This window comes from Bos javanicus, chromosome 1 (assembly GCF_032452875.1).
Source record: "Bos javanicus breed banteng chromosome 1, ARS-OSU_banteng_1.0, whole genome shotgun sequence".
NCBI lineage: Eukaryota > Metazoa > Chordata > Mammalia > Artiodactyla > Bovidae > Bos > Bos javanicus.
Window position 1 is genome coordinate 119,256,089 of NC_083868.1, and position 72,089 is coordinate 119,328,177.

The 72,089-nt window shown below is 39.6% G+C and overlaps 1 protein-coding gene across 1 annotated transcript; it reads right to left on the reverse strand.

Moving 5' to 3' along the window:
* Positions 1-1,822: 1,822 nt before the first annotated feature.
* On the reverse strand, positions 1,823-38,769 carry CPB1 (carboxypeptidase B1). Its single transcript, XM_061419145.1, has 11 exons — positions 38,559-38,769; positions 38,374-38,449; positions 28,900-29,024; positions 22,289-22,388; positions 22,099-22,200; positions 21,151-21,252; positions 18,391-18,501; positions 18,214-18,304; positions 16,836-17,038; positions 3,901-3,985; positions 1,823-2,196 (listed from the first exon to the last, which is right to left on the reverse strand). Exons 1-11 carry the CDS (start codon positions 38,627-38,629, stop codon positions 2,009-2,011), a joined length of 1,254 nt encoding a protein of 417 aa, XP_061275129.1. The 5' UTR covers positions 38,630-38,769; the 3' UTR covers positions 1,823-2,008.
* Between the last annotated feature and the right edge of the window lie 33,320 nt (positions 38,770-72,089).

Below are 72,089 nucleotides of genomic sequence, written 5' to 3' on the forward strand. Positions count from 1 at the left end.
CCTTTTTAACCCACTTGTTTATTTTTTTGTTGTTGAGTTTTACATATGTTCAGTATTAGCCCCTCATCAGTCAAATGATGTGCAAATATCTTCCCCCATTCATTGGATGTCTTTTTGTTTTTTGATGGTTTTCTTTGCTGTGCAAAAGCTTTTAAGCTTAGCTAGGTCCCAATTATTCCTTTTCCCTTTACTTATTTATCTATGGCAAAGGAGGCAAGAATATACAATGACGAAAAGACAGTCTTATCAATAAATGGTGTTGGGAGAACTGGACAGCTACTTGTAAAAGAATGAAATTCGAGCGTTCTCTAATAACACATACAAAAATAAACTCAAGATGGATTAAAGACCTAAATGTAAGACTGGATACTATAAAACTCCTAGAGGAAATCATAGACGCACTCTTTGACACAAATTGCAGCAGTATTTTCTGGATCCATCTTCTAAGGATCCAAAATGCTTCTCTTTGTTCTTAGACCAGTGTTCCAGATCCTTAACCTGACCTCTAAACCTGCCTGATATGATCCCCAACTCTCTCCTCAGCCCTTAAACCTGCCCCATCTTCCCTCAATTCTCTGAGTTCCACCTTTCTGGCTTTCTTCTTATAGCTTCTGCATAGTTAATAGCGCCTGGAAATCGTACTCCATTCATCCAGATAATGGTTCTTCAGTTTTCAGCGCTTCCTGAGATTTCTCCTCTACTTCAGATCAATGATATAAATTAAATCACTAGCTATTACATAATAGTTCAGTTCAGTCGCTCAGTCATGTCCGACTTTTTGCGACTCCATGAACCGCAGCACGCCAGGCCTCCCTGTCCATCACCAATTCCTGGAGTCCACCCAAACCCATGTCCATTGAGTCCGTGATGTCGTCCAACCATCTCATCCTCTGTCGTCCCCTTCTCCTCCTGCCCTCAATCTTTCCCAGCATCAGGGTCTTTTCAAAAGAGTCAGCTCTTTGTATCAGGTGGCCAAAGTATTGGAGCTTCAGCTTCAACATCTGTCCTTTCAATGAAAACCCAAGACTGATCTCCTTCAGGATGGTCTCGTTGGATCTCCATGCAGTCCAAGGGACTCTCAAGAGTCTTCTCCAACACCACAGTTCAAAAGCACCAATTCTTCAGTGCTCAGCTTTCCTATAAAGAACTCCAACTCTCACATCCATACATGACCACTGGAAAACCATAGCCTTGACTAGACGGACCTTTGTTGACAAAGTAATGTCTCTGCTTTTTAATATGCTGTCTAGATTGGTCATAACTTTCCTTCCAAGGAGTAGGCGTCTTTTCATGGCTGCAGTCACCATCTGCAGTGATTTTGGAGCCCAGAAAAATAAAGTCAGCCACTGTTTCCACTGTTTCCCCATCTATTTGCCATGAAGTGATGGGACCAGATGCCATGATCTTAGTTTACATAATAAGTTAAATCATTATTTGTTTCATGTCTGTCATCTCAAATGGCCTATACAACCATTGAGGGCAGGTATGTTTTCTTTATTTTTTGTTGCTCGGTCCTCAGTTGCTTAGCAAAGTACTTGGCATGTAGTAACTACAGCTCAGAAAATAACTTGAATGAGCTGACGTGAAAGCTAAACTGTGATGGGATCGTCTCACCTATACCATATCTTACAGTCCTAAATTTCTCCTACTTCTTCCTCATCAGCCCCCCACTATAACCTGGACATCTCTGCAATCTGCTGTGATTGTCAGTACCCCCAATGACTTCAACTCCTTGCAGGCTGACCTACATCATTGGTTGTGCACAGCTTGCTTCGTCATTTGTTCATATCTTTTCCCCCAAAGAAGCAGACAGTCTGCCAGGTTTTTCCGTTATCCTGATTCACTTTTATTATGATCAATATTAAAGATCCAAGTAGCGTAATAGACCCAGAAGCTTAAAAGAAAGATGAGGATCTGGAAAAAAAACCTCCAGGCCCACAAAAGTAGGAATTCAGGATAGAAGAGAAACAGAGTGAATATTCAGAAATCAAGCTCTTAGCACTCTGGCTCAGTACAGATGTTCCAGGACATAGCTGGTAACGTATTTGATGGCCAGCATTGTCTCCTCACAGGTTGGCTGGATCTGGGATTCAGGGAGGACAAAGCCATATCTGCCTTTATCCCGGAGTTCAAATGTGAAGGAATATTTGATTCCTTGGTCATAAGCCCAGTCATCAGAGCCCCCAGAAGCAGGATCTGAAATGAGCAAATCAAAGGGGAGAAAACAATTTAAATCTAGGAAGGAGATTTAAAATCATGCCAGTTTTCTTTTATAATTACAAATGTTTCATTGAACAAAATAGTACAGGTAGGGAAATTTTCTAGTCATCAAGATCACAAAAGCTATGGGGGCTGTTTTAAAGATTAGTCCAATCTTATCTCTTGGTAAGATTACCTCTTAGCTCTACATGGTAATAGTGATGTGTTTAATACTTCAGGATGTAATCAGTTATACATATTTATATACTCAGTGTGCTTCTATGCTGTGGTAAACTGTCACATAGTGTGTGATTTGTTTACAACATATATATAGTTCCTGGGAAAATAATGTGTATCTTCTAGAAAAATAAGGGAAACTGCATGATGATTGGTGAGAGGAGAGGACTCTGAGCCTCGCTGAAACTATACTGAATGATGAAACTGGAGCAGCTCAAGGGCAGAGCTGGGTCTTCATTTTTGTTTCTTTGGGATCCAGCATATGGCCTGGCATAGATTGGACATCATTCAATTATTCACTCAGTGACAGTTATGGTGTCATTCATTTATTCAGTCACTTGCTCATTCATTCATTCATTCAGTCCGAAGTTGTAGAGTTTTCATTGAGCAGCAGGCCATGTGCTCAACTTTGGAAATACTAGGACAAAGGAAAGACATGGCCCCTGCCCTCCAAGGGCTTATGGTATAATGGAAAAAGAAACCTCATTGAACTGGCCTGAATAAAGCTTCTATGAAGTTCACAGTATGTGAATAGATGAGTTATTTCTAATAGAACCCCCTTAAGAAAATAGTATACCCCATTTGACACAGAGAAGTTTAATAAAGGACAAGAATACAGGAAACTGTATTCTACATGAAGCTTAAAAAAAAAAAAAAACCCTCATGATTGGAGCCTCTCCAACTGCATTGAAGGCCATTGATGGTGAGGCTGGCCATTTTCTCCCTTATATTTCTGGTCCTTTAAGGCCTGGGGGAGAAAAAAATCATGCAAAGGCAAATATATGTAGAAATTGGAAATGGAACCTGCAGTATGTTCCTTCTCAGTGAAATCACACTGTAGCACCCAAGGCCCTGGGGTCCAGCCTATACTAACTCTTTTGCCATTTGCTTGCGCCCCATGAAAACAGTTTAAGCCTGAAGTAGCCCTTTGAAACTTCAGTCTGTTTAGCCAAGAAAACCTTCCTTCTATTGCTTTTCCCCACCAATTGTCCTTCCAGATAAAGCTTCTGTGTCACCGTCCTGGGAAACCATTCCTGATACTGCGGGGTGGGTTGGCTAGTCTTTGGGTGTGCTCTGTTCTCGTACATCCTTCTGTCACAGCACTTTGCACCTGTGTGGCCATGAACTCTTCCTGCTTCCTTGCTGTGGGCTCTTGGAAGATTGCTCTGGTCTCCCTCCTTCCCTTTTCCTTCCCTCTTGCTCTCTCTCTGTCCCGGCTTCCTTTATCCATGGGCACCCCTTGAGGACTTGGCATGGAGGTAGATGCTCAGTAGATGTTTACAGAGAGCAGATGTGTCCGTGAGTTGAAAGGGATATTCCCTGCCCCCTTTTGTCTTCTAAACAGAAAACTGATTACATGTGTTATAAAACATTCACTCTCAGGCAAAAGTCACATGCTTTAAATGATAGAAAGGAAAGACTCTGGGGACCATCTGTTGCCTTTGTTCTGAAGCCGAGACTTACAGATTGTTGAAGCTCCTGGGCCATAGGTGTACGTGGTGCCATGCAGTGAGGCCAGTTCTTTCACGGCACCTTTTGCTAGGGTGTTCTGCAAAAGAGTGGTATATGAGTGAAGAAATAAAGTGCACACTGACAAACACACACCTGTCCATTATTTCTAAGACGTCGAAGACATATAAGTCATAATTCGGGTTAGTGTCTTAATCTTATTCAGTGCCCAGCTCCATTTTGCAGTGAATTTAGTCACACAATGCAAGTGATTCTGGTAGAAGGATGTCTTCCCTAACAGCCTCCCCAGGCACCCAGGCTGAGCTTCCCTTTGTCTCATACACAGAGTGAGTCATATTGTGTCAGTACCATTAGCTACCCTCTAAGTTCTCAGTGACTTTTCCTGTCCTTTATCTCAGTGTTCCCAGGGCCTAATGCAGGGGGTGTTGCTCAGTGGTTGTGTGTACATGCTAAGTCATGTCAGTCGTATCTGACCCTATGGACTGTAGCCCGATAGGCTCTTCTGTTCATGGGATTCTCCAGGCAAGAACACTAGAGTCGGTTGCTGTGCCCTCCTCCAAGGGACCTTCCTGACCCAGAGACTGAACCCTCGTCTCTTGTGTCTCCTGCATTGGCAGGCAGGTTCTTTACCACTAGTGCCGCCTGGAAGCCCACTTAGTGGTTACTCAGTAACTATACTTTTGAAACTCTGAGGATGATAAGCACTCTTTCTACCACATTATTTGAGAATTAGGTACTTACATTTATTTTAAATCATTGTTGGAGTAAAATTTGCATGTTAGTTGCTCGGTTGTGTCCGACTCTTTGCGGCCCCATGGAGTATAGCCTGCCAGGCTCCCCTGTCCGTGGGATTCTCCAGGCAAGAATACTGGAGTGGGTTGCCATTTCCTTCTCCAGGGGATCTTCCTGACCCAGGGATTGAACCTGGATCTCCTGCATTGTAGGCAGACACTTTACCATCTGAGCCACCAGAGCGGACAATTTCAAGGAGGAGTGTAGTTCCAGGGTGGGAGATTTTTTTTTAGAGTGAAAAATTAGAGAACACTTATTTTATTTCAAAATGAAGAATATTTCAATCCCAGAATTAAGAAAAGTAGTAAGTACTAATTTATTTATTTTTTCTTAAAAGCAGCATCACCTTAAGTTGCCCTCCTGGCCCCTACACTCAGTTCCTCAGGGAGAAGGGCTCTGCCTGCAGCTCCTTCCTGTTCTATAAAGTCTCCAGTGTGCACTGAATCACTTGAAAAGCAAGGCTTGACTTAGCTGGAGAATACAGATTGGTGAATCTGATTGTTTACTGCAGGAGAATTAGACATAATTCATTCTGGCTATGAAACTAGCTGTATTTCATACTTTGGCAACATAATTATCTTGTACATATGCCTGAAAAACTGTGAGGTTGGTGATGACATCAGAATAATTCCATTTTTTAAAAGTAGGAACTTTCCTTACTCCTTGCTCTAATATTAAAACCAGTTTAGTAAAGTCTTAACTTAAATTGATGAGGGCATGACTGTAAGACTTTAAGAGTTTCAGCTCCCCAAGCATGAATGCTTCACCAACCAAGTGGTAAATTTGAAAATTTAAAAGGAATTATAAATCATGATCTCAAGCCTGATTTTCTGGTCTGGTCCACTGAAATGATGCAATCAGTTTCTTGGAACTAACTTATTATTCTTAGAGTTTTGAGACAGAAACTTGAACTCAAATTTCAGGGTTTTACTTCCCCTTTTTCCAAACTGGTAAAATAATATGTGCTTTCTCATACTGTGTGCAGTCTTTCCTGTTGTTATCTAAGGGTACTGTTTCTGTAGTTTAATCTTATTCTAACCAGCACACTAGAGTTGGGTCTTCTCTCCATCCCTTAGTATAGGGTCTATTGCCAATCGAAATCAGAATACTCTGTAAACATTGCACAATACTCAGAATACATTTAAAACCATCTTTTAAAGATGTGAAACATGGTGAGGTACTAGGTTTTTTTGCTAGATAAACAGCATGTGGTGGTTTAGTCACTAAGTCATGTCAGACTCTTGCAACCCCATGGACTGTAGCCTGCCAGGCTCCTCTGTCTGTGGGATTCTCCAGGCAAGAATACTGAAGTGGGCTGCCATTTTCTTCTCTAGGGGATCTTCCAAACTCAGGAATTGAACCTGGGTCTCCTGCATTGTAGGCACATTCTTTACCGAATGAGCTACAAGGGAAGCCCTAGATCAACAGCATATTTCCTACAATTCTACAGTTTCCTTAACTTTTGATTCAACCAAGGAAATTTTTATTATTTATTTTTCTGTAAGGCAGAACCTCTGATCCTAAAGAACTCTTATTCCTTCTCTAGCTGCCTTCCTCAGGCTTTTCTTCTTTTCTGCTTTCCAACCCCACCTTAAGCCATGAATTCTGACTTTTAGTTAGTAGAAATAAGATTCTAATAAGTTCCAGGCATGTAATGTACAGCATTGTGACTATAGATAGCAAGACTTCATTGAATACATGAAAATGGCTATGAGAGTAGAGCTTTAGTGTTCTCACTGTAACAAAATGACAATTATGTGAGATAGTATGTAAATTAATTAAACATTTTGCAGTATTTATATTATCAAATAATCACATTGTACACCTTATATTTATTTTATCTCCATAAATCTGGAATAAAGGAAATTCTTTACAATTAGTTTCAAATGTGAAAAGTTGTGATGACTTTAGGCGATTTAAGACAAGATCATTGTCATTATCTCTTGATCTCCTGCATGTCAGATGATCTTCAAAGTCTCTCTGTATTTTTATTGGTATAATGTAACATTTGAGTTATCTGGCAAAATCTAAGAGGCTTACTTGTGATCTGTTATCTCTTTTGATTGATCAACTTATCCATTTAGTCATAACTACCATTGAAGTAAAGTGAAGTGAAGTCGCTCAGTCGTGTCCGACTCTTTGCGACTCCATGGACTGTAGCCTACCAGGCTTCTCTGTCCATGGGATTCTCCAGGCAAGAGTACTGGAGTGGGTTGCCATTTCCTTCTCCAGGGGATCTTCCCGACCCAGGGATCAAACCCAGGTCTCCCGCATTTGTAGGCAGATGCTTTACTGTCTGAGCCACCAGGGATTGTCATTAGGGCCACATAAAAATGTTTGGTTTCCTTTCCTCAAAGCAATAACCAAGTGCAATCTAAGCCATCAGAGACAACTTTTGCAAACAGTTGCTCTGCCTCCGATGCTGAAACAATACCTAAGATTGATGTTAACTTAAAACAGCTGTTATTTTGCTCTTGTCACTGGTGCCCATTAAAGGAACATTTAGTTTGTGTCTCAGACTTGGCTTTCCTTGTCCTCAGTTGCTCTCTCATCTTGATATCTACCTCCTCACTCACCTTCTGACCATCCCCTCATCACCGCATCCTTGAATGGCTCTCTCACCTTCTCTCATGAAGTCTGGCCATGTATCACTTGCCATGCATCCCCACCTTCTTTCCAAGCCAAGTGGCCCTGGACTGCTTTCATTCTGTTCCCTGCCTCTCCTTACCTCCATGACTTTGGGTGTCCTTCTCCCCTTGTAGGAATCCTCTTGCCTTTTTTGTTTACAAGGGGAATTGCTGTTGTTCTTCCAGATTTAGTCTAAATGTCACCTTCTTTGCAAAGCTGCCCCTCTTCTTTGTGAGGGCTCACGTCTCCATCGGAGTTCCTATCACTCTGTGCTCCCATCATGTGTTTTTGCATCTGTTTGTCCTCTAGTGGAGCTTTTGGTGGGGTGGTGGTGGGGGAGAAGGATTCTTGGCTGTTTGTTTTGTATCCTTAGCAGATTGCATAACACCTAGCACATGGTTACTCGATTGATTCTCTTCCCAGGGCTTCAGGTGGGCATGGTCTGATTGGGGGTGCAGAGTGCAGAGCTCTACAGAGGCTGGACTGTGACCCCCCCTCCCCCCCCAACCTGGGTGGAGATTAAGGATGCTTGTGGGGAGAGTGGTGGTACCATGTAGTGGTGGTTGATGGGTTAGCATATTTAGATATTGACCTCTACTATGGACTTAGCTTATTTCCTTTCATAAAAAAAGTAGAGTCTGTGGACCCTTTCTTTCAGCCCCTCTAAGGTCAAGAGACAAAAAAGTCAGAACAAACATTAATCAACCAAAATGTCATATTTTAAATTCCAGTTATGGTAACAAAAATCTCTGGAATCAGTGTGAGTCTTTTCTTTTGAAGAGTTCAAATACTTTCACAAATGTTACTCATTTATCTTCCCAACATTATCTGTCCACATTTCATCAACACAGAATTTTCTAGCAGAATGGAATGCCATGTGGGGCAGCATGCTAGGTGAGAATGTTCCAACCAAGCTGGATGACTGACCCCTGCCTGTCAGGTATGGTAGAGAGAGAGGTGATTCCTGAATTTGCTAATATATTAGAGAAGGTAACTTCTTTTCCTTGTATGTTTTTGTAAAAAGGGACTAAGACAGCTGACAGAAGTGCAGCAGAAACAATGGTATATCAGAGACCATGATTCATATCTTGAAACTCTAATTAATAACACTTTCTATATAACCTGTTATTTAACGGAGACCTTACATCCTCAACGGGTTCAAAATAAGAACTAACATTTACATAAAACCTTAGACTTTACAAAGAGCTCTTGCTAAGAGCTAGATATTTTTATCCCCATTTTACAGATAAAAGAACTGAAACTCAGAGAGGATAAAAGAACTTGCCCAAGGGCACGCAGCCCTGTAAGTGGCTGACTTGAGCTGGGTTCTTCTTGCTTTAAATCCTGTGCTCTTTTTCACTTCTCCTTGTGGCCTTGGAATACTTCAAAAGAAGTGTTGCTCGAGCTGGTTTTACCAATTGTAAAGAACAGAAGGAAGCTAAATATAAACCAGTCTGAGAGAAAACTTTGCTTTCAGTCAAGGCCAAACATGGCCAGCCTTTATTAATCCTTAGTTAGGCGTTTCCTAGCACATCTTATGCATGCTTTCTTTTGTCACTTGTCTTCTTAAAAGGAGGCCTTGGTCATAGAGCAAAAGACAGAGAGAGTCTAAAATGTCACATCTAACTCAAAGCCCAAGAGACAAAGGGCCGACTCCTGTAACATCTCCCGAGGCTCTGAGCTCCAGGAGGCTGGTGAGATGAACAAGGCGAGGGTGATCTTTTTCAGTGACCTGCACTCCCACGTAACACGTGATCAGGAAGCCCCTGCCTCACGACTGTGCTCATGTCCTTACTGCAACCTCAAGTGCACAGCCAGTGTCATGGCAGCGGGGGCTGCCTCTTCTCATCTTCCCCTGGCCCATTCTTACAGTACAAGAAAGCAGAAGCCCCACCCTGGCGGTGGGGTATACACCAGTGCAGAGGAGATTTGCTTCAGAACTTTGTTTCTAACTTCAAGTCCTGAGTTTAACCATCCCTCTGGGTGAATACATGTGATAATGGAAACATCAAAATGATCTGTCACTGCAGTTTCCTTCCTTCTGTGCTGTGATCCTGGGTAACTTACACCAAGGGATCAGTGAGGAATTGAACTTTTGTAATTTTGGTGCAAAAGGAGAAACCCCCAGGGCCTACTAAGGCAGGGACTGAGGAGAAAGCCTACAGGACTTGAAAAAACAAATATGTTTCTGAGAAAAAGGAGGAGAGTAAACAAGTGCAGGCTCTGACTGCAAAGCCTTGAGGTGGGGGGGAAAAAAGAAGATAAGGAGTAGCAAAGGGTCTGCTTTAGGAGAACGGAGCCTGTCTATCTTGGCAGACCCCATGGGGAGCGTGGCAATGCTTTCACTGATGTAAACTAAATTCTTTCTGTGGCTGATCTAAATATGTGTTTTTTAGCTCTTTAGAATTCAAGTAAAATGTGAAGCATGAGTCAGCTGAAGCTGCAAAGCCCAGAATTTTTCTTTTTTTTTTTTTTGATGGCAGTGGTGTTTCTTCCAAATAAATGCTGTGTAATGGGGATGTGCTGTCTTGCACTTGAGGTTTGTAGAAAACTGTAAACTGTGTGTGTGGAGGTGTAAGATCCTGTGAAAGCCAAGGACTTTGGCCAGGAATGAGACTTTTCTTATCTTTGCTTAAAGTGGAGTTCTCAAGCTTGGTGCTTTTGACAGGTGGGCTGGGTCATCCTGTGTGTGGGGGTTGAACTGTGCATTGTAGGGGGTTGATCAGCCTCCCCTGGCCTCTATCCACTGCATGCCAGGAGCACTCCCACAGCTAAAACAATCAACCCCCGCCCCTCCCACCCCTTAACATTGCCAAATGTCTTCTGGGGAAAGGGGAGGAGGCAAAAATCAGCTTAAAAGATGTAATTATGTTAAAGAAGAAAGTATTGTAGAGAAAAAGAATGAAAAAGAAGACAACTGGTTTTCAAGATGCTCTGAATGCCTTGTTTTGTTTTCCTCTCCTGACCATAGTACAAGTGCCTCCTCAGTACTGCTGCTAGGTCACTCCTGCTAGAAGAACACTTTGCTTCCAGGCTGGCTATAACCAAAGGCAGGTTACCCAGTTACATTTAAATTTCAGATAAACAATGAATGTTTTTCCAGTAAAGTCTGTCCCATGCGCTATTTGGAACATACTTAAACACTAAAAAATTATTTGTTGTTTATCTGAAATCAGACATAACTGGGAGTCCTGTATTTGACCTGGCAGTTCTGTTTATCAGGTCACCGGCTCCAGGGCCTGCTGTGTGACACAGGGTTCAGTCTGACATCTAGGTCCCTCCATAGTCTGGTTACCTCCCTCCCACTCTTCCTTCCAGAAAACCCTCATAACAGGCTGACCCCTGTCTACTCCCTTCTTAAGGCAGGAACCATGGTTTCTGCTGAGCACTTAATAGGTGCTCAGTAGAATTTCTGGCAATTGCCTTATGAGTCACCAGACCCTGCAGGAGAATTTTTAACAGACCAAGAAGCCACTTTAAGAATGGTAAATCAGCAATCGTCTCTCCAGTCAAAGAAATTCTGCAATTGTCATTTAAAATTCTTTTGTCTTATAAGTGAGATTAGAAATTTTGAGAAAGCTCCTGAAGCAAATGTGTGGTTCCAGTCCTATCTGCCTTGACTGCTGGCAGCCGGCCTGCAGACGGGCTCTGACCCTGTTACTCTTGCTATTAGGCAGGGACACAGTGACAGCTGTGATAGAGCGTTCTCATGACCCTGTAATTGCCCATCTCCTAATCACAATATTTCTTCCCTCTGATATTTATGTTTATCTCTAATCATAGTTTTGGTTTATGCTCACATGCTTGAGTGGAACAGTGGGTTTCTATCTTGGTGGCTCATTAACTAAAACTTTAATGAAGAGGTAGTGAGGTGTCACTGGGCTAGATGGTATTAGAGTTTAGAAATGGATTTCTATCTTTTGGTCAAGGTCAATAATTTTCCAGAAATTATTAGCCTGTCATATCTCTCCTGGTTTATGTATATATACCCATGAAGGGATGGGCCAGAATCATAAAGACTGGGCCCTGAGAAGTCAGGGTTCTTAGTTGGCCAGTGTAAATACTTAGAAATGTCCAGGGTTAGAAGTGATAATAGTATATTTGTGGGATAAAAGACTGTATTTAATGAACAGTCTTTTACAAACTGGCTATATGGAACACCAGCATAGTACAAATCTGTGTGTGTGTGTGTATGTATGTGTGTGTGTGTTTGGGAATTGGGACAGCCTAAAGTTATGACCAACCTAGATAGCATATTGAAAAGCAGAGGCATTACTTTGCCAACAAAGGTCCATCTAGTCAAGGCTATGGTTTTTCCTGTGGTCATGTATGGATGTGAGAGTTGGACTGTGAAGAAGGCTGAGCGCTGAAGAATTGATGCTTTTGAACTGTGGTACTGGAGAAGACTCTTGAGAGTCCCTTGGACTGCAAGGAGATCCAACCAGTCCATTCTGAAGGAGATCAGCCCTGGGATTTCTTTGGAAGGACTGATGCTAAAGCTGAAACTCCAATACTTTGGCCACCTCATGCGCAGAGTTGACTCATTGGAAAAGACTCTGATGCTGGGAGGGATTGTGGGCAGGAGGAGAAGGGGACGACAGAGGATGAGATGGCTGGATGGCATCACTGACTCAATGGACGTGAGTCTGAGTGAATTCCGGGAGTTGGTGATAGACAGGGAGGCCTGGTGTGCTGTGATTCATGGGGTTGCAAAGAGTCGGACACGACTGAGCGACTGATCTGATCTGATCTGAGAGAGTTCTACTGTATCTGCTAGCACCATGCCCGAGGCTGCCTCTATCACTGGTCTTGGCTCAGCTAAGCCTTCATTGTCTAAGCTGGAAAATGAGAAAGCAGAAACAGAGAAATTTCAAGATTCGCACTTGTGAAGTTCTGTTCCTGCTTTTGAATTTAGAAGTAGTATTATAGTAATAATTGTTGTTAACAGTGCCATGTAGCCCTCTTTGGGAGGAAAGTAGACCAAAGATTGTGAGATTTTCTATGCTTAATAAATATGGATATGGATTGGTTTGGGAGCCTTTTAAATTATGTCTCCTAGTTTTTATTTCCTCTGATGATAAAGAGGTACTATAACTCAATATTTCATTACCCTTTAGAATTTTGGAGCTGTAAGTATATTCTTTTCTGAGTCTTAAAACTTCATTTGAAGATAATGATAGATATATATTGAAGTCAATACTGAGATTGGACAGTTTATGAAGCCACTTGAAAACTCACAGTACATCTTGTATTTTTTCTTTAAATAATTATAGTGTGTGTAAAAGCAGTTTGCTGTCAGGAGAGCATATGCATGTAAAATGCACTTATGTTTCCTCAAACTTTTTACTCATCTGCTGGAGATATATTTTTTAGTAGCCTTTGTAATCCATACTATTACTTCTGTACTTTTATTTCATTGGTCTTTTGCTTTCTCATCTCTGCCTTTTTTCCCCCTGAAAGCTGTCCTCTGATATGAGTAACTGTCATGTAATCTCCATGTATGATCTTTCAGAAACGCAGCCATATACATTTTTTCCACAACTCTGATATAAAAGGATTGCTGCTTATGGTATGTTCTAACTTTGGACTGAAACTGCTAATGTTTCTGTCTAGAATAATTTCCTTCTGATTATTTCATTGAAGCATATTTTTTTGCTACAAATATGATCTTATAAGTTTTAGATGTATAAAGAAAAAGAACCATATATATGCTAAAATCTGTATGATGGAATCTGCTTTGCATTGCTTTAAGAAAATCTGAGTTATCTAAAATGTAGTGTGGTGCCAATAATTCATCTTATTAATCTTTTACCATCTTTTGTTTTCTAATAGTGGGGTCATATTTTTCTAATTGAGAATTAATACAGAGGCACATTCATCTTTCTAGGTCAAGACTTTTACTTTTTTTTTTAAAATTGATATCTTTATTACAAATAAAAACAATGCAAAAGCCAGTATCTTTCTTATTTAGAGACTCAAATTCTCATTTGGCTATATATATGTTTGTAATAATACTGTAGGTATAAGTTGTTCTAGCAAAATGTTCTTAGAAAGTAAGTGAATTGGATTGATACAAAATAAGAAAAAGACTGAAAGGATTTCTGGTTAACTATTCAAATGATTTACATTATTTTGGGGTGCCAGATCCCAAATGAATCAAATAATATGAATCTCAGATTTTACTGATGGTAAAGGAGTACATTGTTAATATACTGTATATTGTATATTGACAATATACAAGGCTGTATATTCTCACCCTGCTTACTTAACTTATATGCAGAATGCATCATGAGAAATGCTGGGCTTGATGAAGCACAAGCTGAAATCAATATTGCTGGGAGAAATATCAATAACCTCAGATATGCAGATGATACCACCCTATGGCAGAAAATGAAGAACTAAAGAGCCTCTTGATGAAAGTGAAAGAGGAGAGTGAAAAAGTTGGCTTAAAACTCAACATTCAGAAAGCTAAGATCATGGCATCTGGTCCCATCACTTCATGGGAAATAGATGGGGAAACAATGGAAACAGTGAGAGACGTTATTTTTGGGGGCTCCAAAATCACTGCAAATGGTGACAGCAGCCATGAAATTAAAAGATGCTTGTTCCTTGGAAGAAAAGTTATGACCAAGCCAGACAGGATATTAAAAAGCAGAGACATTACTTTACCAACAAAGGTCCATCTAGTCAAAGCTATGGTTTTTCCAGTGGTCATGTATGGATGTGAGAGTTGGACCATAAAGAAAGCTGAGCACTGAAGAATTGGTGCTTTTGAACTGTGGTGTTGGAGAAGACTCTTGAGAGTCCCTTGGACTGCAAGGAGATCCAACCAGTCCATCCTAAAGGAAATCAGTCCCGAATATTCATTAGAAGGACTGATACTGAAGCTCAAACTCCAATACTTTGGCCACCTTATGTGAAGAGCTGACTCATTGGAAAACACCCTGATGCTGGGAAAGATTGAAGGCAGGAGGAGAAGGGGACGACAGAGGATGAAATGGTTGGATGGCATCACTGACAGTATGGACATAAGTTTAAGTAAGCTCCTGGAGTTGGTGATGGACAGGGAGGCCTGGCATGCTGCAGTCCATGGGGTTGCAAAGAGTCGGACATGACTGAGTGACTGAACTGAACTGATTTAAGATGCTAGGCAAAAGTTTAGTCATAGAAAAAAAATTGTTGGAAATTTACTTTCAAATCAATCTGTGTGATATAAGTGCGAATAAGTTTTGTATCTTATCATGCTAAGTATGCATGCATGCATGCATCTTATCACATATCTTATCATGCTCTAAAAAATGTAGGAAACAGCATGTCCTTTTCCTTGAATTTATTAGATTTGTGACTCTACAGATAAACATCCAAGGTAAGATTATTTTGTAGTTTGGGTTTTCTTTTTGAGAATTCATTATGAATATTTTACTTTTGTATAGTTCTGTTTCACTTCTGTAGAATTTAAAAACAATCTTGAAGGATATAATTTCTAGTACGTATTTTTTCTATTGCCTCTCTTTCCTTGATTTTAAACGAGAAGTGATTCTTAGAGAAAAGTATCAGTGGATCACAATCTCTGGAGGGACATAGCCAGAGTTTTTCTTGAGATTCTAATGGTGAAAATAACTTGATTCTTTTTTCTAAAGGACAATTTATAGACTTTTAGAGCAGTCCAGATACTAGGTTTTTATTGTATCGAGCCAGTGGGGCAAGAAAGTTTTCATCACTAAAAGTGTTTAAACTTACTCCTCAAATAAGAAGTATTGCAACATTGTGAAGCAGTTCCATTCCAAAGAACACTTTAAGCTTCTCTGTTAGCATTAGTCTTTTAGTGTTTATATATTTAAAACTAGTTATTAAGCAAACTGGATATATTAGCTACTGTTACATTTAGTGTGGTTTATAATTTTAATTTTAATATTTTATTTAGTAACTCATTAGCGCTTAGTTTTTATGGCTTTGTCTTTTTCTCTTTTGATGTGGTACAGTGTAAACATATTCACATGAATTAAGCAAGCAATGTACCGCCACTTCCTCTCCTCTGATGGTCAGATATCTAGGACTGAAATGAGGAGCTAACCACACTCATCTCTGGGATAGCAGGCTTGTGAGCACCCACTGTTGAGGATACTCACAGACTGAGCATTATTGGAAAACTGAAATATTTAATGGTTCCAAATAATGATGTTCTCCTTTGTTTTTTGGCTATAGGTAGGGAAAATGGGAAGCTTTTTGAAAAATAGCATTTCCCTTTTTTTTTAAAGAAAAGGACCTGGCCAACTATTAGCTATCAGTTTTCTAAGAGGTTGAGTTATTTTTCTGGTTTCCTCTTCACAAAATATTTATAGCATTACATATTTTATTTGGCCTCTGAAAGACCGAATCTGAAAGTACAAAACAACAATTTCCAGTTGATTAAGTTTTGGGTCTTTGAATTTATGCATTTAGGTAAGCCAAATATCTATGTCATTGTCTAAGTGAAATAGTTTATTTTTTGGCATAAGTCAAATGCTTTAAATCTTATACTTGTTCTTTAAGATCACTGGTTCCAACTTCTGATAGTCAGATGTTCATAATTTAAAAAAAGGTGTTGAAGGACTCACATATGCTTATTTTTGAACAATTATGCTCAAATATAGATATACTATATTTAACATGAATATTATAAAACTCATTATTTAACTTTTCCCGTGATTGTATCTTGACTCTCCAACAAGATTGCTAATTCTTAAGGCAGGGATACTTAATTTTTTCTCATATCTGCTGCTGCTGCTGCTGCTAAGTCGCTTCAGTCGTGTCCGACTCTGTGCGACCCCATAGACAGCAGCCCACCAGGCTTCCCCGTCCCTGGGATTCTCCAGGCAAGAACACTGGAGTGGGTTGCCATTTCCTTCTCCAGTGCATGAAAGTAAAAAGTGAAAGTGAAGTCGCTCAGTCGTATACGACTCTTAGCAACCCCATGGACTGCAGCATAGTAAAGACCTATTCACATCGTTTGTTCACTGATTGATTTATATCTGTTTCTCACCTAATCCAACCGTGAAATAGGCATTTTAGGATCTTATCATTTAGCTCAACATCAACCAAATGTGCCTAATTCCTATTAACATCTGCCATACTCTGTCTAGGTATGTCAAATCCAGTTCAAGCTTGATAACATTAACTTTCTGATGAAGATTATGTATGAAGTGAAGGAACTTTGTTGATTACCCCAGATGCATCTGAAATCATCACATATGTCAGCATTGTGGTGAAGCAGGAGGAAGTGGAACTCTTGTTTTTTGGAAGATTAGTGAATGAACCATATGTTGGGGATCATTCTCTGCATGAAAATCATATTTCTTCTAGCCAGTATATCTAGCCAATTTCAGATTCCTTGTAAATCTGTTTTGCTTCTGTTACCAAAGATCAACCATGGACCTTCCAGAAATTATATAATTTTTTCCGCCCGGAATAGAATTAAAAAAAAAAAAACTCAATAGCAAAATATTGTATCTACCACCATGATGACTTACCAACTCAACGTTGTTCTTGGGGAGTTTGTAATCATAGGAGTAAGGATAGAGCATCATCTGAGAGTAAGAGTGGATTGTCAGATATGCTTTGATGGAAGAGAGGTGGTTGCGGATGAAATCAGCCACAGCCTTGCTCTCTTTTTCAGACTCTGCAGCAGATCCACAGTAAGTTTCAGAACAGGGGTTGTTAGAGGCTCCAATACCTGGAAAAACATGATGCTGTTAATGGCAAGTGGTCATCCACTGATGTTCCTACAGGGTGTGTTTCAAAATTTCAAACTACAGTGTTAGAGAGTTAAAAAAATAAGTTGTTTTCACAAGTGTTTTTATAATCATCCCATATATGTATACATTATAAAGTATATATACTTTTAGTCACAAGATTATGGTGTTTTTAAGCTAACAGGGTAAAAAGTTGCATGTGGAATCACCAATATGTCCCTGTGTGCATGTGTGTGTATGCTCAGTCTTGTCTGGTTGGAACCCCATGGACTGTAGCCCGCCAGGCTCCTCTGTCCATGGAATTTCCCAGGGAAGAATACTGGAGTGTGTTGCTAGCTTTCCTCCTTGGGACCTTCCACTCAGGGATCAAACCCACATCTCTTGCATCTCCTGCATTGATAGGCAGACTGTTTGCCACGGGTGCCACCTGGGAAACCCTAATGTCCCTCAGTTCAGTTCAGTTCAGTTCAGTCGCTCAGTCGTGTCTGACTCTTTGCGACCCCATGAATTGCAGCACGCCAGGCCTCCCTGTCCATCACCAACTCCCAGAGTTCACTCAAACTCATGTCCATCAAGTCGGTGATACCATCCAGCCATCTCATCCTCTGTTGTCCCTTTCTCCTCCTGCCCCCAATCCCTCCCAGCATCAGAGTCTTTTCCAATGAGTCAGCTCCTCGAATGGGGTGGCCAAAGTACTGGAGTTTCAGCTAATGTCCCTGTGTAGTACTAAACAATGAGATCAGTATAGTATAAGAAAACTAATAAGTAGGGGACAAATACCTATGAGAAGTTTCTGTGTTACTGTAATCATTACTGAGAGTTGAATCACAAAATTATAATTCTATCATATTTATGTTTAAATAATTATTTAATGATGATTTCCTCTAGGTTGTACATCCCACAAATAGTAGGGTTATGTCTGGTTTGTTCAGTCTTATGTTTCCAGCATCTAACACAGCTGGGAACACAATAGAATAGGAAATGCATCTCTATTGACTGAATATATAAACTGGTTATTGTCTGTGCTTTTAGAAACCTGCAAATTGAAAGTATAAAATTTTATAGTTTTTCTTGTTTTTGACACTGTTGTGTTTTCCTGTTATTTTACTTCCTATGCTTTTCACGATGCAAGTGAAATGGTCAGCCTGATACTTACTACACCAACCAGCATCAAAATTTCTGTTGAGGTCTGTGCCAGTGCAACTAGATCCAGCTCTGGTGGAGCGGGTCTTCCTCCACATTCGGTTCTGAAAGTGCAGTGTGTGGTTAGGACAAGTATAACAGAATGGCTAATTTTAATTTTATCAGCCCCTCTTAGTATTGGTTCTTATACCGTGGTCCAGGTGTAGATGTAGCCGTCAATATTGACCACAGGCAAGACATAAAAGTCTAGCTTGTCGAGAAATTCTGTCATGTGGATCTCACGTCCATAGGTCCGAACAGCCTGTGTACAAATTACAAAGCAGAATTTCATGGAAAATGGTATGCATTATGCACTGAAATTTACATAGACTGGACAAATGTTGACTCTGATAACAAAAGTGGTTACCCTTTTTGAGGTAGAGATTATTAATATTGATAAAAAGCAAATAGCAAAGTATTACTAATAGTTTTGATAAAAATCATTTCTGATTCTCTAAGTACTCTATTTTATCCACACATAACTCATTTAGATATTATTTTTATTTTAACTTTTTAAAGATGGACAAAATTGTAATAAAATTAAAGACTTTTAAAGAACATAAATCCTTATTTCCTTTGAAATAGTAATTGCAATAACTTTTTTCCAAAATTAGTAGGATATGAAAGTAAGGCCTATTCCTAGTAAGTAAGGAATGTCTGTGATGGCTTTGCATGTTCCTTATACTATCATCTAAAAATTTGTTTAATTTTGATGAGACTTCTTGAAGATGGTTTCACTAGAGGAAGCGTCTGACATGGAAGAAGAATGAAAAGGCCTCCTCCCACTGTGAAGAGAGATCACTCTGATGGGTTTTGGAGAGGCTCTCACTAAGTCTCCAAATTGCATGATGATGGAAGTCTTCTTCTTACTCCCCTTTCTTGAGAAAGGAGCTCTGTTACGGGTCTAGCTCTTCCTGCTAAGTGATGTGGACATTTACGTATGAATGAAGGAGCTTATATTGATTTATTATATTCTCTTAGTCATAGTTCCTCAGCCCCAGGATCATACCAAATTTACCTTCAGCTCTTCCCTAGGCTTGCTTGAACAGATTTTAAAACATTTAAGGCTTCTATGTAGTAATGGTTTTTAAATACTCTTTGTGGCTCTACACATGTATGTTTATTAAAATAATGATAAAGCATGTGCTTTTTAGGTTGGAGGAGGTATAAAGTATGTTTTGTTGGTGGTCCATGATTGGAGGTAACCAAAGTAATGATGAAAGTTCTTTCTCCTAGAGAGCAGATGGTGAGTGTGCGTGCTAAATTGCTTCAGTTGTGTCTGACTCTTTGCAACCCTATGGACAGTAGTCTTCCAGGCTCCTCTGTCCATGAGATTCTTCAGGCAAGAATACTGGGGTGGGTTGCCATGCCCTCCTCTGGGGGATCTTCCCGACCCAGGGGTTGAACCCATGTCTCTTGCATCTCCAGATTCTTTGCCACTAGTGCCACCTGGGAAGTCCTGTAGATGGTGCAATAACTCACTGAAATGAAATGGTGCCAGTCGGACACATAACATGTCTAGAAACCAAGAACCTAACGAATAGACACAGAAAATGCTTTACACAAAAGAAAGTATATTGTATATAATATTCTTATATTTTTAAAGTACTTCAATATTTTAAATGTAATTTTACTTTTGAGATAATTTTAGAAACTTATAGAAGAGTTGCAAGTACAGGGAGTTCTCATATACCCTTCACCCAGGTTCCCCAAATGTTACCATCTTACATAACCAGGGTACAATGATCAAAGTGAAGGAATTAATAATGGGTACAGTACTATACACTATAGACTTTAATTCAGATTTCACTATTGTTTTTTCCACTAATGTCCTTTTTCTATTGTAGGATCCAATCTAGGCTCCCACATTGTATTTGGTTGTCATATCTCCTTAGTCTCTTCTTATCTGTGACAATTCCTTTGACTTTTCATTATGACTTCGACATTGTTAATGAGTACTACTCTGGGTATTTTACAGAAGGTCCCTCAATTTGAGTTTATTTATTTATTTTTTTAATGATTAGAAGGAGGTTGTGCATTTTGGAAAGAGTACAAAAAAGATGGTTTATCTTCTTAGTACATAATATCAGGGGTTACATGATATTGATTATATCTTGCACTGGTGATGTTACTAGTGTTGTTAACCTGATCACTTGGTTAAGGTAGTCACTGCTAGGTTTCTCTACTGTAAATTTTGCTTGTGTAATATAGTATAATACATTTTTTGGGGAGATGGTTTGATGCTGCAAATAACCTATTTCTCTTTAAACTTTTACCCCATAATTTTTGTATCCATCTGTAGGTTTTCATGACGTATTTATTATTATGGTGTTCTAATGATGGCTTTCTGTTTTGCTTATTTGTACATCCATTAGTTGTAATTCTTCTATAAGAAAGAATTGTTCCTTCCTTTTCTTTCTTGACTGCATTATCTTTTTATATCATTTATGGGCTTATGGATATTTAAAAGGATTTTCACATATATCTTACCTTGACCTTTATAAAGGAGTGAAAAACAGTATCATTTACAGTAGGGGCTTCTATGTGTTATTTTCTTTTATTCTGAAGTATACATTGATTATTATCTAGGAGATAATGGTCAAGTTAGTGGATTACCCATGATCACACTTTTCAATGACCTGTTCACTGTACTTATTACCTGTTAGCCTTTTTCCCAAAGGTGGGTGAGAAAATTAAGATGAGTGAAATTCAAATAAATAGAATTTGCTAACTGTTTTTAAATTTTGCCTTATCAAGTTTTCTAGGTGACCTTTATAGCTTGGAACTTGGACCTATGATTTTTTTTCTGTGCTGCTATTCTCTTTTATTATAGCTAATTTATAAGGGATTGATTGAAATAAAAAAAAATACTTTCTACTTTGCTCTGTCAGTAACCATCCTACATACTGACCTCTCTGACAAACCACTGGCAAAATGCAGGGGAAATCCACTCTCTGGCATGGAAACCGCAGTCCATGAACACGGCAGGCTTATTTGATCCAGGTTTGCCAACCTATTGCAAACAAAAGGAAAAGGAAGGCCCTGATTCATCACATTCAGAGGTTGACATTCACTGCCTGTCTGGGCTTTGGACTCCACTGGTGACACTTGACAACAACAAGATATATATTCCATGATTCAATTAAAACATAATACTTGCACAGTGTGTTCTTGCCTATAGACACAGTGTTTGAGCTGGAGGCTTACATGGCTGTTTGTTATTTTTATTAAGCTTGACAAGCTCATATTTTAAGAAGATGCTTGATTACTCTGTTTAATTGTACTCACATGGAGGTTATTTTCTATTGCTATTATTAGGTGACATGACCAAGACAACGGATAAGTAATTAGAAGTAATCATGATTGTTGCTAATATTGTAAGTTTTTTTTTTCTTTTCTCCCACTTATTCCTTGTCTTTTTATTTTCTTCATTAGAATTGCATGATAAAAATGGCATTAGAGGACAACAGTAACAAATTGTTGATATGCTGTGTAAAGTTGTCTGATAGACATGAAGTTTATGAACCTCTTTAGCAAATGGATTTGCAAACAACATCTGGGAGAGGAGAATTTCATCAAGGTAGATGATCATTTACATTGCTTACAGGAATGTGGCTAAATTTATAGGACTTCTCCTATTTTATTGCATTTTTTCCTTTTGGATAAATCAAAATAATGATTTAAAAATTCACACATGATAAAAGAATCTGGGTACTCTGTTTGATTCCCTGAGGGATTTAGGCAGAGAAAGAATTATAACAATGTTTGAGATGAACATGTCTGTGAAACAGATGTTACTGTTAGAATTCATTGATTTAAAGTGCTCAGACATGGCAAGGTTATAGTTAAAAAGGATTACCTTGAGGAGGTATATAGTGTTTCCTAAAAATGTAGTTCCGATGGCACTGCGAGAGATGAGGTCTGGATTTTCACTGGCGACTTGTTCAGTCCATGCCTCTATCTACCAAATGGAACCATTGATGGATTAACGTGACATTCTCAGTTCAGTTCTCAAGGCAATGTCTGTCTAAATCACATGTACTTCATACCGTTTCCCAATTGTTGTACTTCTCGTAACTGTGTCCAGTAGTGCGGACTCTGCTATCAAACTGAGCCTCCAGCATGGATCTCAGGTTGCTTATCAATACCCTGTAATAAACCAGAGGAAGCGCTCCTGTGAACATAAGCATGTTTCCCAGTGAACATGTGCAACAACCCAGAGTCTCTACTCGTCAGATGTGTCCTCTGATTATGCTCTTCAGCTTGAGCTCCTTGTCTCAGAAAGTGAGTAAATCATTGAGAAGGGTACCAGAGAGTATGAGTAAGGCAGGCTCTTCTTTGGCCCAAACTTGTTTGGCTGTCCTTGAACCTTAAATTTGAAAAATGATTTCCTTGGTATCTGGGGCACTCTGGGTCAGGGCCTTGGGCTGCCACACAAAAGCATGCCCTCAAGCCTACCTATGGTCTTTCTTGCTCAAGACTTCCCTTGTTTTAGCACTGAAAGTCCCATGTCCCAGTAACCTATTCATTCCCAGGAAAATTGGGACATCCAGTCACCTGAGGCCTTTTTTTAGATTTTGAGAAAAATACCTCAATGGGTGAAAATTCAGAAATATTAATAAGCTTATAAAGATTTATTAGACAAAAGAACACTGAGTTTAAAGTACTAGCTTCCGCTTGTCTTTCTTTTGGCGTGTTTAAAGTAATCTAAGAGTGGTCCTGTAGCAAGGTAATATGAAAATTGCTGACAGAAGTTTTGAGGCCTGCTATTTCCTAAAAATGATTATTCAGGTAGAAGTGTGTATTATGAGGCGGGGTGAAGGTGTGGGTATGTATGACTTTGACTTTGTAGCTTCTGAGTGGAAAGTGTATTTCGAAGGGACACAATTTTATGAGCATTAATGTCCTTGGTCATAGCAATGTAAACATTATGGGCAGTAGCTAGCTTGCAGAAACTTCTATTGTCCACAGTCAAGCCTTGAAGTGTTTTTATCTGACACACGGAGAATTGTAGCCGCACATCAAAAGTCTTCTCCTCTGACTGCCCCAAGGGCATTCTGATGAAGTATGTCAGGGACATTCTCTGAACCTCCCTCCTGGCCTCTCCTTCATTTGGTTAACTTGGGCATGAACTTGCATCTGTTTATGGAAAAATGCAGTAAATCAATACTCAATGGTATTCATTTCCTAGCAAGAAGGAAACGGTCATAAGGTCTTAACTCTCTTAAGTAGTATTAAAAAAAATAAAATGGAAAAGGAGAAGAGTTTAAAATTTATTCTGTGGAAAGAAAATTTCCCAGTAAGCACAGCTGTCAGTACTTTGTTAGTGTATTCATTTCTACGGCTGCTGTTAGTTAGCACAAACTAAGTGGCTTAAAACAATATGAATGTATTATTTTATGGTTTAAGTCCAGCACAGGTCTCGCTGGGGTAAAAATCAATGTGTCCACAGGGATATGCTCCTTTCTGGACGCTGCAGGGGAGAATCTGATTCCTTGCCCTTTATAGCTTCTAGAAGCTGCCCACATTCCTTGGTTGTTTGCCCTGCTCTATCTTCAAAGCCAGAAACAGCAGCTCAAGTCCTTCTCATGTTTCATCACTCTGACCTCCTCTTCTGCCTCTCTCTTCCTCTTGTAAGGACCCTGTGATTACTTTGGGCTCATCTAGAATGCTGCATTGTATGCTGTGCTCAGTGGCTCAGTCTTGCCTGACTCTTGCGACTCCTAGCCTACCAGGAGTCTGTAGGACTGCAGCCTACCAGGCTCCTCTGTCTATGGGATTTTCCAGGCAAGAATACTGACTGGAGTAGGTTGCCACTTCCTGTTCTAAGGGATCCTCCCCACCCAGGGATCGAATCTGTGTCTCCTGCATTGGCAGGTGAATTCTTTACTACAATGCCAGCTGGGAATCCTATTTATTTAGAATAATCTACCTATTTTAAGTTCAGCTGCTTAGCAGCCTTAATTCCATAGCAACCTTAATTCCATCTACATTCTTAACTTTTCTTTGCCATTAACGTAACACATTCAGATGTTCTAGAGATTGGAATGTAGTCTTTTTCATGGGGTGGGGGGGGGGAGTCATTCTGCCTGTTATGGTTAGGAACAATGATTATAATAAGTGTTATAATTAGTTAAGTTAATTATAACACCCAGTTGGATTGTTAGGAAATAGGGTAGAATTAGAAAGAATCTAAAGTTAGAAATCAAAAGATCAGGGTCATGGTTTTGCCTCATATGTAGATTGGTTTCGGCAAAGTCATATAATCTCTGGGCCTTTCTTTTATAATTTTTATAGTGGGGTATTTGGTTAGCTGGTATTCAGTGTCCTTTTCAGTTCTAAAATGCAATAACCTGACTCAAATTCATAGGTCTTGGTCATTTATATAGATTTTTTCAAGGTTTATGAAAAAAAGTTAAACTATAGTAAAGTTGCCAGTTATGGGCTTCCCTGGTGACTCATACCGTAAAGAATCTGCCTGCAATGCAGGAGACCCAGGTTTGATCCCTGGGTTGGGAGGATCCCCTGGAGAAGGGAATGGCTACCTATTCCAGTATTCTTGCCAGGAGAATTCCATGGACAGAGGAGCCTGGCAAGTTACAGTCCATGGGGTCACAAAGAGTCAGACATGACTGAGCGACTAACACTTTCACTTTTTCACTTCACCATCTTTATAAACTCCAGGGAAGCAAGCGTCTAGAATAGAGATGGTTTAGGAAAATAATTTTCAAATGTAACTAAAAACTAAAAACAAGCAAAGCCAAAGCAAGCAAAACAAAAACCTTGAAAACTAAAAATCAGTAGGCAGAAACCTTTACGAAAACAGCTATATTCCAAGATCATCAATTTGAAAGAACAAATCCTGCCTGGTAAGTATAAGCTTCTCTAACAGAATGGCAAAACTAAAAATACAAGAGGAAATGGTCATTGACATCCACTTTCCCTTTATCAAGATTTTCCATTTTCAGTGAACAAGTAAAATAATCGCCTAGGTCACATGGCTTCTTAATGGGTGCCCAGAGAAAAGAAATCATAAATTAATTGCTCCCAGCCTCAGGACATTCAATAGATGTTTGTATCTAAGACCATAACCATGGTGATTTCTGACCTACCATGAACCAGCTCTAAATGGAGTAGGAAGTAGGGTTTCCACAGCATGTTGCAATATCTTTACTTTTTCATCCAATCTTCAGATTCAAATTATTTGGGAGAATAAGTGACTACCAGGAGGTTGGTGTTTTGTTTGGTACTAAAAGGAGACATTCTGTTAGAGTTATTATTATGTTAAATATTAAACATTTTCATCAATAATCAAAACAAAGAAGCATAATAAAACCAATTAGATTTAAGGTGACACCCAAGAGTAAAAGTGTCCTCCAGTAACTTACAAAAGACTTTCAGAATGAGGTTGAAATGTGGTGCTGAATTTTGCCTGAAGGTAGGGGATTGACCTTAAATGAGCCCTTCCAGCCCTATGATTATTTGATTTTATTAGATCTAGGATAAAGCACTACTTTAGCTATATTACAAAATATTATTACTAAATAATGAGCTTCTATTCCAGGAGATTAAAACAATGCCTCTTAATGTAACAGGGACTGCATTACAGCTCCAAAGCACAGAGGCATGTACACTATTTTGTACTTTTGTATGTTTCTTTTGTAGCGCTATCCAACTTCTTTTTTTTTTTTTTTTAAGTAGGCATGCAAATTAGATAACAGACTCCCAACAAAGCAAGAAACACAATGTCTGAGAAGGAGAGAAATGGCAGTTTTCTCCCCCTTTTAGATTCCTGAAAATGGAGTATTTGGTCACTTCCCAGAATACACACCCATTGCCACTGAAGAACATTACTGTGTACACATTGTTATCCAAGGACACTTTACTATTCAGATCTGCAATATGCAGAAAAATGTTACAGATAGAGAGCAACAATCAGTCTCTTCCTGGATTGGGTAGGACACAAACCCACCACAAGTTTCTGTCAATGTTCAGAAATGAGATTTACACCATCCAATTCTTAGTCTTTGTGTACCTAGGGTACAACATAAGCATTTAAAAATATAGTTATTTTTCTTGGTGCACACATTTTGAATTTTTTCCCATGGTAATTCAGAATCTGATTAAAACTACCAACTGACCCAAGTCTTGGTGAAGAGAGCTAGAATCACTGAAAAATCTGAAAAGCTGTTTTGGTGAAACGTGTGCAGTAAATGGTTCCTGTTACATAGAAAGTGAAAGTGTTAGTCGCTCAATTGTGCCTGACTCTTTGTGACCCCATGGACTGTAGCCAGCCAGGCTCCTCTGTCCATGGGATTCTCCAGGCTAGAGTGCTGGAGTGGGTTGCCATTCCCTTTTACAGAGGATCTTCTCGACCCAGGGATTGAACCTGGGTCTCCTACACTGCAGGCAGATTCTTTATTGTTTGAGCCACCGGGGAAGCCCGTTATATGGAAAAACTGCAAATTCTTGCTGGCAGGAAACCATCTAAATACACATTAGCTACCATATAAGGTAATAATGGGATGCCCAGGGACTGCTTGCAGCCCTGGCAAAGATAATGCTGGTGTGCTTCTACAGGATTTCTAGGGACTTATTATTACTTAATATTTAGAAAATTATAAGCCACTAATGTGCTAAGCAAAAGTTAACAAGATCTTAGTCCTCAGGGAACATCCTGTGTTCTACATGAGACAGCATTCATACACAGTTCCCCAAAAGTTTACCTGGTCTAAAAGTGCATGAATTTTCTACCTGCAAAAAAGAGACTGATACGTGATTAGAAGCTGTTCTACCACTTTGTAATCTGAGTAGAATAAGGACATCAATTCAAGCCACTAGGGTTAGCTTTGGAGAAGGCAATGGCGCCCGACTCCAGTACTTTTGCCTGGAAAATCCCATGGACGGAGGAGCCTGGTAGGCTGCAGTTCATGGGGTCGCTAGAGTCTGACACGACTGAGCGACTTCACTTTCACTTTTCACTTTCATGCATTGGAGAAGGAAATGGCAACCCACTCCAGTGTTCTTGCCTGGAGAATCCCAGGGACGGGAAGCCTGGTTGGCTGCCATCTATGGGGTCGCAGAGTCGGACACGACTGAAGCGACGCAGCAGCAGCAGGGTTAGCTTATGGTCGCTGATCTTCCTTTTGTTTTTCTTGAAGGCTTTTAAAGAAACTGTCATCTTTTTGAATATTATTGAAGGCTCCTAAAGGCTAGAATTTTAGAAGTCCTTCCTAGTGTAATGAAAAGAGCAAAATATCACAGACATGAATCTCAATCACATTTCAAAACTTACTGTGTTATATCTTCCTTTTAAAAAGATAGTCAATTTTTACGGTCACATTTTGACACTTCCCTCAGGCCAAAGCAGATAGCTCAGCTGTGTGAAGTATGATGATAGGGTTAAACAAAACAGTTTCTATTGACCTTTAAAAAATGTATAAGTCCCTTTTTATATAGTAGTACAAATAGTAAAATAACAGCATTCACAGCGATAACAATGTCAGTTAAAATTTATTTATATATTGTTTAGTTTCATCTTCACAACAGCCCTTTGAAAGTGGTATTATATTTATCTTCACTTCATGAAAATACGATTCTAAGGATCCTTTCTTTATAAAGACAAAGAAACTGAAGCTTAGAAAGGTTAAGCAAATTATCTAATGTCACACAGCCAGGAAGTTGCAGACTCAGGATTTCAGTCTTGTGTATTTTTTTCCCGAAGCATTTACTTGTTACATTATGCTTCACCACTTCTCCTGATGGAGGTGAAAATTTTACAGGTGATAATTTTGATATCTTTACTGGCATAAATACTAGTATATATTTTTAAGATGTAAATAATAATAGAAAATTTTTGTTAAAATTATGTAGGTCTGTTTCTCAAAATGTAATGGAGACTTGTGCTTGTGGTTGGGGATTGTTGGGTAAATATTTGGTGGTTCAGAACTGGAGCTGGAGACTGTCTCTTTCCTCCTTGCTGACCCACTCTTTGGAGGAAAAACTCTGCTTTAGACTAAAGACTAAAGTTGAATTTTTCTACTTTAGTCATTTAGTTTAGTTATTTCCACCTTCCCTCAAATGAAGAGGGAGGGAAGTTCTAAGTCTAAGCATCAAGTCTGTTCTCTGCCTAGAGTGTCATTTTTTTCCTTGTCTTGTCTGGCTAACTCATCAGTCTTTTAATTATCAGCTGAAGGCTCCTTTCCTAGTGTGGCCCTCTGTGATCCTTCAGCTTTATCTATTCCCCTGCATCTCTAGCTCTTCACTCTTCTTGACATGTATTAAAGGTATTTTCCTCTGAAGGGGGTGAGTCCTATCTTTTTCCCCAGCCTTTATTATATGATAGATTGGCGCTCACTATCTATTTGTTGGCTCAACAGATGGACAACTGCCTTCACTTAGGAGAACATTGAAAACTAGGATCAGGTCAAATATCTGGCTAAAAATTTGGGATTCTAGAGCCAAGCCTGTTTTTATTAGAGCAATAACTCAACACGAAGTCTCTCAGGCCTAATGTCATAAGACTTGAAATTCAGGTCCAGCTCTGCTGTGACCTTTGTGTGGGGCCCTGAGGAGGCCATTGTCTTGGTCTTATTGTTGTCTCCCTGGGGTGAGAGCATACATGACAGAGAGTTTTCATAACCATAAAACATAAGCTTACTCATATCGTAGTCCGTTCTGCCCCAGAAAGTCTTCCACAGCGACAGTATCTTCTGCTTTAACACGGAAGTCCACTGTACTGTGAGGTTTGACTTGTGTGACCGAATCTGGTTTCCAGAAATCCATCTGAACAAGGAATAAGACATATTGTATTGGACACCAATAATTCAATGGGTGAATCACCACTAGTGAGCACACTACCCCAGTGGATTATTATGAATCAAATTATCCATGAAATCTCTTATAAATATCACCTTTATTTGAGTGGACAAAAGTTGGGACCAAGTAGTTGGATGTCAATAAAAGTGTTTACACACACATACATACATAGCATTAATTGTCAACAAGCATGAAGAGGGTACGATTATCTCCCATAATGGTAGTTACTTGCAGTATTCTATAACTGCTCTTTTCTCTTTATTGATTTTCTAGAACAGTTGCTTATTGGTGATAGCAGTGTTTGTGGTAATGGATATATGTGATAAATGAATGATGCTGAATTACCTGGAGCCCAAAATTTAATAGAAATGAAGCTTTCCCTTTTACTTTTTAATGAATTCATTTTATGAGTTTCTCTTGGGACTCAGTGCCATACAGATCACATTAATGTGGGAACTAGAGCATCCCTGACCTATGGAGGATCCATCAGGGAGGAAAATTGTAACTTTCCACAGTGGTCATCTTGGCACCACGGACAGAAACAAGATAGTCTCAAGAATCCAATAGTGTGCTGACATTTTAATTTGTTCAATTATTTGTCAATAATAACTGAGGACCTACTATGTGACAGATTTTATTTTCTTGGGCTCCAAAAGCACTGTGGATGGTGACTGCAGCCATGAAATTAAAAGATGCTTGCTCCTTGGAAGAAAAGCTATGACCAACCTAGACAGCATAATAAAAAGCAGAGATATTACACAAAGGTCCGTATAGTCAAAGCTATGGTTTTTCCAGTAGTCATACACGGATATGAGAGTTGGACTATAAAGTTCAGTTCAGTTCAGTGGCTCAGTCATGTCTGACTCAATAGAAGACCCCATGGACTGCAGCACGCCAGGCCTCCCTGTCCATCACCAACTCCCGGAATTTACTCAAACGCATGTCCATTGAGTCGGTGATGCCATCCAGCCTTCTCATCCTCTGTTGTCCCCTTCTTCTCCCGCCTTCAATCTTTCCCAGCATCAGGGTGTTTTCCAAGGAGTCAGTTCTTCACATCAGGTGGCCAAAGTATTGGAGTTTCAGCTTCAACATCAGTCCTTCCAATGAATATTCAGGACTAATTTCCTTTAGGATGGACAGTTTGGATCTCCTTGCAGTCCAAGGGACTCTCAAGAGTCTTCTCCAACACCACAGTTCAAAAGAATCAATTCTTTGGCTCTCAGCTTTCTTTACAGTCCAATTCTCACATCCTTACATGACTACTGGAAAAACCATAGCCTTTCCTTGACTAGACGAACTTTTGTTGGCAAGTAATGTCTCTTCTTTTTAATATGCTTTCTAGGTTGGTCATAACTTTCCTTCCAAGGAGTAAGCGTCTTTTAATTTCATGGCTGCAATCACCGTCTGCAGTGATTTTAGAGCCCCCCAAAATAAAGCCAGCCACTGTTTCCATATCTATTTGCCATGAAGTGATGGGACTAGATGCCATGATCTTAGGTTTCTGAATGTTGAGCTTTAAGCCAACTTTTTCACTCTCCTCTTTCACTTTCATCAAGAGACTCTTTAGTTCTTCACTTTCTGCCATAAGTGTGGTGTCATCTGCATATCTGAGGTTATTGATATTTCTCCTGGAAATCTGAATGGAGAAGGGAATGGCAAACCACTTTAGAATTCTTGCCTTGAGAACCCCATGAACAGTATAAAGAAGGCTGAGCACCAAAGAACTGAATCTTTTGAACTGTGGTGTTGGAGAAGACTCTTGAGAGTCCCTTGGACTGCAAGGAGATCCAGCCTATCTATCCTAAAGGAAATCAGTCCTGAATATTCGTTGGAAGGAGTGATGGTGAAGCTGAAGCTCCAATATTTTGGCCACCTGATGCAAAGAACTGACTCATTGGAAAAGACTCTGATGCTGGGAAAGATTGAAGGCAGGAGGAGAAGGGGATGAGAGAGAATGAGATGGTTGGATGGTATCACTGACCCAGTGGACATGAGTTTGGGCAAACTCTAGGAAGTAGTGAAGGACAGGAAAGTCTGATGTGCTGCTGTCCATGGGGTCGCAAAGAGTCAGACATGACTGAGTGACTGGAGAACATCAATAAAAACAACTATGTGCCAGGCTCTGCACCTGAGACTAGGAACACACACATGAGCAATTCAAACATGGGGAGATTTTAGAGGCAATTATGCACAAAGGTAGGATGACATATTTGATAATTCTGATGTTTTTCTTTGTGGATGTGTGGTTTCCAATCTCCTTTTTACCTTGGGAAAATATTAACCACGGACATCCTGCCTCTAACAGGTCTCTGATTTTCTGTTCTTTCCTTGAGCTGAATAAAGGCCTAGAAGCCTAAGGTGACCCTGACATTGGGTCATTCTCTGCTCTTTGTCTCCCCAGTACCTGTTCAGATATTTATGAGCTAATCTCAGGCTAGAGATGTGGCAGGTGGTGATATTTAGGATTGTTGCTTTGGAACTTGGGAGTTTGGGCAGACTTAGAGGTTGTTAAATAGAAACTGATGATGTAAGATATTAAGATGACTCAATTTTAGATATGCCTGTGGAGAACCCAGTTGCCTATCTCCTGTCCTGGTAGTTTTCCAGCTACTGCAGATGTCTAGAGGATGCTGAATCATGAGTCAGGGTCATAGGGAATGTCAGCACAGTGGGAGGTGGGACATTAGGATTACACAGGAGGGATTTCGGAAGAAAGAGAGTGAGTGTGGTTGTCATTAAGTTGCTGAAAGGAAAGAGTATTGATAATTTGATAAGGATTGGCTACAGAATGTTATGAGAAGATAAAGATGAGAGGTTAAAAGATAGTGAAGGAAGGATAAAAGCTTATCATGATAAAGATAGAGAAAGCAAGAGCTGGTGATGAATTCTAGTTAGCCAGGACTATAGAAAGAAGGGCCATGAAGACAAGCACGTTATAGGAGAAGTTTTTAGAAGTTCACTCTGGGGCTTCTCTGGAGAATGAGAATCCTCCTGCCAATTCAGGAAACAGGGGGTTCGATCCCTGATCCTCAAAGTTCCCCCATGCCCCAGGGCAACTAAGCTCATGCACCACAACTACTGAGCCTGTGCTCTAGAACCCAGGAACCTCAACTACTGAGCTCATGAGCCACAATTAGTGAAGCGCATGTGCCCTAGAGCCTGTGCTTGTCAGCAAGAGAAGCCACTGCAATAAGAAACTCGTGCACTGCAACTAGAGAGTAGCCCCGACTAAACGCGACTAGAGAAAGCCCCTGCAGCAATGAAGACCCAATACAGCCAAAATAAAAAAATAAACACTACCAAAAAGTTAACTGTGAACGTGTGTTCTTCATAAATATCTGTCATTCCATGGTGGGATGGAAGAGGGAGGTGTTTCTTGGTTACAGACACAGAGGTTTAGAATTGGTAAAGAACATAAAGTTGTCCAAGCACATGTAGGCAATTAGACAGTGCCCTACTCGTACAACCCTGGGATCTTTTAGTGTTGCTCAGGAGACTCTTCACTGCCAAGATCTACATATCTGTGCTTGAAAGCTCTCCCAGAACTGGAAAAGGCCTAACAGCTCACAGCAGGCAGGAGCTGCCAAAGAAGCACTTTCCAGAGAATTGCTTAATCAATGACCCTAGAAAGTAAGTGTCTAAATATTCCAATTCTCTCATTTCTCAGGTGGGATAATTTTGAAGTGTGTGGTTTGCACCCTTTCCTATAGTTTCTCTGTAGGATGAAGCTCTACTCATCCTCTATGCTAGCTGACTTTGTAGTGTCCCTTCTGTTGGCTGCTCTCCCTTCTCTGCATCACTCCTCACTTCTCTACCCAGGCTCCCTATACTTTCCAAGTGAAATCTGCCATTGAATCTTTGTCTAAGGATCTGGTCTGGAAGAACCTATATTAAGATGTTAGCTTTCAACCTAGCGTAGCACAACATCCTTGGTGATGGTTCTAATACAATCTTGAATATGTCTAGTACTGCTTCAGAACAGCCTAATTGCCTTATAGATAGTTTTCTTTTTGGTATTAAATTGAAAGTTGCCTTTCCTAATCTTTTAACCTCTTGTCCATCTGTCTTGGCTCTGCCAAACATTGGTGTGTGTATATATATAGGATGGATGTGAGAGTTGGACTGTGAAGAAAGCTGAGCACTGAAGAATTGATGCTTTAGAACTGTGGTGTTGGAGAAGACTCTTGAGAGTCCCTTGGACTGCAAGGAGATCCAACCAGTCCATCCTAAAGGAGATCGGTCCTGGGTGTTCTTTGGAAGGAATGATGCTAAAGCTGAAACTCCAGTCCTTTGGCCATCTCATGCGAAGAGTTGACTGATTGGAAAATACTCTGATGCTGGGAAGGATTGGGAGCAGAAGGAGAAGGGGATGACAGAGGATGAGATGGCTGGATGGCATCACCAACTTGATGGATGTGAGTCTGAGTGAACTCCGGGAGTTAGTGATGGACAGGGAGGCCTGGCGTGCTGCAATTCATGGGGTCGCAAAGAGTCGGACACAACTGAGTGACAGAACTGAACTGAACTGATACATACACACATATATAAAAAAATATATATGTATTACAAATGGGATAGAGAAATCTCATAAACATGTTTGACAAAGTACTTGCTGACCCAACCTGAGGTCCCTTAAAACCTTCAGTTTGGTAAGGAGAAAATTGGTCAGCAAACATACTGACATCCAACACTAAGGAGTCCTATAAATATGATGGAGACTTACTAACCTGGGCTTAGTAACCAGTGCTTCTTAAGAGACATGGAGTCAAAAATCAGGAAGATCATAGCCCCAAAGATGTTTTTAATGCATTAAGTATGGTTACAAATGGAGAAGGCAATGGCACCCCACTCCAGTACTCTTGCCTGGGAAATCCCATGGGCGCAGGAGCCTGGTAGGCTGCAGTCCATGGGGTCGCAAAGAGTCAGACACGACTGAGCGACTTCACTTTCACTTTTCACTTTCATGCATTGGAGAAGGAAATGGCAACCCACTCCAGTGTCCTTGCCTGGAGAATCCCAGGGATGGGGGAGCCTGGTGGGCTGCCGTCTATGGGGTCACACAGAGTCGGACACAACTGAAGCGACTTAGCTTAGCAGCATGGTTACAAATAATAAACTTAAAACATTAGCATGAAGAGACCTGGGCTTAGTAACCAGTGCTTCTTAAGAGACACTGAGCCAAAAATCAGGAAGATTATAGCCCCAAAGATGTTTATAATGCATTAAGTATGGTTACAAATAATAAACTTAAAACATTAGCACAAAGATATATATATATATATGTTTCAATAATTACCAACACTTTGTGAGTGAGATCTATGTTTATAATATGGAGGCAGAGCAAAATATATGATCTGAACTGTGGGGAATTGAATTATAAGTTAAGGAGTTGCCACTAGTGGCAAAGAATCCACCTGCCAATGCAGGAGACACAAAAGACACAGGTTTGATCCCTGGGTTGGGAAGATCCCCTGGAGTGGGAAATGGTAACCCATTCCAGTATTCTTGCCTGAAAAATTCCGTGGGCAGAGTAGTCTGATGGGCTGCAGTCTGTGGGGCCACAAACAGTCAGACATGGCTGAGCAACTGAGCACATACACACACACAGATACACAGATTGAGGTTATAAATTTATAAATCTGCGTATCTGAGTAACAAAGAACCATAAAGAATATTTGTTGGAAGATAAAGGAATAACTTTAAGTGATAGCACTGTGAGAATGTCAACTAAACCATCCATCTGGCTAATAACCAAAGAGTCTGTCCTAAAATGTGATACAAAACCAGTGCAAAAGCAAGATAAAGTAGTGTATTCACCCTAAATTCTTTTGGGAATAAGAAGGACATGCAAACAAATTAATAATTATGTTGGAGAATTTCTATTCTTCACATATTTACACATAGTTGTTTCTTCACATTGTGTTTGACTGTAAATTCAGCATAGGATTAATTCTTCATTTATCTTGATGGAATTTTCCTTTCTTGTTGGAAGAGGCGATAACTTCTACTCTAGGTCTAGTTCCAGACAGTGGGGAGGAACTTACAAGTATAATAGGAGTGATGGAACATTAGAAGACCGTAACAATGTTACTTTGGTTGTGTACCTGAAGCTAGAAAAACAGAATTCAGGAAAAAGTATAGAGAGAAGGGGATAGGTTTTGTGGTGAATGCCTCTCATAAAGAAACAAGGAAGTAAAATAAAACCTTTATTATACAATTAAATATGAAAAGAGGGAGGCTACTAAAGTCCAGTGTGGTCACAGGTCTCTTCAATACATTCAACTTTTAAAAGGACATGTTCAAAAGCTGGGAGGAAGGACACATGGCCAAGGATGAATACAAAGACTAGATGCCCTTGTAATGATTTTATCAGGAAGGCTACAGTCCAGAATATGCTATACTTGCAAGATTACTAAGAAGAGTAAAACCTTTTTTTCAATCATATTGAAAATAGAATGAATAAAGAAGAAACATGCTGTCTCTTGGAGCTAAAGCATAATGTTTGCAGCTGAAGAGATGAAGTAACCTTTTTTAACTCTTGTGTGGCTTTTGTCTTTTCTAAGGAGTTACACTATCTCTTATTTTTTCCTACTTCTAAAGATGAAATTACCCTAAGTAAATAATTTTTCACATGTTAGGATTTTAGCAGAAATACTTTCTGTGGAAAGAGAACTTTGAGGCTCAGGGTAGATAAGGAGAGAAGGGATTATACTGGTCATGTAAATTACATTCAGAATCCTGGATCTCATGGTGCTCATAATAACATACACATAGTTTTTACTATGTAAATTCTTTCCAAGTGTTTTACTTATATTAGTTCTTTTAAATCTCACTAAATTCTGTAAGGTAGATGCTCTTATTCTCCTTATTTGACACATGACGTGGTTGAGACCCAGAGAGGCATCCAAGGTCCAGCTAGCAAGTGGTAGAGTCAGGAATTGAACCCAGGAAATCTGAGTCCAGATTCTCTGCTCTTGACTACTAGAAAATACTGTATTTTAGGTAACTAAAAAGGCAGAGGATGTGACTGCAAACTTTTTCTCAGCAATCTTAGAGGAATCGGAGCTTGACAGGATTGCTGAAAAGTGGAGGGGGCATGTCTTGGATTTCATCAACAAGAAGACAGGTGAATCTCAGAAGCAGGATCTCCCAGGGCCCAGCATGGATAGTAGCAAAGTTAACTGGAAGCAGATGGGTTGTGAATGCTCAGAAAAGGGAGCCGTGATCCTTGGGAGCCAGCACGGTGTACAGCAAGAGTAAGTCAAGCCCAATTAACTTCATGTGATGATTGAAAGAAAACACTAGCCTGCCACAGTGCTGAATCGGGATCTTAGCAAAATGTTTGACCAAGTCTCTATATTTACATTCTTCTTTGTAAGCTGGAAAGCACAGTGTTAGCTGTAGGTAACACCACAGTAACATGGATAGGAGAGAAAACTCATCTGAGATGTGTTGATTTATCAGTCACTTTCAGTCCTTACTTAACACTGCATCTGGCATACTGGAGACTCTTGATAAATAGATATTAAAAGAATGAATCATGGAAGATGCCTCTAATTCTGTACTGATCCTTTACTTAATATTTTTACTCTATCCATGACAAAGGTAAAAGTTAAGAAGACAGGTTTATCAAGCTTGCTGGTGATGTGAAGTTAGGGCAAATTATTTCCCTGAGTGAATTCATTTTTAAAACTGTCTCAGTATGCAATAAAGATAATTTTTAGCAGACTAAATATATAATAAAATCCTGCATTTAGGTTAAAACATCAATTAGGCAAGTATAGAAGGAAGAATACCTTGCTTCATGTGAGAGGGTGATGCATGTGAGAAAAAAATACCCTGATAGCTTTGATCGGAATTAGGTTTACTATAAGCTAAGAGCTTTCTAACTGTTCAAGCTGTAAAAAGAATTTTATACCCCATTAGTAAGTGTCTGCTTTACAAATGAAAGCAGACAGTGGCCCCACACTATGTATTAATCAGAGTACACCTGGAGGTCCATTGTCCATTCTGAGAGCTACATTAAAAAAAAATGAAATATAGACAGAAAGATTAAGCTATGTCCAGAAGTGACCAGAATGACCAAGAGTCTGTAAACCCGTGCTAAGAGTATTGATAAATCTCAGAAGTGAGACAGTGTTTGACTCAGCTAGGTCCAGTGGGTCATGGTTAAGGTAGTTTTCAGCTCAGTGTAATGGTTTGAATGGTTTGTAAGGCAAATGCTACTTGGAAAAAGAAGTATTCCTACTATCCTTGGAAGTACTCAAACAGGTTTTATTAGGGCTAGCAACCAGAGATGCTATTTCTACCAAAAAAGTTCAAATTTAAGTGAAAGCCTGCAATAGATGACTTTAAATTCTCTTTCAGATCTAACTTTCTGAATCTGTTTCAGTTTGTGACACTCTCTACCTTTTTTCCCCCTCCACATCTTAAAAGCTAAAAAGATAACTATAGAAAGATAATGGATGGATAGATAGATAGATACTTAGGAGCTGATAGAATGTTTTGGTTTTTATATTAATGAAAAGACAGCATTGGATCAAGTAAACTATTAATGGTCTACAATAGCTCCCTGCCACTTTTATATATATATATATATATATACACACACACACATATATATACACTAATATATATATACATAGACTAATACATATATATATACACACACATACACTTATATATTATATAAAATTTAAAATATCAGTTTTAATCCCATAATACAGTAAATAAAAAAGTAGCCTAGAGATTTTGGTTTCTTAATAGTAAAATAAAAATCACACATGACTTTTTATCATTTTTACCCCCTTCAAGTCCTATCATTAAGAGGGCCTGAATCAAGGTCATGAAAACTCAAGCTGTTTGATTTGGAATGAAAGAAAATCAAAGAGAACAGATGATACATGGGATGTGGAAATGACTTTCAAGTTGGACCAAAGCCCAGTTTTTCTGTAATATCCAAGTTGATCATTTTTCTCTTTTGACTTAGAAGGGAAGTTGCTATACATAAGATGTTCTTTGACCTTTGCAACAATTTTGACTCATCCAGTTGTCATGCTCAGGCAGCTCTTTAAAAAGTTACCCTAGATTTATAATACTGTAGGGCTTATGGCAATCGAATTTAGGCAGACAAAGATGGCATGGTGGCACTAAATGTTTTTCAAGTTTTTATTTCTTGCTACAAAAGTGTGGTAGTTAATATTTCATGTCATTTTTCCCTTAATGGAATCACAGTGCAATCTTAAGATTTTAAAAAATAATCTAAGATTTTTAAAATATTGTTATAGGAAACCTATAAGCATAGATTGGCATTTACCTGCCTGGTGCTGGCCAACTCATGGAGTAAGCTGATGTGATTTTCATCTTCAACATGGACACGGAACACCTTGTCACTGAACAATGAGATACAGAAGAAGAAGAGAACATTTAAAATTGGGTAATGTGTTCAAATTTTTTGGTTAACAAGGAAGGACTTGCTAATTTAAGCCATAGGCTACTTACCCTTCAAAGTGCTCACCAGAATGATGAGCAGATGCTAGGGTCACGGTCACGAGAATCAGGAACGCCAACATTGTGCCTGACTAGGTCTTTTAGGTAGGTTTCACCTGCTTTTATAATCCGGGGTGTTCTCTGTGTTCTGATTGCAAATAGGCACTGTCAGATCTTGATTAATGGTTTTCCTAGTATGGTTGCCTTGGTAGCTGTGTAAAGTCTAGAATTCTATTTCTCCCAACACCTGTGGAAACAGAGCAAATAATATGAACTCAGCCTATCTAATTTGGATGTCAGACCTTGAATATCTGGAGGAAAGGAGCTTTTTACTTTTTTTTTTATAAAATACTATTTTAATTTTATTATTTCTGAATACATGGGGTCTTTGTTGCTGTGTGCAGGCTTTCTCTAGTTGCAGCGAGTTGGGGCTACTCTCTTGCTGTGGAGCACGGGATGTAGGCACTCCAGCTTCAGTTGTGGCGCACAGGCTTAGTTTCCCTGAAGCATGTGGGATCTTCCTGGACCAGAGATCCAACCCATGTCCCTTCATTGGCAGAATGAATTCCATTCATTGGATTTTTTGTTTACTGCTGAACCACTAGGGAAGTCCCAAGAAGTTTTAAATAAAATTTATTTTGTAGCCTTTAATTTTTTTTTTTTTTGATTTGAGAAGTACATACAACAAATTCTATAGATTTAAGTATAAAGTTTGGTGAGTTTTGAAAAATGTATATACCCATGTAATAAACATCCCAGGATCCCAGTCAAGGTATGGAACATTTTCATCACCCTAAGAAGTTCCTTGGAGAAGGCAATGGCAACCTACTCCAGTACTCTTGCCTGGAAAATCCCATGGACAGAGGAGCCTGGTGGGCTGCAGTCCATGGGGTCGCTAGGAGTCAGACACAACTGAGCGACTTCACTTTACTTTTCCCTTTCATGCATTGGAGAAGGAAATGGCAATCCACTCCAGTGTTCTTGCCTGGAGAATCCCAGGGACAGGGCATCCTGGTGGGCTGCCGTCTGTGGGTCGCACAGAGTCGGACACGACTGAAGTGACTCAGCAGCAAGAAGTTCCTTTGAGCATCTTTTCAATCTATTTCTGTACTCCCCTCAGATTACACTATTCCTGTTTCTAGCTTGGTGTATTAATTTTGTCTGTACTAAAACTTGATATAAATGAGATCATATGGTATACATTTCTTTGTGTCTGGTTTCTTTCATTCGTGATAAAGTTTTTGAAATTGATTAGTGTTTTGTTTTTATTATTGTTTTCTTCCTTTTTATTAGCAAGTTATATTTTATTGTACATTGCAGTTTATTTTCCTGTTGGTGGATATTTGTATTGTTTCCAATTTTGTATTATTATGAATTAATCTGCAGTAAACCTTGTATGCAAGTCTTTCTGTAGGCATGTGTTTTCATTTTGCGGGGGATAGGTTACATAGCTATTGAAGAATGTGCTGTGTGCAAAGTCACTTCCCTCATGTCTGACTCTTTTGCGACCCTCTGGACAAGCTCCTCAGTCCATGAGGTTCTCCACGCAAAAATACTGGAGTAGATTCTCATGCCCTCCTCTAGGGGATCTTCCTAACTCAGGGATTGAACCCATGTCTCTTATATCTCCTGGATTGGCAGGCGGATACTTTGCCACTGTTTAAAGCCCCTAATTTAATAATGGAATTGCTAAATAATAATGTAGGTGAGGATTTCAAACTCTAAGATTCTGACAAACATTTTTCCTCAGTGGTTGTATCATTTTAAGCTTCCACTAGCATCCAGTTATTTTGTATTCTCTCCAATGTTTTGGTAGTATTAGTCTTTAATTTTGGTAATTTTAGTGAGTGTGCAGTGGTATCTAACTGTGGTTTTAATTTGTATTTCCTTGACGCTGATGAAGTTAAACATCTTGTCATGCATTGTTTTGGCCATTTGTAAATCCTATTTGTGAAGCATCTATTGAAATCTTTTGCCTTTTAAAAGAAATGGGCTGTTTGCCTTTTTATTATTATTATTATTTTTTTATAATTTGTGTTTTTTACATTTTCCAAAGAAATCTTTGGCTATCCCAAGACCTCAAACATATTTGCCTGTGTTTTCTTATAAGAGTTTTGTGGTTTAGGTCATTATGCATGATGTAAAGTGTGGATCAATACATTTAAAAAAAATATGATAACCAGTAGATATAGTACTGTTTGTTGAGAAGGCTTTTCTTTCCCCATTGAATCACAGTTGGTGTCTGTCAAATTCATTTGGCCATATATGTGCAGGGTAATTTCTGGACTTCATATTGTGTTCCACTGATGTATTTCTCTAATTTCATACAACCATCACAATGTCTTTATTTTTTTTAATTTTTATTTATTTATTTTAATATAAATTCATCTATTTTAATTCAAAGCTAATTACTTTATAATATTGTATTGGTTTTGCCATACATTGACATGAATCCACCACAGGATTTCGCCATCCTGAATTCCCCTCCCGCCTCTCTCCCCATCCCATCCCTCAGGGTCATCCCAGTGCACCAGCCCTGGCACCCTGTCTCATGCATTGAACCTGGACTGGTGATTCTTTTCACATATGATAATATACATGTTTCAATGCCATTCTCCCAAATCATCCCACCCTCGCCCTCTCCCACAGAGTCCAAAAGACTGTTCTATATATCTGTGTCTCTTTTGCTGTCTCACATACAGGGTTATTGTTACCATCTTTCTAAATTCCATATATATGCGTTAGTATACTGTATTGGTTTTTCTTTCTGGCTTACTTCACTCTGTACAATAGGCTCCAGTTTCATCCACCTCATTAGAACTGATTCAAATGCATTCTTTTTAATAGCTGAGTAATATTCCATTGTGTATATGTACCACAGCTTTCTTATCCAGTCATCTGCTGATGGACATCTAGGTGGCTTCCATGCTCTGGCTATTACAGACAGTGCTGCGATGAACATTAGGGTACACATGTCTCTTTCAATTCTGGTTTCCTTGGTGTGTATGCCCAGCAGTGAGATTGCTGGGTTATAAGGTAGTTCTATTTCTAGTTTTTTAAGGAATCTTCACACCGTTCTCCATACTGGGTGTACTAGTTTGTATTCCCACCAACAGTGTAAGAGGGTTCCCTTTTCTCCACACCCTCTCCAGCATTTATTGCTTGTAGACTTTTGGATAGCAGCCATTCTGACTGGTGTGAAATGGTACCTCATAGTGGTTTTGATTTGCATTTTTTGTGATAATGAGTGATGTTGAGCATCTTTTCATGTGTTTGTTAGCCATCTGTATGTCTTCTTTGGAGAAATGTCTGTTTAGTTCTTTGGCCCATTTTTTGATTGGGTCGTTTATTTTTCTGGAATTGAGCTGTAGGAGTTGCTTGTATATTTTTGAGATTAATTCTTTGTCAGTTGCTTCATTTGCAATTATTTTCTCCCATTCTGAAGTCTGTCTTTTCACCTTGCTTATAATTTCCTTTGTTGTGCATAAGCTTTTAATTTTAATTAGATCCCATTTGTTTATTTTTGCTTTTATTTACATTACTCTGGGAGGTGGATCATAGAGGATCCTGCTATGATTTATGTCGGAGAGTGTTTTGTCTATGTTCTCCTCTAGGAGTTTTATAGTTTCTGGTCTTATGTTTATATCTCTAATCCATTTTGAGTTTCTTTTTGTGTATGGTGTTAGAAAGTGTTCTAGTTTCATTCTTTTACAAGTGGTTGACCAGTTTTCCCAGCACCACTTGTTAAAGAGATTGTCTTTTCTCCATTGTATATTCTTGCCTCCTTTGTCAAAGATAATGTGTCCATAGGTGCATGGATTTATCTCTGGGCTCTCTATTTTGTTCCATTGATCTATATTTCTGTCTTTGTGCCAGTACCATACTGTCTTGATGACTGTGGCTTGTTAGGCAGGTTGATTCCTCTAGTTCCATTCTTCTTTCTCAAGATTGCTTTTCTGGCCACAATGCAGTAAAATTAGATCTGAATTACAGGAGAAAAACTATTAAAAATTCCAACATATGGAGGCTGAACAACACACTACTGAATAACCAACAAATCACAGAAGAAATCAAAAAAGAAATCAAAATATTCATAGAAATGAATGAAAATGAAAACACAATAACCCAAAACCTATGGGACACTGTAAAAGCAGTGCTAAGAGGAAGGTTCATAGCAATACAGGCATACCTCAAGAAACAAGAAAAAAGTCAAATAAATAACCTAACTCTACACCTAAAGCAACTAGAAAAGGAAGAAATGAAGAACCTCAGGGTTAGTAGAAAGAAAGAAATCTTAAAAATTAGGGCAGAAATAAATGCAAAAGAAACAAAAGAGACCATAGCAAAAATCAACAAAGTCAAAAGCTGGTTCTTTGAGAAGATAAATAAAATTGACAAACCATTAGCCAGACTTATCAAGAAACAAAGGGAGAAAAAATCAAATCAATAAAATTAGAAATGAAAATGGAGAGATCACAACAGACAACACAGAAATACAAAGGATCTTAAGAGACTACTATCAGCAATTATATGCCAATAAAATCGACAACTTGGAAGAAATGGACAAATTCTTAGAAAAGTACAACTTTCCAAAACTGAACCAGGAAGAAATAGAAAATCTTAACAGACCCATCACAAGCACGGAAATGGAAACTGTAATCAGAAATCTTCCAGCAAACAAAGGCCCAGGACCAGATGGCTTCACAGCTGAATTCTACCAAAAATTTAGAGAAGAGCTAACACCTATCCTACTCAAACTCTTCCAGAAAATTGCAGAGGAAGGTAAACTTCGAAACGCATTCTATGAGGCCACCACCACCCTAACACCAAAACCTGAAAAAGATGGCACAAAAAAAGAAAACTACAGGCCAATATCACTGATGAATATAGATGCAAAAATCCTTAACAAAATTCTAGCAAACAGAATCCAACAACACATTAAAAAGATCATACATCATGACCAAGTGGGCTTTATCCCAGGGATGCAAGGATTCTTCAATATCTGCAAACCAGTCAATGTAATACCATTAACAATTTGAAAAATAAAAACCATATGATTATCTCAATAGATGCAGAGAAAGCCTTTGCCAAAATTCAACATCCATTTATGATAAAAACTCTCCAGAAAGCAGAAATAGAAGGAACATACCTCAACATAATAAAAGCTATATATGACAAACCCACAGCAAGCATTATCTTCAATGGTGAAAAATTGAAAGCATTTCCCCTAAAATGAGGAACAAGACAAGGGTGCCCACGCTCGCCACTACTATTCAACATAGTTTTCAAAATTTTGGCCACAGCAATCAGAGGATAAAAAGAAATAAAAGGAATCCAAATTGGAAAAGAAGAAGTAAAACTCTCACTGTTTGTAGATGACATGATCCTCTACATAGAAAACCCTAAAGACTACACCAGAAAATTACTAGAGCTAATCAATAAATATAGTAAAGTTGCAGGATATAGAATCAACACACAGAAATCCCTTGCACTCCTATAAACTAATAATTAGAAAGAGAAATGAAGGAAACAATTCTATTCACCATTGCAACAAAAAGAATAAAATACTTAGGAATATATCTACCTATGGCATCTGGTCCCATCACTTCATGGGAAATAGGGAAACAGTGGAAACAGTGTCAGACTTTATTTTTTGGGCTCCAAAATCACTGCAGATGGTGACCGCAGCCATGAAATTAAAAGACACTTATTCCTTGGAAGAAAAGTTTTGACCAACCTAGATAACCTATTGAAAAGCAGAGACATTACTTTGCCAACAAAGGTCCATCTAGTCAAGGCTATGGTTTTTCCAGTGGTCATGTATGGATGTGAGAGTGGGACTGTGAAGAAAGCTGAGTGCTGAAGAATTGATGCTTTTGAACTGTGGTGTTGGAAAAGACTCTTGAGAGTCCCTTGGACTGCAAGGAGATCCAACCAGTCCATTCTGAAGGAGATCAGCCCTGGGTGTTCTTTGAAAGGAATGATGCTAAAGCTGAAACTCTAGTACTTTGGCCACCTTATGAGAAGAGTTGACTCATTGGAAAAGACTCTGATGCTGGGAGGGATTGTGGGCAGGAGGAGAAGGGGACGACAGAGGATGAGATGGTTGGATGGCATCACCGACTTGATGGATGTGAGTTTGAGTGAACTCCAGGAGATGGTGATGGACAGGGAGGCCTGGCCTGCTGCAATTCATGGGGCCACAGAGAGTCGGACACGACTGAGCAACTGAACTGAACTGAACTGAAAGATATAAAAGACCTATATATAGAAAACTATAAAACACTGGTGAAAGAAATCAAAGAGGACACTAATAGATGGAGAAATATACCGTGTTCAAGGATCAGAAGAATAAATATAGTGAAAATGAATATACTACCCAAAGCAATCTATAGATTCAATGCAATCCCTATCAAGCTACCAATGGTATTTTTCACAGAGCTGGAATGAATAATTGCACAATTTGTATAGAAATACAATGTCTTTAATTACTATACATTATAGTAAGTCTTAAGATCAGAGAGTGTACAAATCCTCCAAGTTAGTTCTTTTTCAAGATTGCTTTGGCTATCAGTGTCAACTTGTCAATTTCTATGAAAAATCTTGTGGAATTTTGCTTCGTATTGTATTGATCTATAGATCAATTTTGGAAGAGCTGATATAATTTTGAGTCCTCCAATTTACAAGCATGTTACCTCTGTTTATTAATCTTGGTCTTTGTCAGAAAGTGTGAAGGGTCTGAGATGTTATCCTACCTACAAGATAAAAGATTATCCAGCTACAGTTTCATAGATACTGGTGGAAGATAAACTCCTTGATTAGAATCAAACGAGCTTATTATACAAGCACAGCAGGCAGCATAAGCTTTATGTTTGTTTCATTTCTTTTACTCTGCAGTTCTTACTCTTGCCTGGAAAATCCCATGGACAGAGGAGCCTGGTGGGCTGCAGTCCGTGGGGTCGCTAAGAGTCAGACACGACTGAGCGACTTCACTTTCACTTTTCACTTTCATGCATTGGAGAAGGAAATGGCAACCCACTCCAGTGTTCTTGCCTGGAGAATCCCAGGGACGGGGAGCCTGGTGGGCTGCCGTCTCTGGGGTCACACAGAGTTGGACACGACTGAAGCGACTTAGCAGCAGCAGCAGCAGTTCTATGAGCCCCGGTGGCTGTTGGGTACACAGGTCTGTGTCACAATTGAGGTATACCAAATTCAGGAAACTCTCAATCTTATGAGGGAACCACTGGCAAATCTGCCTAGCTTTTGCCCCAGAGGACACATTAGCATTAATATCCTGAATTGCAAGCAGAACTCTCATTTGCCCTAGAGGGAGATGTCATTCTGTCTCTTAAGCTGTTTGCTATACAAACATCCTTGAAAAGATAGTCCAAAGTAAAAGCTGTTCCAGGACATGCAGAAATAGAGGGATCCATGAAGACTTGTCCCTCAACAATTCCTATATACATTCTTGACTTCTGCTGAATTTTTCCATGAGTATGCTACTCTGTTGGTCACTCTTACTAATTTGATTGACAGGGGCTGGGATCCAATCCATTCAGTTTGCCTAATGTGACATTTAACCAAGGTTAATTTCAATGGGACTCCCAGTAGTATGCTGAAACCAGTCTGTAGTATTGACCTCAGCCATGCCTCTCTAGGGTACCAGGCCTAACAAGCCGAAGAAATTCCATAAACTATCAGTGTCTGTTTTAGAAAGCCAGGTAGCTTTCTTAAATTTCAGTATTGACTGTTCCACTGAGACAATACTACAGTTACAACAGGAAATATTAGCTATTGTGTAAATTCCACCATTGGCTCCAAGAAGGGAGCCTGCACGTGTGTGTTGCTTCAGTTACGTCCAACTCTTGTGACCCCATGGACTATAGCCTGCCAGGCTCCTCTGTCCATGAAATTCTCCAGGCAAGAATACTGGAGTTGGTTGCCATTTCCTTCCCCAGGGGATCTTCCTGACCCAGGGATTGAACCTGGGTCTCCCGCATTGCAGACAGACTCTTTACTGACTGAGCCACCAGGGAAGACCATGCCTCAAATAGATCCAGGTTAGCATCTTAATGGATTGACAGTGCTGATGGCAAGATAATTTCTTCTTCCCCTCAAATCTAACAGATCTTCAGAATGAATCTCAGTGGCCTGACTTGGTACATCTCTGTCCTTGAAGCAATTCTGTGGTCAGGATGATGGAATGTGCTAAGTCATTTGATCACCTCCAGAACCTTGGAATAAAGCCCAATTAAAATGTTTATAAAACTATCACTGCTGCTGCTGCTGCCTTTCCCAGGATGGATCTTGAGCAGTTGTCACTTGTGTTTGTCACCAGATCCCATATCAAGTCAAAGTCATAGGTCAGTGTCTAGCTACGAAAGAGGACTGGGTGAGTGGAAGTCTGCCTTTTAACTTTGATAGTGGAAAGGATCTCTGCCTCCCTTGGCTTCTTAGCTAGAGCTGCCTCCAAACTTAGAGGTTTGGATCTGGATGGCTAAAAAAGAATGACATAATCATTTGTGGATGACTTGTACTTGGGATGATAAACACACTAGAGAATTTATTTCAATTGATGCTTTGTGAATCCAAGTGGAGGGCAGTTAAGATTTTCAGTTAGTAATTAAATTTTGTTTTTGTTAGTTGTAATAACTTTCAAAGATACTAAAATTCCTGCTTCCTGTCTCATGTTTATATATTTAAATTCTTTTTTATACACAGTTTTGGTGATGAATAAGCCAAGAGACACCTTTGTGTCTGTTTGTGTTTCATGTAACAGTATGAGATTTTGGAGATTCTGTTAACTGCCTTGTGGAGTTATGATTCATCCTATGTGAGGTCTTGCTTTCTGGAAAACGACTTCCCCAAGCATACCCCTTGGTGTTAAATAGGGAAGGGTTCTAAGGTTAAATGTGTTTGCTTGAAACTAAAATAAACAAACTCTTTTAGTATAGGGCTTTTTAGAGTTGTTAACATGTATTGTAAGTCATCAAAAAGGGACTCACATGCAGCATTCCCAAACTTATCTCACAGTAGAGTGCCAGGTTGGCTCAGTCCAGCTAAGTTAGAAGATTTAGGACTATTGCTACATTCCATTGTGTTTGGATGTGGAACATTTTCCTCAAAAGCATCACTTAGGACCAGTGGTTTAGGGAACACAGTTTGGAAAACTCCAGACTAAGTTCACAAATAGAACCACATTAACTTGTGGATTCATGGTCTGTTTATGTTCAAGGCCAAAAAGTTTATTGTGACTTCAGTGTTAAGGTCACCGGCTAAGTGTTATCAGTGTAATTATAAAATTCCCTGGTTGCTCAGTGGTAAAGAATTTGCCTACAATATAGGAGCTGTGGGTTCGATTTGTGGCTCAGGAAGATCCCCTGGAGAAGGAAATGGCAATCCACTTCAGTATTCTCGCTTGGGAAATCCCATGGACCAAGAAGCCTGGCAGGTTATAGTTCAATGGGTTGCAAAGAGTTGGACATGAATTAGCAACTAAACAATGACAAGTATGTATTTAGAAGATTGTTTACAGCTATGTTTTGAACACCCACCTTCGATCATAAGTTATACTTTTTACATGGAAGTTTTAAGTGTCAGTGAATATATACAAACAAATATATTTATCAGATCAGATCAGTCGCTCAGTCGTGACCGACTCTTTGTGACCCCATGAATCACAGCACGCCAGGCCTCCCTGTCCATCACCAACTCCTGGAGTTCACTGAGACTCACGTCCATTGAGTCAGTGATGCCATCCAGCCAACTCATCCTCTGTCGTCCCCTTCTCCTCCTGCCCCCAATCACTCCCAGCATCAGAGTCTTTTCCAATGAGTCAACTCTTCGTATGAGGTGGCCAAAATACTGGAGTTTCACAGGGCTGATCTCCTTCAGAATGGACTGGTTGGATCTCCTTGCAGTCCAAGGGACTCTCAAGAGTCTTCTCCAACACCACAGTTCAAAACCATCAATTCTTTGGTGCTCAGCCTTCTTCACAGTCCAACTCTCACATCCATACATGACCACAGGAAAAACCAAAACCATAGCCTTGACTAGACGAACCTTTGTTGGCAAAGTAATGTCTCTGCTTTTGAATATGCTATCTAGGTTGGTCATAGCTTTCCTTCCAAGGAGTAAGCGTCTTTTAATTTCATGGCTGCAGTCACCATCTGTAGTGATTTTGGAGCCCAGAAAAATAAAGTCTGACACTGTTTCCACTGTTTCCCCATCTATTTCCCATGAAGTGGTGGGACCAGATGCCATGATCTTCGTTTTCTGAATGTTGAGCTTTAAGCCAACTTTTTCACTCTCCTCTTTCACTTTCACCAAGAGGCTCTTTAATTCCTCTTCACTTTCTGCCATAAGGGTGGTGTCATCTGCATATCTGAGGTTATTGATATTTCTCCCAGCAGTCTTGATTCCAGCTTGTGTTTCTTCCAGTCCAGCGTTTCTCATGATGTACTCTGCATATAAGTTAAATAAGCAGGGTGACAATATACAGCCTTGATGTACTCCTTTTCCTATTTGGAACCAGTCTATTATTCCATGTCCAGTTTTAACTGTTGCTTCCTGACCTGCATACAAATTTCTCAAGAGGCAGAGCAGGTGTTCTGGTATTCCCATCTCTTTCAGAATTTTCCACATATATAAATAAATATATAAAAATATATTTATATATATATAAATACAAATATATACAAATATATATATAAATATAGATAGATACATTTGATTATATAATTTCATATTGAAATAAACTGATTTTAGAGCTATATAAAACTTCAGTTAAGGACAGATAGGTCCAAGAAGAAGAGAGATGGACCTGTACTCTCTAGGTTTCTAAACAGTACCCTGCCTCCAGGATGACATTGTCATGGATGTTAGGCTTACCCAGGTTTCACAAGGCAGGCTTCCCAGGTGGCTCAGTTGTAAAGAATCCACCTACCAGTGTAGGAGGCACAGGTTTGATCCTTGGGTTGGGAAGATGCCCTGAAGAAGGGAATGGCAACCCACTCCAGTATTCTTGCCTAGGAAATCCCATGGACAGAGGAGCCTGGCGGGCCCACAGTCCATGGGGTCGCTAAGAGTCGGATACAACTGAGCGACTAAACAACAACAACAACAAGGTTTAACAATTGGGTCAGTTGATTATTCTGGGCAAACCATTGTCTCAACTTGAGTGCTACCTCAAAAACGATGGATGAGGATTAAATAGAGGACTCTTCACTGTTAAAGGACCAGATGATATAAGGGAAGAGAGAGAAACCAGGAAATGTGCAATTTATGTTAAATCAGAGAAAACAATTCTAATGACTTGGAGGAGTACAAGTACTTTTGTACATTTATTTGTGGGTATTGGATACTGAATATGAGAATTTTTATATAAAAATTATTCACTCAGAAACCCTGTATCATCATCATCATTGCCATCATCATCACCATATTCTGCCATCAGTTGCTAGACCATTTACTATGAAAGAGGAACATTATTGCTTCAATTCTGATATTTTAAACGTGGTGGAATTTTAGGTGATGGAAGAGGGAAGCTCCTAAATGGGAAGCTAGTTTTGAAAAGAGCTAGCTTTTGTTTCTGCTTGCACCCAGTCAAAATAGTCAATTCAGTGAGAATTCTCTCTTAACTGATCTGTCCAGTTGTTTGTGAGTCAGCCAGAATTTCCCTGTACTTTGAGGAGTATAACTGATTGATGACAGTCTGCAGTATTGCTCCAAGGAGGGTAAAACCTGAAAATGTTATTCAGGTGTACCAATGGCCTGTTAGCTTTGTGTAATTATATTTAATATTCAAATAGACTGCCTTTTTATAGATATGAAAAGGGAGGCTAGTAAACATTTGCTTGGAGGCTTTTCTTTCTGGCATCTACTGCTGTTGGTATATTTATCTATGTATTTAAACATGTTCATCATTGTGAATGAGCATAGCCTGCATATCTCTGATGTGAATGTTGTTTGTTACTGAATTGCAGATCAGTATTTTTGAAAGCTGGGAGATAAACAGGACAACTTCATCCCATAAATCTTACCACCTGACTCATCAAATTGAAGTTCCTATTGAAACAAGGAAAACATCTTTAATCATGAAAATATTTGGAAACTGCAAGCATATCTCTATTTGGAATTTGGGAGATAATTAAAATGGACAAGTTATGATTGATTAGCTCATAAAGAATGGGTTCATTAAAAGGCAGTTGGTTCTCTTTTTATCCTATGTCAACACCCCATCAATAGGAATTAAGAAAACAGCATAACTGGGTTCTAGCTCCTTGCTGAGGGCAATTAATCAGAAGAGTGGGGACATAAATTGAAATGATGCCAAAGAAATCAACCTGTTTTTCCATCTACCTTTATCTTTGTTAATTCTTATAGACCATCTTAATATTTTGATCGTTGATTTGTGTATTAGTTGATAGATTTTAGGGGAAATTCTCAGGTATTTTGGATTTTTACATTAATAAATAATAATTTTTACATTTTCATATTAATAGGTTTACTTTACTAGAAACAAACTTGTAAGGTATACGATTATTCCTTTAATTCAAATATGAGAAATATTTGTTTTATTCTAGTTTTTAAAGTAGTGAAGAGCTATTTTTATCTTGAAATGCTGTAACAGAACATTAAGACTCCTTAAAACCTTTGGAGGAAAGGCCAGGGTTTTAATAAATAAATGTTAATAATATGAAATGCCATATGGGTAGAAAAATAAAAGCATAAAATCAATTCTAAAAAGAAAACTGTCAATATTCTCTGACAACCTGTTACTCATTACCTGATATGAATCTTCAGAAAGGTTTGTGTGTTCTACTTTGTATGGCTCCAGTTCAATTTCAATTTATTTTTAAAATTAGTTTGGAAGGGCAGCCGCCAGGCACACAGATAATACAGCCGATGCTGTCATTTGGCAATCTGGTTCTGACTACCAGGTTGGTTTTTCCTGCTCCCAGATTCTCAGTCATTGAGACTCTTGTGTTTCTTGTATATTACTTTGAGGTAATTTTATAAGCAAATCCTATGCCAACCACTCAGGCTGACACTTGAGAGAAAAGGTTAACAACAGATTCTCCTGTAGTCATTTGAGAAAGTTAACATTTGAGTTCTCAAAAAGATGATCAGTCCAATGAGTGTTAGCACTTGGATTTTCACCCTTTAGGAGTGTGTATATTTTAATATTGGCTTATTTTCTAGCCCCTTTGGAGGACTAGGTATTATATTGCCATACTTTTTAAAAATCTTTTTTTTTCCCCACTTTTTAAAATTTCTAATGGAGGATAATTGTTTTACAATGTTTTACATTATTTTACAACGTTGTACTGGTTTCTTCCATACAACAACGTGAATCAGCCATAAGAATACACGTCTCCTCCCTCATGAACCTCCCTTCTTGAACCTCCTTTCCACCCCTCTATGTTGTCACAGAGCACTGGGTTGAACTCCCTGTGTTATACAGTAACTTCCCGTTCAGTTCAGTTCAGTTCAGTCGCTCAGTCGTGTCCGACTCTCTGCGACCCCATGAATTGCGGCACGCCAGGCGTCCCTCTCATTAGGTGTTTTATATATGATGATGTATGTCTTTCAATGCTGCTCTTTCAATTCATACCCCTCTCCTTTCACTACTGTGTCTGCAAGTCTGTTCTCTATGTCTGCATCTCTAGTCCTACCCTGCAAATAGGTGCATTAGTACCATTTTTCTAGATTCCATATGTACACATTAATATGTGATATTTGTTTTTCTCTTTCTGACTTACTTCACTCTATAATAGGCTCTAGGTTCATCCACCTCACTAGAGCCAACTCAAACTCATTCCTTTCTATATTACCATACTTTTAAATAATAAAATTATTCCAAAGAACTCTGAGAATAATTATAAATAGCTAAATTGACACCTTTGTTGAGATTTAAAAGAAGATTCCAGAATCTTTGATTGTTTAGCTTTTTTTTTTTTTTTAACCTCAGAGTGTTTTGGTCTCCAAATGCAATCAGGGGTGAACTGGCTTCACAATTAATGACCTAATTTTGCAGCACTGCATGCTGCTCCCCAACATTGATCTGACTGGGAGGCAAGTCTGTTAAACGTGATGTCAGCAGGAATTATTTTGACAGCTGCCAGAAGCAGTAACATAAGACTCAGGAGGTTTTCATTTTAGAGTGTGGTGGTCTAGAATATTGGTCTGGTATATACATACTAATGGACAATCCAGGGTAGTAGCACAGTATTTAAGAGAAGAATCCATAAGGAAAAGTGATCACATTAATGGAGCATTGGGAGCTAAGGCTGAAACACACAAAAATATCCTCTTTAATGTCAAATTAGAACAACAGAATCCAAGCACATTCTTCCTTTTGATGGTCTCTGGTATTGCTTTACTGGCATGAAAAGTGATTCCGAACCATGTGAAATGCCATCTCTGATACATGGAGTATTGGCTGTTGACAGGTCCCTCTTAATCTGAAGAGAGTGCTTCTGCGGATGGGCTGCAGTTTTCATTGTCAGGATTGATGATCCAACATCAGATTACATGATAAACTTGCTCAAAGCATGGTCTTGTGTTTTCTGACACTGTTAGATAAACATTCAGTGCCTGCATTTCAGTGTGGTAACACAAGGATGAATCAAATAGCAAATTAAATTTAGGTATGCCATCTGCTGCCTTTATTTTATGAATTCCAGCCCATAGGATATTGACTGGGCATGAATGTATAAGCCGTTGTCTTTTATTGTTGGACTTACCACAAACATTGGACAAATGTTCATCCATGCTGTCGGTCTTCTTAGAAAGAGTAAGATTCAGCAAAAATGAATTGTTTTCAGTTGTTGTAAGTTTTTCGTTTTAATAAAAATAACCCTCAACAGAAGAAAAAACAGCATGTACTCATTTCTCCAAGTGCAACATCTCAGCAGGCTTTAGGAACTCATCCACAAGGGGTAAATTGTTTAATGCGTAATTGTAAGCAGAACTGTAAAAAGCCATATTAGGCTTTCATGATTTTATTCTCTTCTTCTGGTGAAAGATCATTACTTCTCCCTGGGCTCCCAATGGTTAAGCCTCTTACAATGTTTCCATTTCCAAGAAAGTTCTTGATTTCTTCTGCTGGTGATTCTTACGCCGTGTCTTTCCTTCACCACGGTTTCTTTAAGAAATGATGTTTTTTCCAAATGTTTTTGAGGAAATTTTCTTATCTCTTTCCAAAACCTAAATTTTAAAACGTCTCCATTTTGGAAGGACAACAGGTATATTATCTTTGAGCAGTTTAATATAAAGTATGAATTTATAGACCTGAAATTACAGTTTGGGGCTATCGTTCTTTTAATACCTGTTTCCAGTTCTTTAGCAGCATTTGCTCAGATGCAATGGTTACCAGGATTAGTAAGAACTGCTTTTCAAGGACTTTTATAGATTTTTAGCCCACACATAAAACGAGTTCTCTGTTTCTGAGGCTAATAAAAGTCTTAATGATATGTGCATCCAACAGATGGGACAGAGGACAATTTTGGCAGTGGACAGTTGAAATCTGCCCTCGGTTTTTTATATAAGGCTCTTGCTAAAGTCAATAAAAGGTAATTTTCACACACGATTTAGTCCAGAGTATAAAATATGGGAAAGAGGGGCTGGTTTAAGTCCAATGGGCATAAGGGTAGCAGTTGGTAAAAGTTTTGTTTGATGGCAAATTGTAACCAACAGACTGACAAGTTGATTAAGAGTGACACGTGGTGGGCAGTGGCAGGGCTTCAGGGGCTGAGAGAATGGCAGAGCTGAAGTAATTATTCCCCAACATATTTTGGCATAAGCCTTGATGGTTTTTTTTTTTTTTTTGGTGATGATTTTTTAAAAAGCTCTCTCTTTTTCTCTTTTCTGTTTCCAGTCTTTCTTTTCTTTTTTAAAAAAAAACACTAATTTTTATTGCAATATAGTTTCTTTACAATGTTGCATTAGTTTCTACTGTACGGCAAAATGAATCAGCTCTGTCACTGGTACCCACATTTTTTTCTTGGCCGTCCCATGCAACATGCAGGATCTTAGTTCCCTGGCCAGGGATGAGATCTGTGTGCCCTTCATTGAGAGTACAGAGTCTTAACTACTGGACTTCCAAAGAAGCCCTCATACCCATTCTAAAACTCATTCATTTCCTCATTTCAGATTAGCCTTTTGTCCATCAAATGAAAATTTTACAAAAATTAATCCCTCATGAGATTACCTTAAAGGTATCAAGCAGATTCAGAATATAGTGTCCATTCCTGCCATGCAGGGTCTGGTGTGTGGCTCAAATCTGCTGATGTGAAAGAGTGACTCCATATATTCATCCTGGTTATGGGAGGGGATGTTATGTTTAATGCAGATAAGACTTTAAAGGGGGTGAGAAAGAGTCTAGAGACAGGTTCATAGGTGAAAATAATGGAAGCTGTCAGGACTTTATTCTTTCATGCACTTATTAAATGAATTGTTAATGATTTATGCATAGCTTAATAGCTTCATGTATTTTGGGAATTAAAAAAGAGTCAGCAGTATTTTTGGCATGCATTATTTTATTTGATGTCAGTGATCTCTGAATATGGTTTAAATACCTGTGGTGGATTCATGTTGATATATGGCAAAACCAATACAATATTGTAAAGTAAAAAAAAAATGTATGCATGGTAGGTATACTGAACAGTTTTATATTTTAGCTCATATTATTGTTCAATCTTAAAAGGCAGGTACTGGAACTCTGGCTTTCCCAATGGCTCAGCGGGTAAAGAATCTGCCTGCAATGCAGGAAACACATGAGGTGCGGGTTTGATCCCTGGCTTGGGAAGAACCCCTGGAGGAGGAAATGTCAACCCACTCTAGTATTCTTGCCTGAAGAGTCCCATGGACAGAGGAGCGTGGTGGGCTACATACAGTCCATTAGTTGCAAAGGGCTAGACACGACTAACACACACTGTAATCTACACACCAAAAATACATGACAAATGAGAACTGGGCTTAGAGTCACGGAATTAATGATATTTTGTTGGACTACTGCAAGATTTCTTAATCTTAGCATTATTGACATTTTGATTCAGTTCAGTTCAGTTGCTCAGTCATGTCTGACTCTTTGTGACCCCATGAACTGCAGCATGCCAGGCCTCCCTGTCCATCACCAACTCCCAGAGTTCACTCAAACTCACATCCATCGAGTTGGTGATGCCATCCAACCATCTCATCCTCTGTCGTCCCCTTCTCCTCCTGCCCACAATCCCTCCCAGCATCAGAGTCTTTTCCAATGAGTCAACTCTTCTCATGAGGTGGCCAAAGTACTGGAGTTTCAGCTTTAGCATCATTCCTTCCAAAGAACACCCAGGACTGATCTCCTTTAGGATGGACTGGTTGGATCTCCTTGCAGTCCAAGGGACTCTCAAGAATCTTCTCCAACACCACAGTTCAAAAGCATCAATTCTTCGGCGCTCAGCTTTCTTCACAGTCCAACTCTCACATCCATACATGACCACTGGACAAACCATAGCCTTGACTAGATGGACCTTTGTTGGCAAAGTAGTGTCTCTGCTTTTCAATATGATATCTAGGTTAGTCATAACTTTTCTTCCAAGGAGTAAGCGTCTTTTAATTTCATGGCTGCAATCACCATCTGCAGTGATTTTGGAGCCCCCAAAATAAAGTCTGACACTGTTTCCATGTTTCCCCATCTATTTCCCATGAAGTGATGGGACGAGATGCCATGATCTTCGTTTTCTGAATGTTGAGCTTTAAGCCAACTTTTTCACTCTTCTCTTTCACCTTCATCAAGAGGCTTTTTAGCTCCTCTTCACTTTCTGCCATAAGGGTGGTGTCATCTGCATATCTGAGGTTATTGATATTTCTCCCAGCAATCTTGATTCCAGCTTGTGCTTCTTCCAGCCCAGCGTTTCTCATGATACACTCTGCATATAAGTTAAATAAGCAGGGTGACAATATACAGCCTTAGTGTACTCCTTTTCCTATTTGGAACAAGTCTGCTGTTTTTTTTGATTGTGGTTGTCGTTCTCTGTTTGAGGACTATCCTGTGCATTTTAGTCTGTTTAGCAACATTCCTGGACTCTGCCAGTTAGATGTCAGTAGTAACCCCCCCACGCCCTCTGCGTTATGACAGCTAAAAATGTCTTCAGATTTTGCCAAATGTCCTCATCCAGGGCTAAACCTCTCCTGTTGAGAACCACTGATCCACTGATGGATGAGCTTGCTTCCAAGTCAAGCTAAGGCTTCTGAGCTTTAGTAAGACTATAGACCCAGATGAAGAGGCCAATCAGGAAGAAGGCTTACATGTAATATGTTTAGATTAGACATCAGTCATGACTTTTTGATGGTTCCATCAGCACCTGTGAGAACTCATCCGAGCATTCAGTCATAAGACAATATCAGTGATAGTGAGATTATTACATGCCAGCCCTGGAGCACAATGCTTGCTCTGGTAGATTATTTTCTGGAACTGAGCAGTAAAGAGAGGTTGGTGGCTTTGTAGGCAGCTGTGGTTTTGTGAGGTGAAGTGAGTGGAACAACTGTGCATGCGTGTAAGTCACATCAGTCGTGTCTGACTCTTTGTGACCCTATGGACTATAGCTCACCAGCTCCTCAGTCTCTGGGCTTCTCCAAGCAAGAATACTGCAATGGGTTGCCATGCCCTCCTCCAGGGGATTGTTCAGACCCAGGGATTGAACCCGTGTCTCCCAAGGCTCCTTCATTGCAGGTTCTTCACTGCTGAGCCACCAGGGAAGCCCCAGAACAACTGTACCCAGGGCAAAAGAAACCCTGAAACTTGCCCTGAGAAGTGGAAGCTGAGATGCTACAAACTAGAAAGCAGCAGCTGCTGCTGCTAACTCGCTTCAGTCATGTCCGACTCTGTGTGACCCCATAGACAGCAGCCCACCAGGCTCCACCGTCCCTGGGATTCTCCAGGCAAGAACACTAGAGTGGGTTGCCATTTCCTTCTCCAATGCATGAAAGTGAAAAGTGAAAGTGAAGTCGCTCAGTCATGTCCGACTCTTCTCGACCCCATGGAGTGCAGCCTACCAGGCTCCTCGCTGAGTACAAAGAGGGTGGCAATTACTGAGTGAGATGCTTTTCTTCACTAGAAGTACCTTGAGTTCTTTCAAGTTCCTTAGTGTTTATTCCTTCTGAAGAAGCACTGAACAATCTACAAGCACTTCCAGTCCCCTAGGGAAACCTGAGTTCCCTGGCACAGTCCAGCTGGGCCGGGAGCCCATGACCACAGTAAATGGAGTGATGCTTTCTCACTGTTCCCCACATTTCTTGGGCTTAATATCTTCTGCCCTTTCCCAGTGAAGACAGGCTGGGGCAGGGGCAACTAGGAGCTGAGTACTTCTAATTTCTTTCTGTTTTGGTTATGATACTACCTCCACAAAGTGAAGTAAAGAAGAGGGACACATTCTTTGCTAAAGTCTTGCCTCTTTGTGATCCAATTAAATGACATTTGTTATCCTTGACATTGGGCTTCCCTGGTGGCTCAGTGGTAAAGAATCTGCTTGCAATGCAGGAGACCAGGGTTTGATCCCTGGGTTGGGAAGATCTCCTGGAGAAGGGAATAGCTACTTACTTGCAAAGAGTCAGACACTGAGTGACTCACACACACACATACACAAACACACACCCTTGAAAGTTCCGTGTAACATGTGCTGGACTTCAGTCTACCTAATACTGTTAGGAAAAATCTGTGCAAGCTGCAGGCATCCTTCTTATTTATATTGCTTAATTTTACATTTCACGCATAGTTTTAAAGGAATGTGTTTTAAAAGCATATTGTGTTTATTTAGCTTCTTCCCTGGTATGTGTTTGGAATTTTAAAGAACCAGTATAATTTGCTGATTTCTAAGCTATAGAATTCTTAAAAATATGTAGCTGCTCACTAGGTGATTTAAAAGAGGGTGGTTCAAGACTGAACAGTGTTTCTTAATTTGAAGTGAGATTGTGCTTCAGTGAATGTGAATGCTGAGGATATTTCAGAGGTAGGGGAATGTGGGTAATTATTGAAAACCTGCTTGGTTAGTTGCTCAGACCTTTTAATAACAGACTGTTTCAAGTTGGTTTTGGTCTTTCCAGGCGCTGCTGCTGCTGCGTCGCTTCAGTTGTGTTCGACTCTGTGCGACCCCATAGACGGCAGCCCACCAGGCTCCCCCGTCCCTGGGGTTCTCCAGGCAAGAACACTGGAGTGGGTTGCCATTTCCTTCTCCAATGCATGAAAGTGAAAAGTGAAAGTGAAGTCTCTCAGTCGTGTCTGACTCCTAGCGAGCCCATGGACTGCAGCCTACCAGGCTCCTCCGTCCATGGGATTTTCTGGGCAAGAGTACTGGAGTGGGTTGCCATTGCCTTCTCCATTCCAGGCGCTATAGTTGCCCAAATGCACTAAGCATTTTCAAACACCTGTGCCCTTACTTGTGCTCTGCCAGCTGCTTGAAATAGATCCATTTAAAAAAAGGTTTATTTATTTGGCTGTTTTGGGTCTTAGTTGCATTGTGTGGGATCTTTAGTTGCAGCGTGTGAACTCTTAGTTGTGGTATGTAGGATCTAGTTCCCTGACTGGGAATCGAACTCAGGCCCTCTGTATTGGGAGCATACAGTTTTAGCCACCGGGCTACCAGGGAAGTCTCTGAAATAGCTTCCTTACTGAAGTCCAGCTGAGGAAATTCTTCACCTCCATCCCACAGTTTATCGAATCCAAGACAGACTGTCGCCTTCCCCATTTTAATGTGTATCAATTTGCTCTGATTCTTACAATGAATAGCAAATTGTAATCAAATGTGTGACTTCTTTTTTCTTCAGTTCATTTCAGTTCAGTTCAGTTGCTCGGTCGTGTCTGACTCTTTGCGACCCCGTGGACTGCAGCATGCCATGCTTCCCTGTCCATCACCAACTCCTGGTGCTTACTCAAACTCATGTCCATCGAGTTGGTGATGCCATCCAACCATCTCATCCTCTGTTATACCCTTTTCCTCCTGCCTTCAATCTTTCCCAGAATCAGGGTCTTTTCAAATGAGTCAGCTCTTCGAATCAGGTGGCCAAAGTATTGGAATTTCAGCTTCAGCATCAGTCCTTCCAATGAACACCCAGGACTGATCTCCTTTAGGAGGGACTGGTTGGATCTCCTTGCAGTCCAAGGGACAAGGGCGTCTTCTCCAACACTACAGCTCAAAAGCATCGATTCTTCGGTGCTCAGCTGTCTTTATAGTCCAACTCTCACATCCATACATGACTACTGGCAAAACCATAGCTTTGACTAGATAGACCTTTGTTGGCAAAGTAATGTCTCTGCTTTTGAATATGCTGTCTAGCTTGGTCGTAACTTTTCTTCCAAGGAGCAAGCGTCTTTTAATTTCATGGCTCCTGTCACCATCTGCAGTGATTATGGCGCCCCCCCCCAAATAAAGTCTGTCACTGTTTCCATTGTTTTCCCATCTATTTGCCATGAGGTGATGGGACCAGATGCCATGATCTTCATTTTCTGAATGTTGAGCTTTAAGCCAACTTTTTCACTCTCCTCTTTCACTTTCAGCAAGAGTTTCGTTATTCTTTGCTTTCTGCCATAAGGGTGCTGTCATCTGCATATCTGATGTTACTATATTTCTCCCGGCAGTCTTGATTCCAGCTTTTGCTTCATCTAGTCTGGCATTTCGCATGATGTACTCTGAATATAAATAAGCTGGGTGACAAAATATAGCCTTGACATACTCCTTTTCTGATTTGGAACGAGTCTGTTGTTCCATGTCCAGTTCTAACTGTTACTTCCTGACCTGTATACAGATTTCTCAGGAGGCAGGTCAGATGGTCTGGTATTCCCATCTTCTTGAGAATTTTCCACTGTGTGTTTTGATCCACACAGTCAAAGGCTTTGGCATAGTCAATAAAGCAGAAGTAGATGTTTTTCTGGAACTCTCTCGCTTTTTTGGTGGTCCAATGGATGTCGCCAATTTGATCTCTGGTTCCTCTGCCTTTTCTAAATCTAGCTTGAACATCTGGAAGTTCATGGTTCACGTACTGTTGAAGCCTGGCTTGGAGAATTTTGAGCATTACTTTGCTAGCGTGTGAGATGAGTGCAATTGTGTGGTACTTTGAACATTCTTTGGCATTGCCTTTCCTTGGGATTGGAATGAAAACTGACCTTTTCCAGTCCTGTGGCCACTGCTGAGTTTTCCAAATTTGCTGGCATATTGAGTGCAGCATTTTCACAGCAGCATTTTTTAGGATGTGAAATAGCTCAACTGGAACTTCATCACCTCCACTAGCTTTGTTCGTAGTGATGCTTCCTAAGGCCCACTTGACTTCACATTCCAGGATGTCTGGCTCTAGGTAAGTGATCACACCATTGTGACTATATGAAGCAATAGTTTAGTTTGTAACTGATGGCGATTTAGATTTGATGAAATATAGCGTACGAATCTGCACTGCCAACATGTTGTCCAAGTAGAGATGTGCAGCAGTTGGGAGTGATTGTCTGGGTCTTTGGAGAGGTGAATGTACAAAGTACATGTACTCGTTCTAACATTGTCCAGAGTCTCAATCCTTTACAGCATCAACCCTAAGGCCTGAAAGCACATTCTTGACAGGTTGTGTAAAATCCACATTCCTGAGGATTGCTGAGGAACCAGTGAGGATGTAAACTTATAGAGTTGTGTAACTATCACTGAAATCCAAATTTTAGGACCTTTTTATTACCCCAGAGCATTCTCTCAGGTTCATGTGCAGGTAATCACTGCTCCCATTTCCAGCTTGAAGCAGTCATTAATTTGCTATTTCCAGCGATTTTCTTTTTCTGGGCATTTTGTATAAATTGAATGCTATAATAAATGATCTTATTCACCTGGGTTATTTCATTTAGCATAATATTTCTTGATGTTCATCCATGTTGTAGTATTTATCAGTGGTGGTGGTTTAGCCACTGTCATGTCCGACTCTTTGCGACTGGATGGACTATAGCCTGCCATGCTTCTCTTTCCACTGTGGTGTATTGCCATTTCCTTCTCCAGGGGATCTTCCCGACCCAGAGATTAAAGCTGAGTCTCTTATACTGCAGGTGGTCTCTTGCTTTGCAGGTGGATTCTTTACTGACTTCATTCCTTTTAATTGCCAAATAATATTTCATTGTCTGAATGGGCCACATTTTGTTTATCCATTTACAGGTTCATGGGTGTTTGGGTTGTTTGTTCTATTTTGTTATTATGAATAAGAACATTCACATATAAGTTTGTCTTGATATATTTTTTTCATTTCTCTCGGGTAGACACAGAATAATTTCTTGATTGAACTATGGATTCTTGTCTCAAGAGCAGGGATGTTCTATCGACATCTTTGCAATTTTCTTTTTCACATGAGGTTGTATTGAAACCTTGAGTAATATACCTAAAAATTAAAATACTAATGAGTATGTGAATATGAGAAGTGCAGCTAAAAGGCTGTTAAAATTTATTTGGCATCTGGTACAATTTACTGTCATTCACTAGTAACTACCTCCAGTCTTCCTGTCTGGAATAAAAATGACATATACATTATATTTACTACTCTGCTAATACCACCAAAAAGCCTAGCAATTGTCATTTCCAGATTGCTCTGAGGCGACATAGCAATCTAATTCTTTAAAACTGTGTTCTTGAATGTATCATTTCATTGCCTCCTTTTTTGTCCTTTTGTGGCTGAAGGACATTTCACATTTGACAACTGGGATTTAAATTGATTCTTAAAGGGGCCAAGAGAAAAAAGTAATTTATTTTAAAATCTTTTCAGATCCAGAACAACATGAGGGATAGTTTATTAATTTGCCAGAGAAGTTAAGAGGTTGGAAAATTTCCCCAACCTTGATTTTCTCTGTTCCCTGTCTTCTTACAACTGCAGAGCAATCTAGAGTCCAGTTTTCCATTTGCACATTTTTGACGGTATGAATAAGGAAGATGTGATGATGGTGAAGGTTTAAATAATGTTAGCAATAACACTTATCAGGACATTTCTGCTAAATTATTAGTGATAGAATAAGACTCATGCTACGGTCATTTATTCATTCATTCATCTAGTCACTAAACTAGCCTCTCATTATTTTTACAGGTATTTATGTGACCATCTTCCATATGCTAGACACTGAACCAGGGACCTTAATTACAACTGTGAACAGCATTTTAAACTGTACATACTAAAGAGAGAACCTATTTAGCAGATTATTTTCCCAACTAATTAAAAAAGGAGAGTTAAATTGCTTTGGAAGGAGAAATTTGCAACTTTTGGTTACTTGATTTAAAAGATCTATGGGGTTTCCTTTCAGCTCTTTGGTATAATAGCCTGGTCAACAATTTTCCTGAATCACCTATGAGTTTGGCTTTGAGCAACTTCTAAGATTAGGCAAAATATGACCAAGGACAAGAATAATCATTCTCTAAAGTGAAAGTTCCAAGGCCCCTCAGATAAGGCCTTTTGAACCCCATGTCTCTTATTGAAACCTGAGGAGAAAGATATAAATATTGTTCAAAAATAAAAATGCAAGATTAATTACAAGCATTTCATACAGAATAAAAAATGTGGTGCTGTGTTCTATTCATCTAAAATTCTTGCACATTTCTTTACACTATTGATCTTGCACAAGATGCTCAATGTTTGCTTCAGTCAAGTGGGACTCAATAGATACTTAGTTAAAAATGACTTGGGTACCAGGTTCCTGGATTAATACCCAGATAAAAAATGATTTAATTTTTAAATTCATACTTCTCTGCCTCAAAATGAGCGCTCATCAGATGACATCTAGGGAGTGAAACTTCTTATAATCTAGAAAATGCTTACCTAAATTTTGAGAAGAATGCCTAGAAACTAATGAAGGTATCATCTAAGAGAAAATCCATTTTCAACACAGACATATATCAAGTTACACTTCAAATGTATTAAATCCTAGTATACAGGGATATAGAGTAGTCCAGGGACCCTCCAAAAACAATCTCACCTTAGTCCAACATCTATCCTACATTTCCCAAAGCGTGGACATCCATAATACTGGTTGAGGCATACCAGGGTCACTCTTATTTTTTCCTAGACTTTTCTTGCTGCTGCTGCTGTCAGTCGTGTCCAACTCTGTGCAACCGCATAGATGGCAGCCCACCAGGCTCTTCTGTCCCTGGGATTCTCCAGGCAAGAATACTGGAGTGGGTTGCCATTTCCTTCTCCAATGCATGAAAGTGAAAAGTAAAAGTGAAGTTGTTCAGTCGTGCCAGACTCTTAGCGACCCCATGGATTGGAGCCCACCAGGCTCTTCTGTCCATGGGATTTTCCAGGCAAGAGTACTGGAGTGGGGTGCCAGACTTTTCTTACATAGCATTAAAAACCATTGAGCTCCAGTATTGTAATTTATAATAAGAAATATTTAGCCTTTGTCCCTATTCCTGGCACAGAGCTCCTAAAAAACCCTTGGAATTTCCTGAGTGATGAGAGCCATAAAGGTGTCTTGATATTCATAACAAATCCTTTTCAACCACATCTGAGTGAATGTTAATGAGGTGACTAACTAACCATGTAATTAGATGGTTGGAACTTTCTGTCCCACTTGCCTGACCTGGGGGTGGGGAGGGGAATGGAGGTTGAATCAATCACACCAATGGCCAGTGATTAATCAATTGTGCTTGTGTGATGAAGTCTTCCTAAAACCCCAAAAGGATGGAGTTTGGGGGGATTCTAGGTTGGTGAACACATGAAGATTCAGGGAGAGATGGCAACCCACTCCAGTACTCTTGCCTGGAAAATCCCATGGACAGAGGAGCCTGGTAGGCTGCAGTCCATGGGGTCTCGAAGAGTCGGACACAACTGAGCGACTTAGTAGTAGTAGTAGTAGTAGTGTACCCAGAGAGCATGGACGCTTCCAGCCCCTTTCCTATGCATGTCTTCCACCTGGCTTTTCCTGAGCTATATTGTTTTATAATAAAGCAGTAATCTAGTACATAAAATGTTTCTCTGAGTTCTTTGAACAACTATAGAAAACTAATTGAACTCAAAAGAGGGGCGATGGGAACCTCTGGTCTATAGCTGGCCGATCAGAAACACAGTAATAACCTGGATTTGTGATTGGCATCTGAAGTGGGTGGGTGGGTGGGGGAGTGGGTAAGTCTTGTGGGACTGAACCCTTAACCTGTAGGGTCTGATGTGATCTCCAAATAGACAGAGTTAGAATTGAGTTAAATTGTAGGACACCCAGCTGGTGTCACATAAAATTGCTTGGTGGTATTAAAAACACATCAGAATACCAACCAGTGTCAAATGAGTAAGTGCAGCTTAAAGATTCTCTATTTGTTAGTACACGTGTTTGCACATGGTCAGTCGTGTCCACCTCTCTGTGACCCCATGGACTGTAGCCCTACCAGGCTTCTCGGTCCATGGGCTTTCCCAGGCAAGAATGCTGGAGTGGGTTGCTACTTCTTTCTCCAGAGGATCTTCCTAACCCGGGGATTGAATCCCTGTCTCCTGAGTCTCCTTCAGTGGCAGGCAGATTCATTACCACTGAGCCACCTGGGAAGCCCTTTGTTAGTGCTTAAAATACTTTTTCTTTGTCAGCTGCCTCTTGTCATTCAGAAATTTTAATTTTTATTGTATCAAATCTTTCCATATTTTCCCTAATGTCCTCTGAGTTTTGAGTATTGCTTAGGGAGATAGGAGCTTCCCTGTTGGTGGTGGTTTAGTCGCTAAGTCGTGTCCGATGATTCTTGCGAACCTATGGACCGTAGTCTGCCAGGCTCCTCTGCCCCTGAGATTCTCCAGGCAAGAATACTGGAATGGGTTGCCATTTCCTTCTCCAGGGGATCTTAACGACTCAGGAATCAAACTTGAGTCTCCTGCATTGCATGCAGATTATTTACTGACTGAGCTACGGGGGAAGCTGGTTTTGTTAGTGCAATAGTTTCTAAATAGAAAGCGCTGTGTTTGGGTTTAAAATATCAGAAGAGGAATACAACTGTGTTTATTGTCTGCTGGGATTAGATCAGGGCTGATCTGAGTTCCATAAATATGCCTTCTCTACCATAGGTACACAGGGGAAAGTGGGGACTTTGGCTACCAAAGGAAGCAGCCCTAAGCAACACTCAGTCTCCTGTTTTCTCCTGGTGCCGTGCATATGCTGATGGTGGCCAGGTGGAGGATTTGGCTGGCCCAGCTAATTGCTTCTATCTAGAGGAATGAGCGAACAGTGCAGTAAAAGTGTGTTACCTCTAGATACAAATTAAACAGCACTAAAGTGCACTTAGAAGAAATTAGCAAAGCTCCAGAATGGAAAGTGACGTTAAAAAATTCATTCTCTTTTTATTTCAATTTTACGATTAATGGGAAATGAATAAATGAAAAGACCAAGTAGAGAGAGGAAATAATAAGGGATTATTACCACAACACAAAGCTTTTATAGATATTGTGTTTGAATGGGCTGAATAAAGGAGATGTATTTTTAATCATTTCCCTAGTTTTAAAGATCACTATTATTTTAAAAATTATTATTTTGGAAATCCCCAGGCTAAGCCCATGTACTTTGGATTTCAAAGTACAGCAACCACCAAGTTTTTATTTATTCTCACTAATAGAAGCAATGCTTCCTCTCCTTCTCTCTAGGTGGATGTTATTTTTCTTTATGTTGTTTCAAGGCAGATGACTTAGTCCCAGGCATAATATGAACAACTCATAGTTGAAGTTAAAATTTTACTTCTAACAATTTTGGTGTGTAAAAAATGGCACAACATTGGCACACCGTTGGTAAATATATCTCACAAAATATATGGAGAACAAAATAGATTCCTAAGCTGGTATAAGGCATTCCACAGTACACAAAATTCAACTGTCCTTTCTTCACACAGTATGATATATTATTCGATCAATTGAATGGATCAGTTAAAGACCATCACTGTATTATTTATGTATTATTACTCTGTGCCAGGCTTAGAACAACTAGCCATGGATTGTCTATCTTGGTTTTCATGTTTGTTCTATGAATTACACCTACATTATATTTGAAGAAACTGAGACTCAGAAAAAACTGACTACTCAAGGTCACACAACTGGTCAGGGAGCCAAGAGCTGAGTTGGAAATGTTTCTTTGTACTTGAAGCAACAGGAAGGGAGACCTATGAAGTCCAGAAAAGGGAGAGTTATCTGGAAAAAAAAAAGGATGTGATTTCAGGTGCAACTTTCACACAGAAGCTTCCGCCTGCCTCCTGATTGAGTCTTCTTCATGATGAATTAAGAACAAAATAGCACAAAAACCTTTATGTCAGGGGATTGAAGTGATGGGAAAAGATCTCATTTTCTTTGGCTAGGCAGCATAGTATTAACTGCTTTCCTCCAATTAGCACTTTTATAAATTATCATTATTTTTTCAGACAGTTTTCTACCCAGGTGTCTGAGTTTTTGGTTGCAAAATTAGTTCAGATGGTCTCACACAAAAGTATGTTAAATGTTGTTACATGTACTTTACTGAGATGAAATATTTAACATTTAATGAACTCCCTTTCCTCGTTGGTAAGTCTGATCTTTCTGGCACAATTTAAAAATAAATTTCATTTATGAGTCTCTTGTTTTACTAGTGTTCCCATATTTATTCAGTATTTTTTTTATTAACTTACATATTAAGGAATTTAACCATCTTCTGGATTAAACATCATGGCCCAGAAGGCTAACCAGAGAATTCAGTGGTCTCTAAGAGAGTAATCATATAAGATGCTTCTAGAATATTATTTGAGGAGGAGGTAATAAGTGTGTGTGTGAAGTATTGTTACACTTTTGAGTGCTGTGTATTTGAGGTATGCGGATAACAATTTTAAATGCTTGAATTTCCTTACAGTCTCAACCAGAAGATTTTTAGGGTTTTTAAAAATACTAATTTCTATAACAATATGGATTAACTAATATAACCTTAGTTTCTATAGGAAGAATTTGTTGTTTCAATGATAAAAAAATATGTCAAAATATTTTACTTTGGAGATTGGATGACTTTATTGACTGAATATTGACTAAAATTAGCAAATAATTGCCCATTTTCATTCTGAGCTGTGGAGACTGCTTCCTGTCTTTAACTGTGACAGAAAGGACTGGCTGGAGCAAGCCGCATTCACCTCACACCTTTGGCTACATTTCACGGTGCGTTTCTGCCTGTGCCCAAACCTCTGGTGTGTACCATCAGTCAGTTCAGTTCAGTTTAGTCTAGTCGCTCAGTCATGTCCAGCTCTTTGTGACCCCATGGACTGCAGCATGCCAGGCTTCCCTGTCCATCATCAACTCCTGGAGCTTGCTCAAACTTGTGTCCATTGAATTGGTGATGCCATCCAGCCATCTCATCCTCTGTCATCCCCTTCTCCTCCTGCCTTCAATCTTTCCTAGCATCAGGGTCTTTTCTAAAAGTCAGTTCTTTGCATCAGGTGGCCAAAGTATTAGAGGTTCAGCTTCAGCATCAGTCCTTCCAATGAATATTCAGAATTGATTTCCTGTAGGATTGACTTGTTTGATCTCCTTGCAGTCCAAGGGACTCTCAAGAGTTGTCTCCAACACCACAGTTCAAAAGCATCAGTTCTTCGGTGCTCAGCCTTCTTTATGGTTCAACTCTCACATTCGTACATGACTACTGGAAAAACTTATAAGGTCCCTAAGGGTCCTATAAGTTATATTTGACTTATAGGGACCTTTGTCAGCAAGTGATGTCTCTGCTTTTAATACTCTGTCTAGGTTTGTCATAGCTTTCCTTCTAAAGAACAAGCATCTTTTAATTTCATGGCTGTAGTCACCGTTTGCAGTGATTTTGGAGCCCAAGAAAATAAAGTCTGTCACTGTTTCCTCATCTGTTTGCTGTGAAGTGATGGGACCAGGTGCCATGATCTTAGTTTTCTGAATGTTGAATTTTTCCTGTACCTTTCTTCTTTTAAAGCAGGGTTCAGCATTAGATTGACAGAGAAAAATCAAGGAATTTGTTGGATTAAAAAAAAATGTCATGCTTACTTCTTTTCACTTCAGACTCAAAGATGGCGTATCCTTCAACTGTGAATTTAAGTTACAAGATAAAACACTGTTATATTAGCAACACTCATGATTTTGTCTTTCATACAAATAATAAATGTTTTGATATCATCACAGTGTGATTGTTGCAGATATTACCCGCTGTCGCAGGTACTTTGAAATTATGGCAGTTACTAGACTTGTCACTAGATCTTCTTATTTCCTGTTTTAATAAAAAAGGCTATATCATACACTCGACTTTTAATATTTTAAACTGTATTTTAATATACAGTTTCCTTTTTAATCTCATGAATTTTATTTTATGCATTTAAAAATATTATTCTGAGATGGGATCCATAGGCATCACCAGGTAGAAAGGGGTGCAAGGCACAAAGACCTGGAGAAGGGAATGGACACCTACTCCGGTAGTCTAGCCTGGAAAATTCCATGGACAGAGAAGCCTGGTGGGTCCCAGTTCGTGGGGTTGCATAGAGTCAGATACGACTGACTAACACACTCAAAGGCACAAGAAAGGTTAATATCCTCTGTTGTACAGCAAAGCTTCCCATGTGAATGCATGTGTGTGTGCTGAGTTGCTCTGCTGCTGCTGCTGCTAAGTCGCTTCTGTCGTGTCCAATTCCTTGTGATCCTATGGACTGTAGCCTTCCAGGTTCCTCTGTCCATGGGATTCTCCAGGCAAGAAGAATACTGGTGTTGGTTGCCATAGCCTCCTCCAGGGGATCTTCTCCACCCAGGGACCAAACCCGTGTCTCCTGCTTTGGCAGGTGGATTCTTTACCGCTTACCCACCAGGGAAGCCCTCCCATGTGAATAGCTTTATAATATATCTGAGAAATTTATGCTGTCAGTCCTCAGGATGGCAGCTTGCAGCTGGAGCAACCTCACACCTATTGTGCCTTGTCTACACAATCATTAACTTCATGTATCTTGTGAGATGAGAAAGGTTGGGGAGCACTCTTGAGTTGCTCATGACTGGACTCTTTTAACACTGTTCTTCCAAGAATACCACACTTTTACACGTTATCTCCTGCATGGTGTAATTATCTCTATTTCAGAGAAAGCAAGGGAATTTCCCAGACAAGAACACTGGAGTGGGTTTCCATTTCCTTCTCCAGGGAATCTTCCTGACTCAGGGATTGAACCTGCATCTCTTGTATCTCCTGCACTGGCAGGCAGATTCTTTACCACCGAGCCACCTGTGAAGCCATCTTAAATATGGGTAGCTCTAAAGGGATTAATTTCTTACCAGTACCCAAACTTCTTGTGACTTGATGACTTTTCCTTCATGTAGTCTCCCTTTTATTAGAGTCCCCAGTAGTATATGAGGTCACATTTTAATATATCTAAGAGTCGTACTCCATATGTCCTTTTCTACTCTCCTGTCCAGAATTTCTGTGCATGCCAGTTTCTCCTCAGTTCTTGAACAATAACATTAATAGAATAAGGGGCACTGTAGTTGATTGGTTTGTTGGTTCTTTTCATAGACTTCCAAAGTTTTCTCTGCGTCACTTGCTGAGTCCCCAGCTTTGCAGTAGAAGGCTTTAGTCCCTTTATTTTAAGCTGGGGTCCTTTTAACTTACATAACTCACTTTAAAAGTTTTTGTAGGCTATCTATGTATCAGGTAACAGACCACTGTACTTGAAAAAAAAAAAATCCCTATTTGTTTTCCAGATAGATTTTTCTCTGTTTTTAATAGAGCCAGGTACTTAAATCTTTAGAGGTCTTAATAAAGAGTCTAAAAGTCAACACCTTAAAAAAAAAAAAAAAGTAAATGGAATCCCCTCCTCTCTCCTCTTTAAACTCTAGCAAACAACAATAGGCCAAGGACTGTACAGAAAGTGTCACATTCAGATGAGTAATACTGGCCATCAGTGACATTTTCTATTTGGTATCTTGGAGACTGATAATCGCTTGGTTTTCTTTATCTAGGCCACAGCTGTCTTGGGCCTGATTCCAATCATTTTGATCTGGTGAGGATTCTTTTTGGCAACAGAAATGCAGTAGAGGAGGGGCCATAATGACATGGTAGTGACAGCTGAAATGCATTTCCTCATTTTGATCTAGGTGAATGTTCTCAGTAGTATTGCTGGAGACCAAATGCTTATTCCTCTCACACATCCAGGAAAAGATTTTTTAAAAAGAGGCCAAGAGGGTTTTTTTTTTCTCCATTAAACTGGACAAGGAACAGTTGTGAACCAGTGTTGGTTAATCCATCAAATTATAAAAGATGAAAATCAATAAACAGAAAAACACAAAGTACCCCAATGTGCCCACACTGTCTCAAAGGAGTTCTTTCATCAGGAGAGGCTGCATCACAGTAGATATGTTAGCCTAATTATGATGTATTTCCTTTTAACCAGTTTGTATGTAATAATTGAACACACATCTTCATAACAGGCTTCCCAGAGCAATTCATTAGTTCAGTAAAACAGTCTGAGTAATAGTTGGTTCATGCTTGCTTCATGATCATTTTGTTAGAAAAAAAAAAGAACAGCAGCTGTATTTCAGTGTAGATGGCCTTCTGAAACAGTTGATTTATCAAAATGAATTGATCTTGGCAGCTTCCTATTTGGAGCTTAGATAGAGAAACAAAATTAGAATTCAGTGCTGCTCACATAGCCAGAACAAAGTAACGTTGGCTCGTTTTCCACAGACATTATGGCTTGCACTGTGGATAGATAGAAAATTCAGAATTTATCCACCCGTACAGATGAAGCCACACGTCTAAGTGACCAATAAATGGAGTGAAAGCATTCCCTGCTCTTCTCTGCTCCCATAGGAAAATTGGTAGGCCAATACCTTCTTTTAAACTTAGACATAATATCCTATCCCAAACCATGGAACAGTGATGGTAATATAACACATTCTAGCTTACTGGCAAAACAGTGCATTGAGAGAGTTAAAGGTGAGCTTGAAAAATGAGTGCCCCCCACCCCACAAATACACAGTAAAATGGATTCTCACTCTGGCTTCCGTAGGGTTGTACTTTGGAAAGATCCTCAGTCTCTTGGTGCATATCATCCTGATTTTTAACCATAGATCATAGCTTCACACAGCCGCATACATTCAAAACTTCTATCCGTTTCCAATCCACTTTCTCTTCTTAAAAACTGTGGCTTAATTCAGTTTAGCAGCTGCCTTCTTACAGCACATGCCTCCCAGATACACAGATTACATCGATAACTGGCCATCTGTGCTCAACAGTCACCCGTACCAGCTCCATATCTTTTTTTGGCTTCTCTTTCTGAGCTCTCAGTGGGGTACTTGACCCTCAGGTACTGGGCTGCAGTCGGAGATGCAAAGAGGTTTGGATCACATATAGGGGCTGCAGAACTGAATGATTCCATGAAAGCAGCCTGTATATGACTGTGACCATTTTTTCTTTCTTGCTTTCTTTCTTTCTTTTTTTTTTTTAATGCAGGGAGATTCTGCAAATACCTAAAACTTGCTTTCCAGATCCCTACCTCATCATGCCTAAGAGGAAGTGGATTTTCCAGGCCAGTGCTCATTTGTTGTTAGCACCAAGCTTTTAAGGTCTCAATAATGCTCTCG

Coding starts and splice junctions, on each gene's coding strand:
- CPB1 (XM_061419145.1), bottom strand. CDS start 38,629: ATGTTGGCGTTCCTGATTCTCGTGACCGTGACCCTAGCATCTGCTCAT. Junction 22,201..22,288: donor AGTACAACAATTGGGAAACG/GTATGAAGTACA, acceptor TCCATTTGGTAG/ATAGAGGCATGGACTGAACA. Junction 18,305..18,390: donor ACATCTACACCTGGACCACG/GTATAAGAACCA, acceptor CTGCACTTTCAG/AACCGAATGTGGAGGAAGAC.